Source organism: Salvelinus namaycush, chromosome 37 (assembly GCF_016432855.1).
Source record: "Salvelinus namaycush isolate Seneca chromosome 37, SaNama_1.0, whole genome shotgun sequence".
Lineage (NCBI taxonomy): Eukaryota > Metazoa > Chordata > Actinopteri > Salmoniformes > Salmonidae > Salvelinus > Salvelinus namaycush.
Window position 1 is genome coordinate 12,199,594 of NC_052343.1, and position 72,089 is coordinate 12,271,682.

General features: G+C 43.5%; 1 protein-coding gene and 1 pseudogene across 1 annotated transcript; both read left to right on the forward strand.

Annotated features, from left to right (window-relative positions):
- Positions 1-282: 282 nt before the first annotated feature.
- LOC120031360 (synaptic vesicle glycoprotein 2A-like) lies at positions 283-45,279 on the forward strand. Its single transcript, XM_038977076.1, has 12 exons — positions 283-889; positions 14,593-14,773; positions 15,113-15,264; positions 20,684-20,817; positions 21,056-21,145; positions 21,472-21,579; positions 41,312-41,400; positions 41,791-41,955; positions 42,168-42,301; positions 43,664-43,870; positions 44,237-44,396; positions 45,096-45,279. Exons 1-12 carry the CDS (start codon positions 283-285, stop codon positions 45,277-45,279), a joined length of 2,211 nt encoding a protein of 736 aa, XP_038833004.1.
- A 6,973-nt stretch (positions 45,280-52,252) lies between these two features.
- On the forward strand, positions 52,253-52,706 carry LOC120031220 (annotated as a pseudogene).
- The last annotated feature ends 19,383 nt before the right edge of the window (positions 52,707-72,089 follow it).

The following is a 72,089-nucleotide window of genomic DNA, read 5'->3' on the forward strand; positions in this document are numbered from 1 at the left end:
TCTTGATTGAAAGTTGACAGAGTGAGAATGAGTGAGGACTGTGATGGACAGTTGATGCTGCGTAGTTTCTTTCCACAGTGTTGGAGGTGCCGTTCTAACACAATCCTCTCTTTCATTCCAGGTCTCAATTTGGAGGAAAATATTCTGTCTGTAGCTGATAAAGGAGCTGTCCGTGGCACTGAATTCCAGATCCACAGATATCCCCAGTGCACACCCATGCCCTTGTGCCACTCCTGATATCTCCCGTTCCTAGCAGCAACCAGCCTCACCGCCAGAGCCAAGATGGACGACGGCTACGGACGAGACGGACGGCAGGACTTCGTCCGCGGCGCCAAAGACATCGCCAAAGTGGTGAAGAAGCAGGCGGGCAAGAAGGTGGGCCGCAGTGTGGACAAAATGGCCGACGAGTACACCAAGCGCTCATACAAGCGCTTCGAGGAAGAGGACGATGATGACGACTACCCCGTGCAGCAGAGCCAAGATGGCGACGGCTACTACCGCAACGACAGCCGGGCCAACGACGACGAGGGCGGCCACAGCGACTCCACGGAAGGTCACGACGAAGACGATGAGATCTACGAGGGCGAGTACCAGGGGATCCCCCGGGCGGAGTCCGGCAAAACGGGTCCGGTGGACGGGATGGCCCCCCAAGCTCAGATCAGGGACCTGGCCCAGTTCGAGGCGGAGAGGAGGAAGGATCAGGAGGAGCTGGCCCAGCAGTACGAGACCATCCTGCAGGAGTGTGGCCATGGGAAGTTCCAGTGGACGCTGTACTTTGTGCTGGGGCTGGCCCTCATGGCAGACGGTGTGGAGATCTTCGTGGTGGGCTTTGTGCTGCCCAGCGCAGAGAAGGACATGTGTCTGTCAGAGGAAAGCAAGGGCATGTTGGGTAAGATGGTTCTAATGGCCAGCTTGCTATCGATTATTCTAACTGTATTACTCTCTCTCTATTCCGGTTCCCTTATTCCTCTTTCCCTCCTTGTTTATTCGCTCTTTTTCCCTCTCACTCCCTTTTTCCTTTTCACTCTATTTAGCCCTCTCACTCTCATCAGTTTGTCTGCATCTCTTTATTCCCTACAAAAGCAAGCTTGAGTTCAAAGAGGAAGCCTATTCAAGGGATACTTCAGGATTTTGGCAATGATGCATGCATGCTAGTAGATACCCATAGACTTCCAGTCATTGCGTTAACACTAGTTAGCATTGGCTTGAGAAACTACCTCTAACGTCCTTCATACTGGGCTCCCGAGTGGCGCAGAGGTCTAGGGCATTGCATCTCAGTGCAATAGGTGTCACTACAGTCCCTGGTTCGATTCTAGGCTGTATTACATCCGGACGTGATTGGGATTCCCATAGGGCGGCGCACAATTGTCCCAGCATTGTCCGGGTTTGGCCGGGGCAGGCCGTCATTGTAAATAAGAATTTGTTCTTAACTGACTTGTCTAGTTAAATAAAGTAAATTAAAAAAAAAAACGAGACATAAAAATGCTATCCAGAAATTCATCTGATGCTGGGGAAGTAGATAAAGGGCCGCATTGCCAAAATCCTGAAGTATCCCTTTAATATAAAATGTACCCCATGCCACATTTTCCCCATACTCTTATTATTTTAACACACTTTATATGAAGTTACAGTAATTAAAGGCCTTTAGGATTCACTGCCCATGTAACTACTGAACGCCCCCTTTAATTCTCAAACCATCTCTGAAATCCAAGCCAAATCCTATACATGCTTTGGTTCAGGTGTTTTATAGCAGAATATACTGCACACTGGAGACCATAGCATAGGCCCATTAAGAGAATGGTGTGTGCTGTGTGAAGTTACTCATGTGACCATTTCCCTTCCTGGGGGACAATGTCCATTCCATGCCTAACACGCCATCTGTCTTTGGCCATTCAGCAAGGACACAATGAACGAGGGCTATGGTCCTAACACATTCAACTCATTCTCCATTTTTACTGGCAGGCTGTGTTATGCATGTTGTTTTTTATCGATTCATTTTGTTTGTCTTGTTGCTTTTTGTTTGATGTGGGGAGTGAGGTCAGCGTATTGAATGGCGTGTTCAAAGGGGCATCATGTTTTTATAGCGCAGCAGGATTGAGAATGGATTCAAACAACCTCTCTCCATCACCATTACGTTCTCCTCTCTTGTTGTTCGGCCAAAAGTCATACTGATCCATATGGATTATTTTGTCAATGGTAGTTTTCGCTCTCATATTTAGATTAATTCAGTGAATGATCATATTCACTCCACATAACACTGACATAGAGATGACTCATTTGACATCCAGTCATGCATGTGTGGGTTGTTTTCTAGTCGACATATGGCATGTGTGCATGCTTTCGTATGTAATGGATGTGTAGGTATGGACCCAGCAGTGACACTCCCCCTCATGTGCTCTGGCAGGCGTATATGTTTGTGTTTGTGTCTCTGTGAACTGTATGTGTGGTCTCTGGCTGACGACTGGCTTGCATGTGTATCTCTCTCTCTCTCTCTCTCTCTCTCTCTCTCTCTCTCTCTCTCTCTCTCTCTCTCTCTCTCTCTCTCTCTCTCTCTCTCTCTCTATGTCCCTCACTGGGTCTCTGTACGTGCTGTGTTGGGGGAGCCAGTATGGAAACAAGGCCCTTGGTCTCTCCCCTGTTACACAACATGCCTGACTCATGCTGGAGTGCTTCACTCATGTATGCCGCTGTGCCGCCCATGGGTCCTAGTGTCCTCGCTGTTCCCTCCTCCCTGCCTGCCGTTGTGTTACCCTGCCCGCCATTGTATTAGTAGTCAGAATAGACCGCTGTTAGTGTTGTCAAGAAGCCAGTCTCTTTAACCTGACGCACTCTGGCGGAACCACACAGTGTATGTGTGTGTGTGTGTGTGTGTGTGTGTGTGTGTGTGTGTGTGTGTGTGTGTGTGTGTGTGTGTGTGTGTGTGTGTGTGTGTGTGTGTGTGCGGCAATGACCATAATATATTCACCCCTGCTGCACCCATCCAGCAGCGGTAAGCATCCACAATAGTCAAAGAGGTGAATTTGGAAATCGTGACACTGTGCTTGGAACATCCATTTTTTTTCACAAAAGACAGAAAGGTACATAGCTACAGATGCAAATGGAGAATCTTTGGTTACCCTTTTACGGTAGTACTGTCTGCCGCTCAGCAAGAGATTTATGGAGAACTGCTAGAGATGTAGCTGTAAGATTTCACTGTCAGACAGATTTAACACAGTTGAGCAGATACACTTCATTTCTACTGACATGCAATATCAAGACTCCATTTTCTAAAATGATACCATTGTGTCTTGTTGACAGTGTGGTTATATTCAAACCGTTAGTCACGGTGCCTTTTCTCTTTACCGTGGTTATGTTTTCAAGGTGGATGTTAACATAGCCATAACCTTGGGGAAATTCACATTGTCCCCTTTGGTCTTTTCATTGTGTGCTTGTCTCTTGTTTTCAGATAGCTCGGCTGGTAGCCCTGAGGGTAAAGAGAACCTTTCTCTCCCGGTGTCTCCTTGGCCTTTAGATAAACATGGCATAAACTGCTTAGCATATCAACGGAAGGGTGGGAGAGATGGAAGGAGGGAGAGAGGGATGATTAAAAAAGGGCTGGACCGTGACAGCAGAGCAGAGGTGTGTCTGTTTTACTCAGCAAAGCAAGGAGGAACATGGTTAGCATTTACGGGACTGTGAAGGCAGTGTGTTAGCATATTAGCAATGGAAGATGTAGAGCTTTTTTTTAGCAAGGGTAGAGTCATGTTAGCATTTAGTGATGCATGATGGATATAGTAGTGTATTAGAAAACGATCTTAGCATTGGTATTATTATATTAGCATTTGGGATATTTTAGGGAACAGAATGTCCTATGTTCAGTGTGCAACATCAGCATTTTAACAATATACAGTAAAGTAGGAAGCATTTTAGCTTTTGCAAAGAAACAGTAACACCCTGATAGATTTATACAGCTTTTTTACGAGGGGACAGAATTTGTGAGAGCAGTAGCATTTTGACTGTAATGGTGATGTTCAACTAAATCAACTGGCACAATGCTCTCTACTCTATGAAGGATCCTCTGCCCCTGGCTCACTCAAAAAGCCCTGTACGCTCTCACAGAAAGGGGCTATTAATAGTGCCCCCTTAAACCCCCTTCCCACGCGCACGCACGCACACACACACACATACACATAACACACTCCTCCATACACATAACACACTCCTCCATAGCCCTGCAGCCTCAGTGAGCTCTGTCACCATGCTGCAGCTCACAGATTGTGGACTCCCTCCTCTCATCACTCTCTCTCTCTCTTCTCCTCCTCTCCCCTCCCCACATCCTATTTTCTCTTTTGAATCATGTGGAGCTCAGCTGTCTGGAAGGCTCCTCCTACCTCTCTCTCTCTGGCTCTCTCTGGCTCTCTCTCTCTCCCATCTCTCTCTCTAACTGCCTCCCATGGGAGTCTCCCCTACTGTTTCCGTGATCCTCTTGGGTACAGTAAACAGATTCAACTTAGGTTAACAACAGCACTCAGAGTTGGCAGAATGATAACAGACCACCATTGGATGCAAGCCGGCACTACAGAATTAATATCGTAATAAACTCACTCAATTATGCATGAATGAAAAATAAACATTAGCGATGTTTATGAGTGCTACTTTAGGCTACTGTATGTTTCATCATGGGATCCGTAGCCAATATGCCACAATTTGTAAAATGCCTTATATGAAGTATGGAAGGGGTATTATGGCAGAATTCACAAGCCATCCGTGAATATCTCCTCAACTACAGCATTTTTTTTGTGAGTGGATATTTTATACAGTTGCCATTGGCAACCATTATTTTAAAATTGCAAATCATTTATTTTGTCAAATCTTCTATTTTAGACCTGTTGGCGTTTTTAATATTCTCCCGCTGTATTAGTAATAAAAGGCCTGTAGATGTATTTTTCAGGCCGTGTCAGACTGACTCAATTCACCAGGAACAATCTCTCACAACATTAAAAGATAAGGCATTTATCACACCCTATGTGATTTCCTCTGTGGCTGGGTTATTGCATTCCGGCCAGTCCCTGGGATATGCTGCTGACTGTGGCTGCGATAGCCTTGGTGGCTAACTTGACGACAGAAATACAGATATAGAGATTGAGGCTACTTTTGACCAGAGCCCTATGACCAAAGCCCTATGGGCCCTGGTCAAAATAAGTGCACTATACAGGAAGTAGGGTACCATTTGGGAAGCACTGAGCAATACAGTGAGTGCTAGGGTAGACTGAGGATCAGCACCACAGACAGCTCCCCCAGCAGAGCTCTGCTCCCCCTATAGGCCAGGGAAGAGAGGGAGCGAGGCACAGCCACCCAGGCCACTGGCTGCCACTGCTACTGCATTGCGGCGATGGCTTTCAAGCTCAGTCATCATCACCAGCTCCCTCCTGCCGCTCAGGCCTATTGTTAAGGCGGGGGACACACGACGGTGTTGACAGCTGCCTCTCTACACTGTCGCTGCACACACAGAGATAGAGAGGTCTCGTACACACCTCCTAGCACGAGGAAGAAAGTCACCTTCAGACCCATCTAGGCATTGTTCAAGACACACACACACACACACACACACACACACACACACACACACACACACACACACACACACACACACACACACACACACACACACACACACACACACACACACACACACACACACACACACACACACACACACAGCTGAAGGGGAAGGCGGTGGGACACCCAACATCACACAGGTCTCTGACTCACCAACAACACAGTGCTTCTGTACTGTTAGTCTTGGTACCATGAAAGCGCTATTTCAACGTTAGCCAACACTGCATTCACCTGACCTCCAACACTAATTCGCTTCCTAGCCTTAGTGATGGATTAGCACAGCTGATATTATAGATCCCTTGTACACATTATGGGCTTGTTGACTTATCTGTGTGAATGGGCCCATAGTGTGGTTGGTGTGTATGAGTCATCGTGTTGGTGTATTTACACCACTGAGGTATAAAAAGAACTTGAGACTGTATGTCTGTGGTATACACACATACTACAGACATACAGTACACACAAGCGGGTCTGCATTGATGTCTGTGGTATGTGTGTACACATTGTGCTTGTGAGAAAGCGGTTAAGAGTGTTGGGCCAGTTACGGAAAAGGTTGCTGGTTCGAATCCCGTAGATGACTAGGTGAAAAATCTGTCCAGGTGCCCTTGAGCAAGGCACTTAGCCCTAATTGCTCCTGTAAGTCTCTCTGGATAAGATCATCTGCTAAATGACTAAAATGTAAAAAGAAGGAGAATCCTTTAGCAGATCTCACTCACCATTGACTGACATTGGATTTGCTTATGCTGTATAATATACTGTAGGAGTGTGTGTGGATGTCTTCAAATATCATTTTTTATATACAGTACCAGTCAAAAGTTTGGGCACACCTACTCATTCAAGGGATTTCATTTACTATTTTCTACATTATAGGATAATAGTGAAGACATTAAAACGACGAAATAACACATATGGAATCATGTAGTAACCAAAAAAGTGTTAAACAAATTAAAATATATTTTAGATTTTAGATTCTTCAAAGTAGCCACCCTTTGCCTTGATGACAGCTTTGCACACTAGTTGCATTCTCTCAACCAGCTTCATGAGGAATGCTTTTCCAACAGTCTTGAAGGAGTTCCCACATATGCTGTACACTTGTTGGCTGCTTTTCCTTCACTCTGCGGTCCAACTCATCCCAAACCATCTCAGTTGGGTTGAGGTCGGGTGATTGTGGAGGCCAGGTCATCTGATGCAGCACTCCATCACTCTTCTTCTTGGTCAAATAGCCCTGTTGTCCTGTTGAAAAACAAATGATAGTCCCACTAAGCCAGCAGCATACCACCCTGCATACCACTGCTGGCTTGCTTCTGAAGCTAAGCAGGGTTGGTCCTGGTCAGTCCCTGGATGGGAGACCAGGTGCTGCTGGAAGTGGTGTTGGAGGGCCAGTAGGAGGCACTCTTTCCTCTGGTCTAAACAAAGATCCCAATGCCCCAGGGCAGTGATTGGGGACACTGCTCTGTGTAGGGTGCCGTCTTTCGGATGGGACGTAAAACGGGTGTCCTGACTCTAAGAGGTCATTAAAGATCCGATGGCAGTTATCGTAAGAGTAGGGGTGTTAGCCCCGGTGTCCTGGCTAAATTCCCAATCTGGCCCTCAACCATCACGGTCACCTAATAATCCCCAGTTTACAATTGGCTCATTCATCCCCCTCCTCTCCCCTGTAACTATTCCCCAGGTCGTTGCTGCAAATGAGAACGTGTTCTCAGTCAACTTACCTAGTAAAATAACGGAAAAAAATAAAAAAGCGCAAACCAGATGGGATCGCGTATCACTGCAGATTGCTGTGGTAGCCATGCTGTATAAGTGTGCCTTGAATTCTAAATAAATCACAGACAGTGTCACCAAAAAAGCACCCACACACCATCACACCTCCTCCTCTATGCTTCACGGTGGGAACCACACATGCGGAGATCATCCGTTCACCTACTCTCCATTTCACAAAGACACGGAGGTTGGAATCAAAAATCTCAGATTTGGATTCATCAGACCAAAGGACAGATTTATACCGGTCTAATGTCCATTGCTCGTGTTTCTTGGCCTAAACAAGTCTCTTCATATTATTAGTTTCCTTTAGTAGTGTTTTTTTTGCAGCAATTCAACCATGAAGGACTGATTCACGCAGTCTCCTCTGAACAGATGTGAGATGTGTCTGTTACTTGAACGCTGTGAAGCATTTATTTGGAAGGAAAGAAATTCAACAAATTAACTTTTAACAAGGCACACCTGTTAATTGAAATGCATTCCAGGTGACTACCACATGAAGCTGAAACTAACCCTGATTCAGCTGACCATCCTACCCATGCTAGATTACGGAGACATAATTTATAGATACGCAGGTAAGGGTGCTCTCAAGCGGCTAGATGTTCATTACCATTCGGCCATCAGATTTGCCACCAATGCTCCTTATAGGACACATCACTGCACTCTATACTCCTCTGTAAACTGGTCATCTCTGTATACCTGTCGCAAGACCCACTGGTTGATGCTTATTTATTAAACCCTCTTTGACCTCACTCCCTCCTATCTGAGATATCTACTGCAGCCCTCATCCTCCACATACAACGTCCGTTCTGCCAGTCACATTCTGTTAAAAGTCCCCAAAGCACACAAATCCCTGGGTCGCTCCTCTTTTCAGTTCGCTGCAGCTAGCGACTGGAACGAGCTGCAACAAACACTCAAATTCGACAGTTTTATCTCAATCTCTTCATTCAAAGACTCAATCATGGAAACTCTTACTGACAGTTGTGGCTGCTTTGCGTGATGCATTGTTGTCTCTACCTTCTTGCTCTTTGTGCTGTTGTCTGTGCCCAATAATGTTTGTACCATGTTTTGTGCTGCTACCATATTGTGTTGCTACCATGTTGTTGTTATGTTGTGTTGCTACCATGCTGTGTTGTCATGTGTTGCTGCCTTACTATGTTGTTGTCTTAGGTCTCTCTTTATGTAGTATTGTGTTGTCTCTCTTGTTGTGTTGTCTCTCTTATTTATATTGTATTTATTTTTTATTTTTAATCCCATGCCCCAGTCCCCGCAGGAGGCCTTTTGCCTTTTGGTAGGCTATCATTGTAAATAAGAATTTGTTCTTAACTGACTTGCCTAGTTAAATAAAGGTTAAATACATTTTTTATAAAAAGCTGGTTGAGAGAATGCCAAGAGTGTGCAACGCTTTCATCAAGTTAAAGGGTGGTTACATATATTTTGATTTGTTTAACACTTCTTTGGTTTCTAAATGATTCCATATGTGTTATTTCATAGTTTTGATGTCTTCACTATTACTCTACAATGTAGAAAATAGTAAAAATAAAGAAAAACCCTGGAATGAGTAGTTGTGTCCAAACTTTTGACTGGTACTGTGCAGTCGTGGCCAAAAGTTTTGAGAATGACACAAATATTAATTTTCACAAAGTCTGCTGCCTCAGTTTGAATGATGGCAATTTGCATATACTCCAGAATGTTATGAAGAGTGATCAGATGAATTGCAATTAATTGCAAAGTTCCTCTTTGCCATGCAAATGAACTGAATCCCCAAAAAACATTTCCACTGCATTTCAGCCCTGCCACAAAAGGACCAGCTGACATCATGTCAGTGATTCTCTCGTTAACACAGGTGTGAGTGTTGACGAGGACAAGGCTGGAGATCACTCTGTCATGCTGATTGAGTTCGAATAACAGACTGGAAGCTTCAAAAGGAGGGTGATGCTTGGAATCATTGTTCTTCCTCTATCAACCATGGTTACCTGCAAGGAAACACGTGCCGTCATCATTGCTTTGAACAAAAAGGGCTTCACAGGCAAGGATATTGCTGCCAGTAAGATTGCACCTAAATCAACCATTTATCGGATCATCAAGAACTTCAAGGAGAGTGGTTCAATTGTTGTGAAGACGGCTTCAGGGCGCCCAAGAAAGTCCAGCAAGCGCCAGGACCGTCTCCTAAAGTTGATTCAGCTGCGGGATCGGGGCACCACCAGTACAGCGCTTGCTCAGGAATGGCAGCAGGCAAGTGTGAGTGCATCTGCACGCACAGTGAGGCGAAGACTTTTGGAGGATGGTCTGGTGTCAAGAAGGGCAGCAAAGAAGCCACTTCTCTCCAGGAAAAACATCAGGGACAGACTGATATTCTGCAAAAGGCACAGGGATTGGACTGCTGAGGACTGGGGTAAAGTCATTTTCTCTGATGAATCCCCTTTTTACGATTGTTTGGGGCATCCGGAAAAAAGCTTGTCCGGAGAAGACAAGGTGAGCGCTACCATCAGTCCTGTGTCATGCCAACAGTAAAGCATCCTGAGACCATTCATGTGTGGGGTTGCTTCTCAGCCAAGGGAGTGGGCTCACTCACAATTTTGCCTAAGAACACAGCCATGAATAAAGAATGGTACCAACACATCCTCCGAGAGCCACTTCTCCCAACCATCCAGGAACAGTTTGGTGACGAACAATGCCTATTCCAGCATGATGGAGCACCTTGCCATAAGGCAAAAGTGGCTCGGGGAACAAAATATCGATATTTTGGGACCATGGCCAGGAAACTCCCCAGACCTTAATCCCATTGAGAACTTGTGGTCAATCCTCAAGAGGCAGGTGGACAAACAAAACCCCACAAATTCTGACAAACTCCAAGCATTGATTATGCAAGAATGGGCTGCCATCAGTCAGGATGTGGCCCAGAAGTTAATTGACAGCATGCCAGGGTGGATTGCAGAGGTCTTGAAAAAGAAGGGTCAACACTGCAAATATTGACTCTTTGCATCAACTTCATGTAATTGTCAATAAAAGCCTTTGACACTCATGAAATGCTTGTAATTATTCATTCAGTATTCCATAGTAACATCTGACAAAAATATCTAAAGACACTGAAGCAGCATACTTTGTGGAAATTAATATTTGTGTCATACTCAAAACTTTTGGCCACGACTGTACAGGGGGGCACCGAAACAGAGTCAATGTGCGGGAGCACTGGTTATTTGAGGTAGTATATACATGTAGTTAGAGTTATTAAAGTGACTATGCATAGATGACAACAGAGAGTAGCAGTGGTGTAAAGAGGGGGCGGGGCACTGCAAGTAGTCTGTGGTCTGTGGTCCCGTGTGGCTCAGTTGGTAGAGCATGGCGCTTGCAACGCCAGGGTTGTGGGTTCAATTCCCACGGGGGGACCAGGGTTCAATTCCCACGGGGGGACCAGGATGAATATGTATGAACTTTCCAATTTGTAAGTCGCTCTGGATAAGAGCGTCTGCTAAATGACTTAAATGTAAATGTAAATGTAGTCTGGGTTGCCATTTGACTAGATGCTCAGGAGTCTTATGTCTTGGGGGTAGAAGCTGTTTAGAAGCTTCTTGGACCTAGACTTGGCGCTCCGGTACCGCTGGCCGTGCGGTAGTAGAGAGAACAGTCTATGACTAGCGTGGCTGGAGTCTGACAATTTTTAGGGCCTTCCTCTGACACCGCCTGGTATAGAGGTGCTGGATGGCAGGAAGCTTGGCCCAGTGATGTACTGGGCCGTTAGCACTACCCTCTGTAGTGCCTTGCGGTCGGAGGCCGAGCAGTTACCATACCAGGCAGTGATGCAACCAGTCAGGATGCTCTCGATGGTGGAGCTGTAGAACCTTATTAAGGATATGAGGACCCATGCCAAATCTTTTCAGTCTCCCGACTGTCATGGGGTGCTTGGACCATGTTAGTTTGTTGGTGCTGTGGACACCAAGGAACTTGAAGCTCTCAACCTGCTCCACTGCAGCCCCGTCGATGAGAATGGGAGCGTGCTCGGTCCTCCTTTTTCCTGTAGTCCACAATCATCTCCTTTGTCTTGATCACGTTGAGGGAGAGGTTAGTGTCCTGGCACCACACAGCCAGGTCTCTGACCTCCTCGCTATAGGCTGTCTCGTTGTTGTCGGTGATCAGGCCTACCACTGTTGTGTCAAGCCAATGACTGATGTGGTGTACTCCTCAATGCCATCGGAGGAAGGAGGAACATATTCCAGTCTGTGCTAGCAAAACAGTCCTGTAGCTTAGCTTCTACTTCATCTGACCACTTTTTTTATTGATCTAGTCACTGGTACTTCCTGCTTTAATTTTTGCTTGTAAGCAGGAATCAGGAGGATGGAATTATGGTCAGATTTGCCAAATGGAGGGCGAGGGAGAGCTTTGTATGCATCTCTGTGTGTGGAGTATAGGTGGTTCGGAGTTCTTTTCCCCCTGGTTGCACGTTTAAAATGCTGATAGAAATTTGGTAAAACTGATTTCCCTGCATTAAAGTCCCCGGCTACTAGGAGCGCCGCCTCTGGGTGAGCATTTTCTTGTTTGCTTATGGCGGAATACAGCTCATTCAATGCTATCTTAGTTCCAGCCTCTGACTGTGGTGGTATGTAAACAGCAGCAAAGAATATAGATGAAAACTCTATATAGATGAAACACCCATTCAGGTGTAGGATCTTAATTTGAACCAGTTTTCTGTAGCATCCTGCAGCAACAGGAAATGTGAATTATTATGTGGATTATAATGAATGCACATTTTTGTGGGGGTTGATACATTTTAAGCAAGGGAAAATCAAGTCTGAAAGTCTTTTAAAGTGGAAAATGAAATTCTAATCTACGTGTTTTTTCCCCCCTGCAAAGTTCTCCTGCAACAGGGCGATCAAATTAAGATCCTACACCTGTATTCTGAGACGCTTGACACATATGTCCCCTGATGTATAATAATGTTAAAGGATACAACATTCTTTAATACATGTTTGTGGTAGAAGAAGCAATTGTGTATCTGTCCGATGAGACTCTCTAGTTAGCTAGATTAAGGATTGCTTGGAACTCTATCAAGAGCTAAACAGAATGAAATGTCAATGAATGTATTGATCCATACTATAGAATACAATGAAAGGAACAGTCTTGGAACCTCAAACCCTGGCAATTTGCCTGGCAAACTCATGGGTACACTCGCAATGGCTGCCTGGTATTGTGATGCAATCATTTCCATGGTAATGTAAACTGAGCAAAAAAGAAAGGTCCCTTTTTCAGGACCCTGTCTTTCAAAGATAATTTGTAATAATCCAAGTAACTTCACAGATCTTCATTGCAAAGGGTTTTAACACTGTTTCCCATGATTGTTCAATGAACCATAAACAATTAATGAACATGCACCTGTGGAATGGTCATTAAGACACTAACAGCTTACAGACGGTAGGCAATTAAGGTCACAGTTATGAAAACTTAGGACACTAAAGAGGCCTTTCTACTGACAAACACCAAAATAAAGATGCCCAGGGTCCCTGCTCATCTGCGTGAACGTGCCTTGGGCATACTGCAATGAGGCATGAGGACTGCAGATGTGGCCAGGGCAATAAATTGCAATGTCCGTACTGTGAGACGCCTAAGACAGAGCTATAGGGAGACAGGACGGACAGCTGATCGTCCTCGCAGTGGCAGACCACGTGTACCAACACCTGCAAAGGATCGGTACATCCGAACATCACACCTGCGTGACAGGTACAGGATGGCAATAACAACTGCCCGAGTTACACCAGGAACGCACAATCCTTCCATCAGTGCTCAGACTGTCCGCAATAAGCTGAGAGAGGCTGGACTGAGCGCTTGTAGGCCTGTTGTAAGGCAGGTCCTCACCAGACATCACCGGCAACAACATTGCCTATGGGCACCAACCCACCGTCGCTGGACCAGACAGGACTGGCAAAAAGTGCTCTTCACTGATGAGTCGCGGTTTTCTCTCACCAGGGGTGATGGTCGGATTCGCGTTTACCGTCGAAGGAATGAGCATTACACCGAGGCCTGTACTCTGGAGCGGGATCGATTTGGAGGTGGAGGGTCCATCATGGTCTGGGGTGGTGTGTCACAGCATCATCGGACTGAGCTTATTGTCATTGCAGGCAATTTCAACACTGTGTGTTACAGGGAAGACATCCTCCTCCCTCATGTGGTACCCTTCCTGCAGGCTCATCCTGACATGACCCTCCAGCATGACAATGCCACCAGCCATACTGCTCGTTCTGTGCGTGATTTCCTGCAAGACAGGAATGCCAATGTTCTGCCATGGCCAACGAAGAGCCCGGATCTCAATCCCATTGAGCACGTCTGGGACCTGTTGGATCGAAGGGTGAGGACTTGGGTCATTCCCCCCAAATATGTCCGGGAACTTGCAGGTGCCTTGGTGGAAGAGTGGGGTAACATCTCACAGCAAGAACTGGCAAATCTGGTGCAAGGCAACAAATAATATAACAAACGTGCAGTATTGCAGTGCTCAAGGCAACTATACAAAAACAAGATCCCACAAACAACAGGTGGGAAAGGCTGCCTAAATATGATCCCCAATCAGAGACAACGATAGACAGCTGCCTCTGATTGGGAACCATACCAGGCCAACATAGAAAAGGAAAAACTAGACTACCCACCCTAGTCACACCCTGACCTAACCAAAAGAGAGCAATAAAAGGTTCTCTAAGGTCAGGGCGTGACAGTCAGTTGAGTTGAGTCAAAAAATCACGGCAGAGATTAATGGGTACACTTGCTTTTCACTCACAATGGCTGTCCACCCATTACACCATCATTGACTTGAATGGGGACGCCCATTCTATCCTTTCTATTTCTATGATCCATACACTCTAAGAAAAATAGGTGCTATCTAGAATCTAAAGGAGTTCTTCGGCTGTCCCCATAGGAGAACCCTTTGAAAAACCCTTTTTCGTTCCGGGTAGAACACTTTTATTTCCAGGTAGAACCCTTTTGAGTTCCATGTAGAAGCCTTTACACATGGACCCCAAAAGAGTTCTACCTGGAACCAAAAAGGGTTCTCCTATGGGGACAGCGAAATAACCATTTTGGAACCCTTTTTTATAATAACCCTGATAGGTATTAATAACTTATTTTCCCTTTTCCCTCCTTCTCTCTTCCCCTCCATCCCTATATTCCCTCTCACCTTTTCTCCTCTTTCTCTCTCTCTCCCTTGTTCTCCTTCCCACTTCCCCACCCCTTCTCTCTCTCTCCCTCTTTCAGGTCTTATTGTGTACCTGGGGATGATGGTGGGGGCCTTCCTGTGGGGCGGCCTGGCCGACCGGATTGGACGGCGACAGACCCTCCTCATCTCCCTCTCCATCAACAGTGTGTTTGCCTTCTTCTCCTCCTTCGTTCAAGGATACAGCTCCTTCCTTTTATGCCGTCTGCTTTCCGGCGTGGGGTAAGGAAGCATGCTGTGTCACACACCCCTTCTCCTCTGAGAACGACTCGGCTATAAATACTAGTGCCGACTGTAAATTATGCCAAAATTAATGTGCCCCACAATGACTCCCAAAGCTGGAAGTCTGGAAGCGATCCCAGCTTGGTTAAATCAACTGGATGAAATGTGTATGAAGCCTATCTATTATTGATGATGACAATGTTATTGTGCTGGCACAGATTATTTAAATGGTTTAATAGCCTGAAGAGACTTTATTACCTCTCTCTCTTTCTCTCTGTCTCTCTTTATTTCTCTCTCTCTCTCTCCTCTCGCTTTATCCCTCTCTCTCTCCCTCTGCAGCATCGGTGGCTCCATCCCCATCGTGTTCTCCTACTATTCTGAGTTCCTGGCCCAGGAGAAGAGAGGAGAGCACCTCAGCTGGCTCTGCATGTTCTGGATGATCGGTGGCATCTATGCCTCTGCCATGGCCTGGGCCATCATCCCCCACTATGGTGAGAAATGTCAATGAACCAATCAACCTACCAGTCAATCAGTCAATGAATCAATCAACAAATCAGTGAGTCGGTTGGGGGGTTGTTCGTCGGTCAATGTTCGTTCGGTTCATTTCTACCACCCCAGAGTGAAATTTGGTTTCCAAGCAAAGATTACACATTCTGTACATTTAAATACAATTGAATGCACACAATTTATACACACAGAAACAATCATCATATTCTTTGTTATGCTCCTATCAAACATGGATGCATATGCTTATCGTCCTGTATACTACTCTTTGGTATGACCCTTGCACCATGTCACAGTTGCGTGTATAAGTGGCAGGGAAGTCAGGCGCAGGAGAGTCAAATAGAGTGTAGAATGGAGTTTTTTAATTATAGTCCCAGTAATCTGCTCCATAACACTCATAAGAAAACATAAAATAAATATGGGTACGATGACCCGTCGCACACCTATACACCATAAATACAACACTTGACAAATAACAATCTCTGACAAAGACATGAGGGGAAACAGAGGGTTAAATACACAATAGGTAATGGATGGGATTGAAAACAGGTGTGTGGGAAGACAAGACAAAACCAATGGAAAATGAAAAATGGATCGATGATGGCTAGAAGACCGGTGACGTCGACCGCCGAACACCGCCCGAACAAGGAGAGGCAACGACTTCGGCAGAAGTCGTGACATTACCCCCCCCCCCTGACGCGCGGCTCCAGCAGCGCGTCGACACCGGCCTCGGGGACGACCCGGAGGGCGAGGTGCAGGGCGATCCGGATGGAGGCGGTGGAATTCTTTTAACATGGAAGGATCTAAAACGTCCTCCACCGGAACCCAGCATCTCTCCTCCGGCCCGTACCCCTCCCAGTCCACGAGGTACTGAAGGCCCCTCGCCCGACGTCTCGAATCCAAAATGGATCGAACAGAATACGCCGGGACCCCCTCGATGTCTAGAGGAGGTGGAGGAACTTCACGCACTTCAGCCTCCTGGAGCGGGCCAGCCACCACCGGCCTGAGGAGAGACACATGGAACGAGGGGTTAATACGGTAATTAGTGGGCAGTTGTAACCTATAACATACCTCGTTCACTCTCCTCAGGACTTTAAACGGCCCCACAAACCGCGGACCCAGCTTCCGGCAGAGCAGGCGGAGGGGCAGGTTTCGGGTCGAGAGCCAGACCCTGTCCCCTGGTGCGAACACCGGGGCCTCACTGCGGCGACGGTCTGCGCCAATTTTCTGGCGCCTTATGGCACGCTGAAGGTGGACGTGGGCTGCCTCCCAGGTTTCCTCAGCGTGCCGAAACCAATTGTCCACCGCAGGAGCCTCGGTCTGACTCTGATGCCAAGGAGCCAGAACCGGCTGATACCCTAATACACATTGAAAAGGAGTAAGGTTAGTGGAGGAGTGACGTAGCGAGTTCTGGGCCATCTCTGCCCAGGGCACGAACTTCGCCCACTCCCCCGGCCGGTCCTGGCAATAGGATCGCAGAAACCTGCCCACATCCTGGTTAACTCTCTCCACCTGCCCATTACTCTCGGGGTGAAAACCTGAGGTAAGACTAACCGAGATCCCCAGACGTTCCATGAACGCCTTCCAGACCCTTGATGTGAACTGGGGACCCCGATCAGACACTATATCCTCAGGCACCCCATAGTGCCGGAAAACGTGTGTAAACAGGGCCTCTGCAGTTTGTAAGGCCGTAGGGAGACCGGGCAAAGGGAGGAGACGACAGGACTTCGAAAACCGATCCACAACGACCAAGATCGTGGTGTAACCCTGTGAAGGTGGAAGATCAGTCAAAAAATCCACCGACAGGTGCGACCACGGCCGTTGAGGAACAGGTAAAGGTTGAAGCTTACCTCTAGGCAGGTGTCTAGGAGCCTTGCACTGGGCGCACACCGAGCAGGAGGAAACATAAATCCTCACGTCCTTAGCTAAAGTGGGCCACCAGTACCTCCCATCAAGACAGCGCATCGTCCGACCTATCCCAGGATGACCAGAGGAGGGTGACGTGTGAGCCCAATAGATCAATCGGTCGCGGACAGCAGACGGAATGTACAGACGACCAGCTGGACACTCAGGAGGAGAGGACTCTGCACGTGACGCCCGCTCAATGTCCGCGTCCAGCTCCCACACTACTGGCGCCACCAAACACGAAGCTGGGAGTATGGGAGTGGGATCCATGGACCGCTCCTCTGTGTCATACAGCCGAGACAATGCGTCTGCCTTGACGTTCTGGGAGCCTGGTCTGTAAGTAAGAGTAAACACAAAACGAGTGAAAAACATGGCCCACCTTGCCTGGCGAGGATTCATTCTCTTCGCCTGCCGGATGTACTCCAGATTGCGGTGGTCAGTCCAGATGAGAAAAGGGTGTTTAGCCCCCTCAAGCCAGTGCCTCCACACCTTCAAGGCTTCTACGACAGCTAACAGCTCTCGGTCCCCCACATCATAGTTTCGCTCCGCCGGGCTGAGCTTCTTCGAAAAGAAAGCACAGGGGCGAAGCTTCAGTGGCACACCCGAACGCTGAGAGAGCACTGCTCCTATCCCAGCTTCGGATGCGTCCACCTCTACCATGAATGGCAAAGAGGGATCCGGATGAGCCAACACAGGCGCCGAGGTAAACAGAGTCTTCAGGTGTCCAAAAGCCCTGTTCGCCTCAGCCGACCACTGCAAGCGCACCGGGCCCCCCTTTAGCAGTGAGGTAATGGGAGCCGCAACCTGACCAAAACCCCGGATAAATCTCCGGTAGTAATTGGCAAACCCCAAAAAGCGCTGCACCTCCTTTACCGTGGTTGGAGTCGGCCAATTACGCACGGCTGTAATGCGGTCGCTCTCCATTTCCACTCCTGAAGTGGAAATCCGATGCCCTAGGAAGGAGATGGATTGTTGGAAGAACAAGCATTTCTCAGCCTTGACATATAGATCATGCTCCAACAGGCGACCAAGCACCCTGCGCACCAGGGACACATGCTCGGCGCGTGTAGCGGAGTATATCAGAATATCATCTATATACACCACTACACCCTGCAGGTCCCTGAAGATCTCATCTACAAATGATTGGAAGACTGATGGAGCATTCATCAACCCATATGGCATGACCAGGTACTCATAATGACCTGAGGTGGTGCTAAATGCCGTCTTCCACTCATCACCCTTCCGAATACGCACCAGATTATACGCACTCCTGAGATCCAATTTTGTGAAGAAGCGTGCCCCGCGCATTGACTCCATAACTGTATTTATCAGAGGTAGCGGGTAACTATATTTCACCGTGATTTTATTGAGACCTCGATAATCAATGCACGGGCGTAAACCGCCATCCTTCTTCTTCACAAAAAAGAAACTCGAAGAGGCGGGTGAAATGGATGGCTGAATGAACCCCTGACGCAGGGATTCAGAGATATATGTATCCATAGCCACCGTCTCCGCTTGCGACAGGGGATACACGTGACTCCTGGGATATGCAGCGTCTACCAGGAGATCTATCGCACAATCCCCCTGTCGATGGGGTGGTAATTGAGTCGCCTTCTTTTTACAGAAGGCGAGAGCCAAATCGGCATATTCTGGAGGAATGTGCACGGTGGAGACCTGGTCTGGACTTTCCACCGTAGTAGCACCAACGGAAACCCCTAAACACCTACCTGAGCACTCTCGCGACCACCCCGTGGGGGCCCTCTGTGGCCAAGAAACAGTGGGGTTATGACACGCTAACCAGGGTAGACCTAGCACTACAGAATACGCAGGGGAATCAATAAGAAAAAGACTAATCTTCTCCTTGTGACCCTCCTGCGTTATCATATTCAACGGTGCGGTGACCTCCCTGATAAAACCTGACCCTAATGGTGTACTATCTAAGGCATGAATAGGGAAAGGCATATCCACAGACACAATAGGGATCCCTAAACTATGAGCTAAATTTTTATTAATGAAATTTCCAGCCGCGCCTGAATCTACTAGCGCCTTATACTGGGAATGCAGGGAAAAATCCGGAAAAGTGACAGAGACAAACATAAGTGCAACAGAGGGCTCTGGATGAGAATGGTGCCTACTCACCTGGGGTGATGCCAGAGTGCCCTGCCTGCCTTCTCTATTCCCAGAGGAACCAACCCGGCACCGACCAGCAGTGTGATCTCTGCGACCATAGATGGTGCTCGAGCGGGAACCCCCTCCGGTCTCCCGGCGCACCGTCCCTCCCAATTCCATTGGTTCGGGAGAGAGGGTGCGGGAGGATGGAACAACCAGACCCTGATCTAGACGTCCACGAGTAGCCAGCATGTTGTCCAGCCTGATGGACATGTCCACCAGCTGGTCGAAGTTGAGGGTGGTGTCTCTACAGGCCAGCTCCCGACGGACGTCCTCGCGTAGGCTACAACGGTAATGGTCGATCAGGGCCCTGTCGCTCCATCCAGCGCCGGCAGCCAAGGTCCTAAACTCCAAAGCAAACTCCTGGGCACTCCTCGTCTCCTGCCTCTGATGATAGAGGAGCTCACCCGCCGTTTTTCCTTCGGGAGGATGGTCGAATACTCTCCTGAAATAAAGGGTGAACTCCTCAAAATGGTCCAACGCCGCATTCTCCTCTCTACACACAGCGCTGGCCCACTCCCGTGCTTTCCCGGTGAGGCAGGAGACGAGGGCGGAACTCTTCTCCCGGTCGGATGGTACTGGGGAGACCGTGGCCAGATATAAGTTCAGTTTAAGGAGGAAACCCTGGCAGCCGGCAGTATCTCCGTTGTAACCCGTGGGTAGGGGTAAACGGATTTTGTTAGGTTCAGGTGGGGAAAACGCGTTAAAGGTAAATCCCAGTTGTGGCAGTGGAGGCGCTGGAGAAACTCCCTGTCTCTCCCAGCGATCCATATTCTGGACAATGCGATCCATGACGGCGCTCAAACAGTCAATCTCCTTCGCTTGTTCCATAACGCGCTTTTCCACCTCCATGGGCGTCGTGTCCTCTCCTGCTGACTTCATATATATTTGGTCAGAGATTCTGTCACAGTTGCGTGTATAAGTGGCAGGGAAGTCAGGCGCAGGAGAGTCAAATAGAGTGTAGAATGGAGTTTTTTAATTATAGTCCCAGTAATCTGCTCCATAACACTCATAAGAAAACATAAAACAAATATGGGTACGATGACCCGTCGCACACCTATACACCATAAATACAACACTTGACAAATAACAATCTCTGACAAAGACATGAGGGGAAACAGAGGGTTAAATACACAATAGGTAATGGATGGGATTGAAAACAGGTGTGTGGGAAGACAAGACAAAACCAATGGAAAATGAAAAATGGATCGATGATGGCTAGAAGACCGGTGACGTCGACCGCCGAACACCGCCCGAACAAGGAGAGGCAACGACTTCGGCAGAAGTCGTGACACACCATAGTTCTTCAACCTCTTTATGTTCCTGTTCCAGGCTGGAGTTTCCAGATGGGCTCTGCGTACCAGTTCCACAGCTGGCGTGTCTTTGTGTTGGTGTGTGCCTTTCCCTCTGTGGCAGCCATCTCTGCCCTCACCACAATGCCCGAGAGCCCACGCTTCTTCCTGGAGGTCAGTCCACCAACCACCAATGAAAATATAACAAAAATCATAGTAGCTACCCAAGGCATTGTTTATCATCTTGGGTTTAACTTGGGACTTACTGCTGTGTTTGAATATCATGACACCTACAGTAGCTACCGTCAACATACAGCTGCTGGGATCCTGATTATCCTGACAAATATACTATAATGAGTTCCTATTTATTTAGCTATTCATTAGACAAATGTGTCTGTCTTGTCTGTTGTAGAATGGGAAACACGATGAGGCTTGGATGATTCTGAAGCAGGTCCATGACACCAACATGAGGGCGAAGGGCTACCCAGAGAGGGTCTTCTCTGTGAGTGACACACACACACATGCACACACAGTACATCCATCCTAAACTACTATAAAAACCCTATCAGACACATCTAGTCTGTGAAGTGAAGCAGTCTTTTATTAAGAGAAAAGAAATGAGGGGACATTTTTATATTCATGAGTCATCTAGCAAATACTGTCTCTGAGCAAACACAGCCTGTCTCATACATTTACAGTAAGGAGAGCCCTTGTTCAATTTGCATGAACTTATTAGTTATTTGAGGATGAATTAAGCTTTGATAAACTTGTTTAGGGAGTAATTATGTTAAGGAAGTTAGTGTGACTGAGTTGTGTTGTTGCCCCTAGGTGACCACTATCAAGACAGTTAAGCAGATGGATGAGCTGGTGGACATGGGAGAGGGCACCGCCTGGCACCAGAGATGGAGGATGAAGCTGGCTGACCTGTTCAACCAGGTAACATACTCTACCTTAATAACCTGTTCAACTAGGTAACATACTCTACCTTAATAACCTGTTCAACTAGGTAACATACTCTACCTTAATAACCTGTTCAACTAGGTAACATACTCTACCTTAATAACCTGTTCAACCAGGTAACATACTCTACCTTAACCTGTTCAACCAGGTAACATACTCTACCTTAATAACCTGTTCAACCAGGTAACATACTCTACCTTAACCTGTTCAAGCAGGTAACATACTCTACCTTAACCTGTTCAACCAGGTAACATACTCTACCTTAATAACCTGTTCAACCAGGTAACATACTCTACCGTAACCTGTTCAACCAGGTAACATACTCTACCTTAATAACCTGTTCAACCAGGTAACATACTCTACCTTAACCTGTCCAACCAGGTAACATACTCTACCTTAACCTGTTCAACTAGGTAACATACTCTACCTTAATAACCTGTTCAACCAGGTAACATACTCTACCTTAACCTGTTCAAGCAGGTAACATACTCTACCTTAACCTGTTCAACCAGGTAACATACTCTACCTTAATAACCTGTTCAACCAGGTAACATACTCTACCGTAACCTGTTCAACCAGGTAACATACTCTACCTTAATAACCTGTTCAACCAGGTAACATACTCTACCTTAACCTGTTCAACCAGGTAACATACTCTACCGTAACCTGTTCAACCAGGTAACATACTCTACCTTAACCTGTTCAACCAGGTAACATACTCTACCTTAATAACCTGTTCAACCAGGTAACATACTCTACCGTAACCTGTTCAACCAGGTAACATACTCTACCTTAATAACCTGTTCAACCAGGTAACATACTCTACCTTAATAACCTGTTCAACCAGGTAACATACTCTACCTTAACCTGTTCAACCAGGTAACATACTCTACCTTAACCTGTTCAACCAGGTAACATACTCTACCTTAACCTGTTCAACCAGGTAACATACTCTACCTTAACCTGTTCAACCAGGTAACATACTCTACCTTAATAACCTGTTCAACCAGGTAACATACTCTACCTTAACCTGTTCAACCAGGTAACATACTCTACCTTAACCTGTTCAACCAGGTAACACACTCTACCTTAATAACCTGTTCAACCAGGTAACATACTCTACCTTAACCTGTTCAACCAGGTAACATACTCTACCGTAACCTGTTCAACCAGGTAACATACTCTACCTTAATAACCTGTTCAACCAGGTAACATACTCTACCTTAACCTGTTCAACCAGGTAACATACTCTACCTTAATAACCTGTTCAACCAGGTAACATACTCTACCTTAACCTGTTCAACCAGGTAACATACTCTACCTTAACCTGTTCAACCAGTTAATATACTCTACCTTAACCTGTTCAACCAGGTAACATACTCTACCTTAACCTGTTCAACCAGGTAACATACTCTACCTTAACCTGTTCAACCAGTTAACATACTCTACCTTAACCTGTTCAACCAGGTAACATACTCTACCTTAACCTGTTCAACCAGGTAACATACTCTACCTTAACCTGTTCAACCAGGTAACATACTCTACCTTAACCTGTTCAACCAGGTAACATACTCTACCTTAATAACCAGTTCAACCAGGTAACATACTCTACCTTAATAACCTGTTCAACCAGGTAACATACTCTACCTTAATAACCTGTTCAACCAGGTAACATACTCTACCTTAACCTGTTCAACCAGGTAACATACTCTACCTTAACCTGTTCAACCAGGTAACATACTCTACCTTAACCTGTCCAACCAGGTAACATACTCTACCTTAACCTGTTCAACTAGGTAACACACTCTACCGTAACCTGTTCAACTAGGTAACATACTCTTCCTTAACCTGTTCAACCAGGTAACATACTCTACCTTAATAACCTGTTGAACCAGGTAACATACTCTACCTTAATAACCTGTTGAACCAGGTAACATACTCTACCTTTACCTGTTCAACCAGGTAACATACTCTACCTTAATAACCTGTTCAACCAGGTAACATACTCTACCGTAACCTGTTCAACCAGGTAACATACTCTACCTTAATAACCTGTTCAACCAGGTAACATACTCTACCTTAACCTGTTCAACCAGTTAACATACTCTACCTTAACCTGTTCAACCAGGTAATATACTCTACCTTAACCTGTTCAACCAGGTAACATACTCTACCTTAACCTGTTCAACCAGTTAACATACTCTACCTTAACCTGTTCAACCAGGTAACATACTCTACCTTAACCTGTTCAACCAGGTAACATACTCTACCTTAACCTGTTCAACCAGGTAACATACTCTACCTTAATAACCTGTTCAACCAGGTAACATACTCTACCTTAATAACATGTTCAACCAGGTAACATACTCTACCTTAATAACCTGTTCAACCAGGTAACATACTCTACCTTAACCTGTTCAACCAGGTAACATACTCTACCTTAATAACCTGTTCAACCAGGTAACATACTCTACCTTAACCTGTTCAACCAGGTAACATACTCTACCTTAATAACCTGTTCAACCAGGTAACATACTCTACCTTAACCTGTCCAACCAGGTAACATACTCTACCTTAACCTGTTCAACTAGGTAACACACTCTACCGTATCCTGTTCAACTAGGTAACATACTCTTCCTTAACCTGTTCAACCAGGTAACATACTCTACCTTAATAACCTGTTGAACCAGGTAACATACTCTACCTTAATAACCTGTTGAACCAGGTAACATACTCTACCGTAACCTGTTCAACCAGGTAACATACTCTACCTTAACAACCTGTTCAACCAGGTAACATACTCTACCTTAACCTGTTCAACCAGTTAACATACTCTACCTTAACCTGTTCAACCAGGTAATATACTCTACCTTAACCTGTTCAACCATGTAACATACTCTACCTTAACCTGTTCAACCAGTTAACATGCTCTACCTTAACCTGTTCAACCAGGTAACATACTCTACCTTAACCTGTTCAACCAGGTAACATACTCTACCTTAACCTGTTCAACCAGGTAACATACTCTACCTTAATAACCTGTTCAACCAGGTAACATACTCTACCTTAATAACATGTTCAACCAGGTAACATACTCTACCTTAATAACCTGTTCAACCAGGTAACATACTCTACCTTAACCTGTTCAACCAGGTAACATACTCTACCTTAATAACCTGTTCAACCAGGTAACATACTCTACCTTAACCTGTTCAACCAGGTAACATGCTCTACCTTAATAACCTGTTCAACCAGGTAACATACTCTACCTTAATAACCTGTTCAACCAGGTAACATACTCTACCTTAACCTGTTCAACCAGGTAACATACTCTACCTTAACCTGTTCAACCAGTTAACATACTCTACCTTAACCTGTTCAACCAGGTAACATACTCTACCTTAACCTGTTCAACCAGGTAATATACTCTACCTTAACCTGTTCAACTAGGTAACATACTCTACCTTAACCTGTTCAACCAGGTAACACACTCTACCTTAACCTGTTCAACCAGGTAACACACTCTACCTTAATAACCTGTTCAACCAGGTAACATACTCTACCTTAACCTATTCAACCAGGTAAAATACTCTACCTTAATAACCTGTTCAACCAGGTAACATACTCTACCTTAATAACCTGTTCAACCAGGTAACATACTCTACCTTAACCTGTTCAACCAGGTAACACACTCTACCTTAATAACCTGTTCAATCAGGTAACATACTCTACCTTAACCTATTCAACCAGGTAACATACTCTACCTTAATAACCTGTTCAACCAGGTAACATACTCTACTTTAATAACCTGTTCAACCAGGTAACATACTCTACCTTAACCTGTTCAACCAGGTAACATACTCTACCTTAATAACCTGTTCAACCAGGTAACATACTCTACCTTAATAACCTGTTCAACCAGGTAACATACTCTACCTTAACCTGTTCAACCAGGTAACATACTCTACCTTAATAACCTGTTCAACCAGGTAACATACTCTACCTTAACCTGTTCAACCAGGTAACATACTCTACCTTAACCTGTTCAACCAGGTAACATACTCTACCTTAACCTGTTCAACCAGGTAACATACTCTACCTTAATAACCTGTTCAACCAGGTAACATACTCTACCTTAACCTGTTCAACCAGTTACATACTCTACCGTAACCTGTTCAACCAGGTAACATACTCTACCTTAATAACCTGTTCAACCAGGTAACATACTCTACCTTAACCTGTTCAACCAGTTAACATACTCTACCTTAACCTGTTCAACCAGGTAACATACTCTACCTTAACCTGTTCAACCAGGTAACATACTCTACCTTAACCTGTTCAACCAGTTAACATACTCTACCTTAACCTGTTCAACCAGGTAACATACTCTACCTTAATAACCTGTTCAACCAGGTAACATACTCTACCTTAATAACCTGTTCAACCAGGTAACATACTCTACCTTAATAACCTGTTCAACCAGGTAACATACTCTACCTTAACCTGTTCAACCAGGTAACATACTCTACCTTAACCTGTTCAACCAGGTAACATACTCTACCTTAACCTGTTCAACCAGGTAACATACTCTACCTTAACCTGTTCAACCAGGTAACATACTCTACCTTAACCTGTTCAACCAGGTAACATACTCTACCTTAACCTGTTCAACCAGGTAACATACTCTACCTTAATAACCTGTTCAACCAGGTAACATACTCTACCTTAACCTGTTCAACCAGTTAACATACTCTACCGTAACCTGTTCAACCAGGTAACATACTCTACCTTAATAACCTGTTCAACCAGGTAACATACTCTACCTTAACCTGTTCAACCAGTTAACATACTCTACCTTAACCTGTTCAACCAGGTAACATACTCTACCTTAACCTGTTCAACCAGGTAACATACTCTACCTTAACCTGTTCAACCAGTTAACATACTCTACCTTAATAACCTGTTCAACCAGGTAACATGCTCTACCTTAATAACCTGTTCAACCAGGTAACATACTCTACCTTAATAACCTGTTCAACCAGGTAACATACTCTTCCATAACCTGTTCAACCAGGTAACATACTCTACCGTAACCTGTTCAACCAGGTAACATACTCTACCTTAATAACCTGTTCAACCAGGTAACATACTCTACCTTAACCTGTTCAACCAGCTAACATACTCTACCTTAACCTGTTCAACCAGGTAACATACTCTACCTTAACCTGTTCAACCAGGTAACATACTCTACCTTAACCTGTTCAACCAGTTAACATACTCTACCTTAACCTGTTCAACCAGGTAGCATACTCTACCTTTATAACCTGTTCAACCAGGTAACATACTCTACCTTAATAACCTGTTCAACCAGGTAACATACTCTACCTTAATAACCTGTTCAACCAGGTAACATACTCTACCTTAATAACCTGTTCAACCAGGTAACATACTCTACCTTAACCTGTTCAACCAGGTAACATACTCTACCTTAACCTGTTCAACCAGGTAACATACTCTACCTTAACCTGTTCAACCAGGTAACATACTCTACCTTAACCTGTTCAACCAGGTAACACACTCTACCTTAATAACCTGTTCAACCAGGTAACATACTCTACCTTAATAACCTGTTCAACCAGGTAACATACTCTACCTTAATAACCTGTTCAACCAGGTAACATACTCTACCTTAACCTGTTCAACCAGTTAACATACTCTACCTTAACCTGTTCAACCAGGTAACATACTCTACCTTAACCTGTTCAACCAGGTAACATACTCTACCTTAATAACCTGTTCAACCAGGTAACATACTCTACCTTAATAACCTGTTCAACCAGGTAACATACTCTACCTTAATAACCTGTTCAACCAGGTAACATACTCTACCTTAATAACCTGTTCAACCAGGTAACATACTCTACCTTAATAACCTGTTCAACCAGGTAACATACTCTACCTTAACCTGTTCAACCAGTTAACATACTCTACCTTACCCTGTTCAACCAGGTAACATACTCTACCTTAATAACCTGTTCAACCAGGTAATATACTCTACCTTAACCTGTTCAACTAGGTAACATACTCTACCTTAACCTGTTCAACCAGGTAACAAACTCTACCTTAACCTGTTCAACCAGGTAACATACTCTACCTTAACCTGTTCAACCAGTTAACATACTCTACCTTAACCTGTTCAACCAGGTAACATACTCTACCTTAACCTATTCAACCAGGTAAAATACTCTACCTTAATAACCTGTTCAACCAGGTAACATACTCTACCTTAATAACCTGTTCAACCAGGTAACATACTCTACCTTAACCTGTTCAACCAGGTAACACACTCTACCTTAATAACCTGTTCAATCAGGTAACATACTCTACCTTAACCTATTCAACCAGGTAACATACTCTACCTTAATAACCTGTTCAACCAGGTAACATACTCTACTTTAATAACCTGTTCAACCAGGTAACATACTCTACCTTAACCTGTTCAACCAGGTAACATACTCTACCTTAACCTGTTCAACCAGGTAACATACTCTACCTTAATAACCTGTTCAACCAGGTAACATACTCTACCTTAATAACCTGTTCAACCAGGTAACATACTCTACCTTAACCTGTTCAACCAGGTAACATACTCTACCTTAATAACCTGTTCAACCAGGTAACATACTCTACCTTAATAACCTGTTCAACCAGGTAACATACTCTACCTTAACCTGTTCAACCAGGTAACATACTCTACCTTAACCTGTCCAACCAGGTAACATACTCTACCTTAACCTGTTCAACCAGTTAACATACTCTACCTTAATAACCTGTTCAACTAGGTAACATACTCTACCTTAATAACCTGTTCAACCAGGTAACATACTCTACCTTAACCTGTTCAACCAGGTAACATACTCTACCTTAATAACCTGTTCAACCAGGTAACATACTCTACCTTAACCTGTTCAACCAGTTAACATACTCTACCTTAACCTGTTCAACCAGGTAACATACTCTACCTTAACCTGTTCAACCAGTTAACATACTCTACCTTAACCTGTTCAACCAGGTAACATACTCTACCTTAACCTGTTCAACCAGGTAACACACTCTACCTTAACCTGTTCAACCAGGTAACACACTCTACCTTAATAACCTGTTCAACCAGGTAACATACTCTACCTTAACCTGTTCAACCTGTTAACATACTCTACCTTAACCTGATCAACCAGGTAACACACTCTACCTTAATAACCTGTTCAACCAGGTAACATACTCTACCTTAACCTATTCAACCAGGTAAAATACTCTACCTTAATAACCTGTTCAACCAGGTAACATACTCTACCTTAATAACCTGTTCAACCAGGTAACATACTCTACCTTAACTGTTCAACCAGGGTAACACCTCTACCTTAATAACCTGTTCAATCAGGTAACATACTCTACCTTAACCTATTCAACAGGTAACATACTCTACCTTAATAACCTGTTCAACCAGGTTAACATACTCTACTTTATACCTGTTCAACCAGGTACCATACTCTACCTTAACCTGTTCAACCAGGTAACATACTCTACCTTAACCTGTTCAACCAGGTAACATACTCTACCTTAATAACCTGTTCAACCAGGTAACATACTCTACCTTAATAACCTGTTCAACCAGAGTAACATACTCTACCTTAACCTGTGTCAACCAGGTAACATACTCTACCTTAATAACCTGTTCAACCAGTAACATACTCTACCTTAATAACCTGTTTCACCCGGTACCATACTCCTACTTAACCTGTTCCAACCAGGTAACATACTCCTACCTTAACCTGTCCAACCAGGTAAACATTACTCCTTACCCTTAAACCTGTTTCAACCAGTTAACATACTCTACCTTAATAACCTGTTCAACTAGTAACATACTCTACCTTAATAACCTGTTTCAACCAGGTAACATACTCTACCTTAACCTGTTCAACCAGGTAACATACTCTACCTTAACCTGTCCAACCAGGTAACATACTCTACCTTAACCTTTCAACCAGTTAACATACTCTACCTTAATAACCTGTTCAACTAGGTAACATACTCTACCTTAATAACCTGTTCAACCAGGTAACATACTCTACCTTAACCTGTTCAACCAGGTAACATACTCTACCTTAATAACCTGTTCAACCAGGTAACATACTCTACCTTAACCTGTTCAACCAGTTAACATACTCTACCTTAACCTGTTCAACCAGGTAACATACTCTACCTTAACCTGTTCAACCAGTTAACATACTCTACCTTAACCTGTTCAACCAGGTAACATACTCTACCTTAACCTGTTCAACCAGGTAAACACTCTACCTTACCTGTTCAACCAGGTAACACACTCTACCTTAATAACCTGTTCAACCAGGTAACATACTCTACCTTAACCTGTTCAACCTGTTAACATACTCTACCTTAACCTGATCAACCAGGTAACACACTCTACCTTAATAACCTGTTCAACCAGGTACACAACTCCTACCGTAATAACCTGTTCAACCAGGTAACATACTCACCTTAACCTTTTCAACCAGGTAAAATACTCTACCTTAATAACCTGTTCAACCAGGTAACATACTCTAACCTTAATAACCTGTTCAACCAGGTAACATACTCTACCCTAACCTTTCAACAGGTAACACACTCTACCTTAATAACCTGTTCAAATCAGGTAACATACTCTACCTAACCTGTTCAACCAGGTAACACACTCTACCTTATAACCTGTTCAACCAGGTAACATACTCTACCTTAATAACCTGTTCAACCAGGTAACATACTCTACCTTAATAACCTGTTCAACCAGGAACATACTCTACCTTAACCTGTTCAACCAGGTAACATACTCTACCTTAACCTGTTCAACCAGGTAACATACTCTACCTTAACCTATTCAACCAGGTAACATACTCTACCTTAACCTGTTCAACCAGTACATACTCTACCTAACCTGGTCAACCAGTTAACATACTCTACCTTAACCTGTTCAACCAGGTAACATACTCTACCTTAACCTGTTCAACCAGGTGACATACTCTACCTTAACCTGTTCAACCAGTTAACATACTCTACCTTAACCTGTTCAACCAGGTAGCATACTCTACCTTTATAACCTGTTCAACCAGGTAACATACTCTACCTTAATAACCTGTTCAACCAGTTAACATACTCTACCTTAATAACCTGTTCAACCAGGTAACATACTCTACCTTAATAACTGTTCAACCAGGTAACATACTCTACCTTTACCTGTTCAATAAACCAGGTAACATACTCTACCTTAACCTGTTCAAACCAGGTAACATACTCTACCTTAACCTGTTCACCAGGTAACATACTCTACCTTAACCTGTTCAACCAGGTAACATACTCTACCTTAACCTGTTCAACCAGGTAACATACTCTACCTTAACCTGTTCAACCAGGTAACATACTCTACTTAATAACCTGTTCAACCAGGTAAAATACTCTACCTTAACCTGTTCAACCAGGTAACATACTCTACCTTAACCTGTTCAACCAGGTAACATACTCTACCTTAACCTGTCCAACCAGGTAACACACTCTACCTTAACCTGTTCAACCAGTTAACATACTCTACCTTAATAACCTGTTCAACTAGGTAACATACTCTACCTTAATAACCTGTTCAACCAGGTAACATACTCTACCTTAACCTGTTCAACCAGGTAACATACTCTACCTTAATAACCTGTTCAACCAGGTAACATACTCTACCTTAACCTGTTCAACCAGTTAACATACTCTACCTTAACCTGTTCAACCAGGTAACATACTCTACCTTAACCTGTTCAACCAGTTAACATACTCTACCTTAACCTGTTCAACCAGGTAACATACTCTACCTTAACCTGTTCAACCAGGTAACACACTCTACCTTAACCTGTTCAACCAGGTAACACACTCTACCTTAATAACCTGTTCAACCAGGTAACATACTCTACCTTAACCTGTTCAACCTGTTAACATACTCTACCTTAACCTGATCAACCAGGTAACACACTCTACCTTAACCTGTTCAACCAGGTAACACACTCTTCCTTAATAACCTGTTCAACCAGGTAACATACTCTACCTTAACCTATTCAACCAGGTAAAATACTCTACCTTAATAACCTGTTCAACCAGGTAACATACTCTACCTTAATAACCTGTTCAACCAGGTAACATACTCTACCTTAACCTGTTCAACCAGGTAACACACTCTACCTTAATAACCTGTTCAATCAGGTAACATACTCTACCTTAATAACCTGTTCAACCAGGTAACATACTCTACCTTAATAACCTGTTCAACCAGGTAACATACTCTACCTTAACCTGTTCAACCAGGTAACATACTCTACCTTAACCTGTTCAACCAGGTAACATACTCTACCTTAACCTGTTCAACCAGGTAACATACTCTACCTTAACCTGTTCAACCAGGTAACACACTCTACCTTAATAACCTGTTCAACCAGGTAACATACTCTACCTTAATAACCTGTTCAACCAGGTAACATACTCTACCTTAATAACCTGTTCAACCAGGTAACATACTCTACCTTAACCTGTTCAACCAGGTAACATACTCTACCTTAATAACCTGTTCAACCAGGTAACATACTCTACCTTAACCTGTTCAACCAGGTAACACACTCTACCTTAATAACCTGTTCAATCAGGTAACATACTCTACCTTAACCTATTCAACCAGGTAACATACTCTACCTTAATAACCTGTTCAACCAGGTAACATACTCTACTTTAATAACCTGTTCAACCAGGTAACATACTCTACCTTAACCTGTTCAACCAGGTAACATACTCTACCTTAATAACCTGTTCAACCAGGTAACATACTCTACCTTAATAACCTGTTCAACCAGGTAACATACTCTACCTTAACCTGTTCAACCAGGTAACATACTCTACCTTAATAACCTGTTCAACCAGGTAACATACTCTACCTTAATAACCTGTTCAACCAGGTAACATACTCTACCTTAACCTGTTCAACCAGTTAACATACTCTACCTTAATAACCTGTTCAACTAGGTAACATACTCTACCTTAATAACCTGTTCAACCAGGTAACATACTCTACCTTAACCTGTTCAACCAGGTAACATACTCTACCTTAATAACCTGTTCAACCAGGTAACATACTCTACCTTAACCTGTTCAACCAGTTAACATACTCTACCTTAACCTGTTCAACCAGGTAACATACTCTACCGTAACCTGTTCAACCAGTTAACATACTCTACCTTAACCTGTTCAACCAGGTAACATACTCTACCTTAACCTGTTCAACCAGGTAACACACTCTACCTTAACCTGTTCAACCAGGTAACACACTCTAACTTAATAACCTGTTCAACCAGGTAACATACTCTACCTTAACCTGTTCAACCTGGTAACATACTCTACCTTAACCTGATCAACCAGGTAACACACTCTACCTTAACCTGTTCAACCAGGTAACACACTCTACCTTAATAACCTGTTCAACCAGGTAACATACTCAACCTTAACCTATTCAACCAGGTAAAATACTCTACCTTAATAACCTGTTCAACCAGGTAACATACTCTACCTTAATAACCTGTTCAACCAGGTAACATACTCTACCTTAACCTGTTCAACCAGGTAACACACTCTACCATAATAACCTGTTCAATCAGGTAACATACTCTACCTTAACCTGTTCAACCAGGTAACACACTCTACCTTAATAACCTGTTCAACCAGGTAACATACTCTACCTTAATAACCTGTTCAACCAGGTAACATACTCTACCTTAATAACCTGTTCAACCAGGTAACATACTCTACCTTAACCTGTTCAACCAGGTAACATACTCTACCTTAACCTGTTCAACCAGGTAACATACTCTACCTTAACCTATTCAACCAGGTAACATACTCTACCTTAACCTGTTCAACCAGGTAACATACTCTACCTTAACCTGTTCAACCAGTTAACATACTCTACCTTAACCTGTTCAACCAGGTAACATACTCTACCTTAACCTGTTCAACCAGGTGACATACTCTACCTTAACCTGTTCAACCAGTTAACATACTCTACCTTAACCTGTTCAACCAGGTAGCATACTCTACCTTTATAACCTGTTCAACCAGGTAACATACTCTACCTTAATAACCTGTTCAACCAGGTAACATACTCTACCTTAATAACCTGTTCAACCAGGTAACATACTCTACCTTAATAACCTGTTCAACCAGGTAACATACTCTACCTTTACCTGTTCAACCAGGTAACATACTCTACCTTAACCTGTTCAACCAGGTAACATACTCTACCTTAACCTGTTCAACCAGGTAACATACTCTACCTTAACCTGTTCAACCAGGTAACATACTCTACCTTAACCTGTTCAACCAGGTAACATACTCTACCTTAACCTGTTCAACCAGGTAACATACTCTACCTTAATAACCTGTTCAACCAGGTAACATACTCTACCTTAATAACCTGTTCAACCAGGTAACATACTCTACCTTAACCTGTTCAACCAGGTAACATACTCTACCTTAACCTGTTCAACCAGGTAACATACTCTACCTTAACCTGTCCAACCAGGTAACACACTCTACCTTAACCTGTTCAACCAGTTAACATACTCTACCTTAATAACCTGTTCAACTAGGTAACATACTCTACCTTAATAACCTGTTCAACCAGGTAACATACTCTACCTTAACCTGTTCAACCAGGTAACATACTCTACCTTAATAACCTGTTCAACCAGGTAACATACTCTACCTTAACCTGTTCAACCAGTTAACATACTCTACCTTAACCTGTTCAACCAGGTAACATACTCTACCTTAACCTGTTCAACCAGTTAACATACTCTACCTTAACCTGTTCAACCAGGTAACATACTCTACCTTAACCTGTTCAACCAGGTAACACACTCTACCTTAACCTGTTCAACCAGGTAACACACTCTACCTTAATAACCTGTTCAACCAGGTAACATACTCTACCTTAACCTGTTCAACCTGGTAACATACTCTACCTTAACCTGATCAACCAGGTAACACACTCTACCTTAACCTGTTCAACCAGGTAACACACTCTACCTTAATAACCTGTTCAACCAGGTAACATACTCTACCTTAACCTATTCAACCAGGTAAAATACTCTACCTTAATAACCTGTTCAACCAGGTAACATACTCTACCTTAATAACCTGTTCAACCAGGTAACATACTCTACCTTAATAACCTGTTCAACCAGGTAACATACTCTACCTTAACCTGTTCAACCAGGTAACATACTCTACCTTAACCTGTTCAACCAGGTAACCTACTCTACCTTAACCTGTTCAACCAGGTAACATACTCTACCTTAACCTGTTCAACCAGGTAACACACTCTACCTTAATAACCTGTTCAACCAGGTAACATACTCTACCTTAATAACCTGTTCAACCAGGTAACATACTCTACCTTAATAACCTGTTCAACCAGGTAACATACTCTACATTAACCTGTTCAACCAGGTAACATACTCTACCTTAATAACCTGTTCAACCAGGTAACATACTCTACCTTAACCTGTTCAACCAGGTAACACACTCTACCTTAATAACCTGTTCAATCAGGTAACATACTCTACCTTAACCTATTCAACCAGGTAACATACTCTACCTTAATAACCTGTTCAACCAGGTAACATACTCTACTTTAATAACCTGTTCAACCAGGTAACATACTCTACCTTAACCTGTTCAACCAGGTAACATACTCTACCTTAATAACCTGTTCAACCAGGTAACATACTCTACCTTAATAACCTGTTCAACCAGGTAACATACTCTACCTTAACCTGTTCAACCAGGTAACATACTCTACCTTAATAACCTGTTCAACCAGGTAACATACTCTACCTTAATAACCTGTTCAACCAGGTAACATACTCTACCTTAACCTGTTCAACCAGTTAACATACTCTACCTTAATAACCTGTTCAACTAGGTAACATACTCTACCTTAATAACCTGTTCAACCAGGTAACATACTCTACCTTAACCTGTTCAACCAGGTAACATACTCTACCTTAATAACCTGTTCAACCAGGTAACATACTCTACCTTAACCTGTTCAACCAGTTAACATACTCTACCTTAACCTGTTCAACCAGGTAACATACTCTACCGTAACCTGTTCAACCAGTTAACATACTCTACCTTAACCTGTTCAACCAGGTAACATACTCTACCTTAACCTGTTCAACCAGGTAACACACTCTACCTTAACCTGTTCAACCAGGTAACACACTCTAACTTAATAACCTGTTCAACCAGGTAACATACTCTACCTTAACCTGTTCAACCTGGTAACATACTCTACCTTAACCTGATCAACCAGGTAACACACTCTACCTTAACCTGTTCAACCAGGTAACACACTCTACCTTAATAACCTGTTCAACCAGGTAACATACTCAACCTTAACCTATTCAACCAGGTAAAATACTCTACCTTAATAACCTGTTCAACCAGGTAACATACTCTACCTTAATAACCTGTTCAACCAGGTAACATACTCTACCTTAACCTGTTCAACCAGGTAACACACTCTACCTTAATAACCTGTTCAATCAGGTAACATACTCTACCTTAACCTGTTCAACCAGGTAACACACTCTACCTTAATAACCTGTTCAACCAGGTAACATACTCTACCTTAATAACCTGTTCAACCAGGTAACATACTCTACCTTAATAACCTGTTCAACCAGGTAACATACTCTACCTTAACCTGTTCAACCAGGTAACATACTCTACCTTAACCTGTTCAACCAGGTAACATACTCTACCTTAACCTATTCAACCAGGTAACATACTCTACCTTAACCTGTTCAACCAGGTAACATACTCTACCTTAACCTGTTCAACCAGTTAACATACTCTACCTTAACCTGTTCAACCAGGTAACATACTCTACCTTAACCTGTTCAACCAGGTGACATACTCTACCTTAACCTGTTCAACCAGTTAACATACTCTACCTTAACCTGTTCAACCAGGTAGCATACTCTACCTTTATAACCTGTTCAACCAGGTAACATACTCTACCTTAATAACCTGTTCAACCAGGTAACATACTCTACCTTAATAACCTGTTCAACCAGGTAACATACTCTACCTTAATAACCTGTTCAACCAGGTAACATACTCTACCTTTACCTGTTCAACCAGGTAACATACTCTACCTTAACCTGTTCAACCAGGTAACATACTCTACCTTAACCTGTTCAACCAGGTAACATACTCTACCTTAACCTGTTCAACCAGGTAACATACTCTACCTTAACCTGTTCAACCAGGTAACATACTCTACCTTAACCTGTTCAACCAGGTAACATACTCTACCTTAATAACCTGTTCAACCAGGTAACATACTCTACCTTAATAACCTGTTCAACCAGGTAACATACTCTACCTTAACCTGTTCAACCAGGTAACATACTCTACCTTAACCTGTTCAACCAGGTAACATACTCTACCTTAACCTGTCCAACCAGGTAACACACTCTACCTTAACCTGTTCAACCAGTTAACATACTCTACCTTAATAACCTGTTCAACTAGGTAACATACTCTACCTTAATAACCTGTTCAACCAGGTAACATACTCTACCTTAACCTGTTCAACCAGGTAACATACTCTACCTTAATAACCTGTTCAACCAGGTAACATACTCTACCTTAACCTGTTCAACCAGTTAACATACTCTACCTTAACCTGTTCAACCAGGTAACATACTCTACCTTAACCTGTTCAACCAGTTAACATACTCTACCTTAACCTGTTCAACCAGGTAACATACTCTACCTTAACCTGTTCAACCAGGTAACACACTCTACCTTAACCTGTTCAACCAGGTAACACACTCTACCTTAATAACCTGTTCAACCAGGTAACATACTCTACCTTAACCTGTTCAACCTGGTAACATACTCTACCTTAACCTGATCAACCAGGTAACACACTCTACCTTAACCTGTTCAACCAGGTAACACACTCTACCTTAATAACCTGTTCAACCAGGTAACATACTCTACCTTAACCTATTCAACCAGGTAAAATACTCTACCTTAATAACCTGTTCAACCAGGTAACATACTCTACCTTAATAACCTGTTCAACCAGGTAACATACTCTACCTTAACCTGTTCAACCAGGTAACACACTCTACCTTAATAACCTGTTCAATCAGGTAACATACTCTACCTTAATAACCTGTTCAACCAGGTAACATACTCTACCTTAACCTGTTCAACCAGGTAACATACTCTACCTTAATAACCTGTTCAACCAGGTAACATACTCTACCTTAATAACCTGTTCAACCAGGTAACATACTCTACCTTAACCTGTTCAACCAGGTAACATACTCTACCTTAACCTGTTCAACCAGGTAACATACTCTACCTTAACCTATTCAACCAGGTAACATACTCTACCTTAACCTGTTCAACCAGGTAACATACTCTACCTTAACCTGTTCAACCAGGTAACATACTCTACCTTAACCTGTTCAACCAGGTAACATACTCTACCTTAACCTGTTCAACCAGGTAACATACTCTACCTTAACCTGTTCAACCAGGTAACATACTCTACCTTAACCTGTTCAACCAGGTAACATACTCTACCTTAACCTGTTCAACCAGGTAACATACTCTACCTTAACCTGTTCAACCAGTTAACATACTCTACCTTAGCCTGTTCAACCAGGTAACATACTCTACCTTAACCTGTTCAACCAGTTAACATACTCTACCTTAACCTGTTCAACCAGGTAGCATACTCTACCTTTATAACCTGTTCAACCAGGTAACATAATCTACCTTAATAACCTGTTCAACCAGGTAACATACTCTACCTTAATAACCTGTTCAACCAGGTAACATACTCTACCTTAATAACCTGTTCAACCAGGTAACATACTCTACCTTAACCTGTTCAACCAGGTAACATACTCTACCTTAACCTGTACAACCAGGTAACATACTCTACCTTAACCTGTTCAACCAGGTAACATACTCTACCTTAACCTGTTCAACCAGGTAACATACTCTACCTTAATAACCTGTTCAACCAGGTAACATACTCTACCTTAACCTGTTCAACCCGTTAACATACTCTACCGTAACCTGTTCAACCAGGTAACATACTCTACCTTAACCTGTTCAACCAGGTAACATACTCTACCTTAACCTGTTCAACCAGGTAACATACTCTACCTTAACCTGTTCAACCAGGTAACATACTCTACCTTAACCTGTTCAACCAGTTAACATACTCTACCTTAATAACCTGTTCAACCAGGTAACATGCTCTACCTTAATAACCTGTTCAACCAGGTAACATACTCTACCTTAATAACCTGTTCAACCAGGTAACATACTCTTCCATAACCTGTTCAACCAGGTAACATACTCTACCTTAACCTGTTCAACAAGGTAACACACTCTACCTTAACCTGTTCAACTAGGTAACATACTCTACCTTAATAACCTGTTCAACCAGGTAACATACTCTACCTTAATAACCTGTTCAACCAGGTAACATACTCTACCTTAACCTGTTCAACCAGGTAACATACTCTACCTTAACCTGTTCAACCAGTTAACATACTCTACCTTAATAACCTGTTCAACCAGGTAACATGCTCTACCTTAATAACCTGTTCAACCAGGTAACATACTCTACCTTAATAACCTGTTCAACCAGGTAACATACTCTTCCATAACCTGTTCAACCAGGTAACATACTCTACCTTAACCTGTTCAACAAGGTAACACACTCTACCTTAACCTGTTCAACTAGGTAACATACTCTACCTTAATAACCTGTTCAACCAGGTAACATACTCTACCTTAATAACCTGTTCAACCAGGTAACATACTCTACCTTAACCTGTTCAACCAGGTAACATACTCTACCTTAATAACCTGTTCAACCAGGTAACATACTCTACCTTAACCTGTTCAACCAGGTAACATACTCTACCTTAACCTGTTCAACTAGGTAACATACTCTACCTTAACCTGTTCAACCAGGTAACAAACTCTACCTTAACCTGTTCAACCAGGTAACATAGCATCATACTGCTAATGAACAGCTAAACCAGCGACGATTGTAATGTTTCACTTGCTCTCCTAAGGATCTTTGGTCAACTGGGGCTAAATTGAGTGAATACTTTAACAAGAATGGGAGGATTATCCTTCCTTATTCTTCTACAGTTTGAATGCTCATCATTGGTCTAACAAAAGTGTGTTATGTTCTAGCTCAAACTAAATAGTATCTGTATACCAAAAAACATGTTTTATTGTCACATACACCAGATAGGTGCAGTGAAATGTGTTGGTTTACAGGGTCAGCCATAATAGCACAGCACAGCAAATTAGGGTTAAGCACCTTGATCAATGGCAGATCGACAGATTTTTCACCTTGTTGGCTCAGGTATTCAAACCAGCAACCTTTCTATGACTGGCCCAACGCTCTAACCGCTAGGCTACTTTCCGCCTATAGTCTCTCATACCTCCCTGAATGACAATCACCACTGCTATTACTATCAAAGAGAACAGAGAAGGTTCATGTTTATATGCTCTTAACTACAGAATGAGAGACTGGAACAATTGTTTGTATATGAGCCCCCGTTGTTTATAAAGTGCCTGTGTGCAGAGATTACCTAGCTATGTTTACTAGCTGTGTTTACTAGCTGTGTTTACTAGCTGTGTTTACTAGCTGTGTTTACTAGTTGTGTTTACTAGCTGTGTTTACTAGCTGTGTTTACTAGCTGTGTTTACTAATTGTGTTTACTAGCTATGTTTACTAGCTGTGTTTACTAGCTATGTTTACTAGCTATGTTTACTAGCTGTGTTTACTAGCTGTGTTTACTAGCTGTGTTTACTAGTTGTGTTTACTAGCTGTGTTTACTAGCTGTGTTTACTAGCTGTGTTTACTAGCTGTGTTTACTAGCTATGTTTACTAGCTGTGTTTACTAGCTGTGTTTACTAGCTGTGTTTACTAGCTGTGTTTAATAGCTGTGTTTACTAGTTGTGTTTACTAGCTATGTTTACTAGCTGTGTTTACTAGTTGTGTTTACTAGCTGTGTTTACTAGCTGTGTTTACTAGCTGTGTTTACTAGCTGTGTTTACTAGCTGTGTTTACTAGCTGTGTTTACTAGCTATGTTTACTAGTTGTGTTTACTAGCTGTGTTTACTAGCTGTGCTTACTAGCTATGTTTACTAGCTGTGTTTACTAGCTGTGTTTACTAGCTGTGTTTACTAGTTGTGTTTACTAGCTGTGTTTACTAGCTGTGTTTACTAGCTGTGTTTACTAGCTGTGTTTACTGTTGGCTTGTGTGGAACGTGGAACTTTATGTTTATTTAATGCTGTTGTAGATTGTAGAGAGATTTCCTTTGAGATATATTGTTTGCGTGTGTGTGCGTTTGTGTGTGTTTGTCGGTTTGTGTGTGCGTGTGTGTGTGTGTGTGTGTGTGTGTGTGTGTGTGTGTGTGTGTGTGTGTGTGTGTGTGTGTGTGTGTGTGTGTGTGTGTGTGTGTGTGTGTGTGTGTGTGTGTGTGTGTGTGTCTGTGAACCTCCCTGTAGGTGTGGAGCAACTTCCTGGCCATATTCTCTCCTGAGTACCGCCGCACCACTCTCATGATGATGGCTGTGTGGTTCTCTATGTCGTTCAGGTAAAGTCAAGCTCCCAAAAACAGTTTTCAGGTCATTTACAGCCAAAGTCACATCCGCATAGAATGAACTGCAGGTATAATAAACTAACTTAACTTCTTGTTTAGTTTTTTTGATTATTTGTGTATTAGTATTGTATTTGCGAGGCATTCTGCTGCACTGTTGGAGCTAGAAACATAAGCCTTTCCCTGCACCTGCTATAACACCTGCAAATGTGTGTACGTGACCAATACACTTTGATTTGATTGTGTCTGACTCAAGTGAAAATGTAGTTTTACATTACTGATATTGATGATGTAGTTAGTGTCCTATCCCTTCTAAGTGGGTTATGTTAAGTGTATCATCATGATCCCTACGTCTGTCTTAACATCCATCTCCCTTCTGTCCCTCAGTTACTACGGGCTGACGGTGTGGTTCCCTGACATGATCAAGTACCTCCAGAAGCAGGAGTACTCCTCGCGCACCAAGGTCTTCATCAAGGAGAAGGTGGAGCACGTCACCTTCAACTTCACCCTGGAGAACCAGGTGCACCGCAACGGAGAGTACTTCAACAACAAGTAGGTCCTGCTTCCCTCTTCCCTCATCAGCGTTGTCATGGGAACACAGCAGGGTACCAACCCATTCATACAGTAAATAGGTCAAGGGTCAGTCAGTCATTCTGATGTTAAAACAAACTCGTTCTCTCTCCCCCTCTGTCTCTCTCTCTGTCTGTCTCCCTCTCCCCCTCTGTCTCTCTCTTTCTCTCCCTCTGTCTCTGTCTCTCTGTCAGGTTTATGAATCTGAAGATGAAGTCCATGGTGTTCGAGGATTCTCTGTTTGAGGAGTGCTACTTTGAAGACATCACCTCCAGCAACACCTTCTTCAAGAACTGCACCTTCATCGCCACCCTCTTCTACAACACAGGTCGGTTGTTTACAACTCTCTGCTGATGAGTGTTGTATCAGTGTTTGTTGGAATTATAAGTTGTGAATGTCTTGTTTTGCTTATAAGGGGTTTTCCCTTCATTAACTCGTCCAAGTACTGTAATCTCAATTGTGTTAGTGGCTTCTGTGTTTGATTGACAGATAAAATACAATTGTATACCATATTGTTGTCTAAGGAGATAAACATGTCTTATATTGTTCGTATAGGTCTTATGCATATCTTGCTACGGTGTTAGACCTCTCTTACAGAAACGGAGCCAGAAACAGAGCAGAGAATCAGCTCCAATTATATGCTTCATACAAGACAAAATGGCTCAATTACCATCACTCTACTCCCTGGCCCTGTAACATAATGAGGCAATGCAGACAGAGAGAGGTATCCTAGCAACACAGGCCCAATCCTATTTTACTTCAGCCTGCAAATTACATAACTGTCAGTCATCTCAAACTGAATGATAGATTTTTCCAAAACAAAAGCAGCCTGCACAAGAAGATGATTCATCTGTATGGCTGATGACAAAAGATGGGTAAAATTGATGAGCTTGAAGTCCTCTCGATCCATCGGCAGAATCCAATTTTATCTCTGACATTACAACGATTAGAAACCTATTATCAGTCAAACACAAGCCTATAATGGCTTAGTCTCTCTCTATCTCTGTCTCTCTCAAGACGTTATCAGAGCAGTACAATAGGGACTATCTGAACGCCTCCCTCTCGTTCTGTTAGGTGTTTGTCCGTCATTAGACTAGTCAAGCAATCACTCTGCTGCTATCAATGACATGCAGGAGCTACTCATTTTAATTTGAATTAGAAAGCCATTTCACTACTATTGTTTTATTGTTTAATCCCTCTGTGCTTTCCCGCTAAGTGCTAGAAGCTGCTAGATTGTTGCCATAGTGCAGGATGTTAACCCACTATGGGACCAACCACATGATGGATTTATACTGAGAAGTACAGCAGAGCAAAACCTAGAGGTTGGAGGTCAGAGGTTAGGCTTGGACAGTATGGACAAACCGTTCTCTCATGTACAGTAGAATAAAGAATTCAGTATTATGAATGTATTTTATTTTGTAACTCATTGAATAGGCCCTAGATATGTGAACCTTACGCCCCAGTTCATATTCTGTCATTCATCCATTAGAATGACTGTGGTTTATGGTATTGTCTTCATATATCTCACATGAACACAATATCATAATCTCAGCTGATCTCAGCTGACTTTAAAGATCCGAGCAGTACAGAATGCATTAAAGTCTATCCCTACAATGAATCGAATGAACCACAATTCTCATCAATAACCCCCCCCCTTCTCCTCTCTCTCCCCTCCTTCTCTCCCCTGCAGATCTGTTCAAGTACAGGCTGATCAACAGCAAACTGGTCAACAGCACCTTCCTGCACAACAAGGAGGGCTGCATGCTTAGCGACTTCAGCGACGAGAACAGTGCCTACATGATTTACTTTGTCAGCTTCCTGGGCACCCTGGCCGTGTTGCCTGGCAACATCGTGTCGGCGCTGCTCATGGACAAGATCGGACGCCTGCGGATGCTGGGTAATAGAGCGAGGAGAGGCGACAGTGTCGTCACGGCTACAATGGTGTCATCTGATTTTGCACCGTACTGTTGGTGCATGTCTTTGACACATAGAGATCAGCAACCATAAGAAAACAAAATGTAGTCTGCTTAATCTATGGTAGATTGGGCAGGATTTTCTGTCTCACAATGGCCAAAATGGATTCAGCAAGAATAGCAGGCATATTAGATGACATATTCATAGATTCACTCATTTTCCCTCTCTTCTCTCTCTCTCTCTCTCTCTTTCCCCTTTCCCCCTCCCTCTCTCGACCCCTCCTTACCCTCTATCTCCCTCCCTTTCCCTCCCTCCCCATCTCTTTCCCTCCTCTCCTCTCACTCTTCAGCGGGCTCCAGTGTGATCTCTTGTGTCAGCTGTTTCTTCCTGTCGTTCGGCAACAGCGAGTCGGCCATGATCGCTCTGCTCTGTCTGTTCGGGGGCATCAGCATCGCCTCCTGGAATGCCCTGGACGTGCTGACGGTGGAGCTCTACCCCTCTGACAAGAGGTAGGAAACCCCAACCAGAGAGCCACACCAAAACCTTGGCACTGTGGAAGGTTGTAGCTTCCAGGGTGTACTGGCAAAAGTGGTGCCTTGATGTGATTGGTTACACTAGATGGAGGAAAATGGAGGTTGTAGTACTGTGTAAGAGCATTGGTGGTAGTGGTGTGTGAGACTGGGTGGGAATCCTTACTGCCACCCCATGGCTGAGTGAACACTGCACTGCCTCAACCAACATATACAAAAAAATCATAATCTGTATCCCAGTAAACTGGGTTGACGGAAACATTTCTGGCCATTTCAAAACTCTGAGATCTCATCATAGCAGACTGGCTGTTCATTATTATCAACGGGGTTCGAGCCCTGAATGCTGATTGGCTGTCAGACGTGGTATATCAGACCGTATACCATGGGTATGACAAAACATTTATTTGTACTGCTCTAATTACGTCGGTAACCAGTTTATAATAGCAATAAGGTACCTCGGGGGTTTGCGGTAAATGGCAAATTTACCACACCCCCTCGTGCCTTTTTGCTTAATAATATCGGACCATGATTAAATATTATTTTCCAATTTCAGAAAGAGTAGTAGCGCTGCCCATCTGGCTGAACAGTCCTCCTGCAGGTGTTACATTATGAGTTCAATCTGAGACTGTTTGAATAGAGGTCATTATGGAACTGACTGATCTTCCTCTCTCCTCCCAGATGCACAGCGTTTGGCTTTCTAAACGCCCTCTGTAAGCTGGCAGCCGTGTTGGGCATCAGCATCTTCACCTCTTTCGTGGGCATTACCAAGGCTGTGCCCATCCTGTTCGCCTCCGGGGCGCTTGCAGCGGGCAGCTTCCTGGCGTTCAAGCTGCCGGAGACGCGGGGCCAGGTGCTGCAATAGTGTGGCCACACCCCTAGGGGGCGACGTGGGGGGTCGGAATGAGTAAGCCACACTGTGAACAACAAGTAGCCCAAGAAACCCCTAAACTCTCCCCTGTACGCCCCATTGAAGTCCGAGCCTATTCACAGGAATTAGTTCAATGCAGATGCTGCACAGATCTACTAAGCTGTAAATATTGTGGATTGCCTGATATTGGATGTACTGTTTAGATAGACACATCTCTATACTACTAAGATCTGTGGAACTGTGCTGCCGTTGCTTGACATTGATCCCCATGAATAGGCTGTGAGTTGGTAGAGAAAGGGAAGTGCAACCAAACTCTGCCCCTAGACCAACAGAAGCTGTTCCAACTTGAATCCTTGTTCAGTGCAATCTTAATCCCTGAGTGTATGTGTTTAGGAGGGTTGAGGAGGTAGTTTAGATGCACGTCCCCAAAATGAAGACAGATTACTGGGGTTATGGGGTAGGGACATGGGGTCTAGTTTATGAGCCATGCCAATAGCCCGTAATAGAAATTACCACTAGCCATCCAATCCATATTCACACCAATTTCTCTGATAAGCTCAGCTCACTTCCCATCTACATGAGTCTACATTGCTATGGTAGAACGTCAGTCAAAAAGGATACGTTATGCCTTGATTTGAACCATTTTTTACTTAATGAGTAAACCAAAACATTTAGTTCAACCAAGGCCTCTCCTCATTATCATACCTTCCAAGGTCTTGTGTTTATTTTATGTACAAAATAACTGCCATTTTCTAGATTTTAGAACATTCCAGGTTTACTTTCATTATGGTTTGAATGAGACTGTTGACAAAAGTGAACTGTTGAGCTTTTTCCCTTTAAAACATTCTTTCTAGCCGTTCTATCTCAATCAATCATAAACGGCTACTCAAATCAATCCTTCAAATCTCTATTTCTGACAATGTTGAAATTTGTTCAGCCCATATTGTTCGCCGTGTACATTGTAGAACAGCACTTTTGTCCAAACATTCCACATTTAAAGCACAAATGTTGGCTGATGCAAATATGACTGTTGTCACAATTTGTTACAATGGTTATTATTGTCACGTTATAAACAAACGTTTAAAAGCCCACAGTTCAATCGTCATTCTTGCTTCATATATCCTGTAGTAACAAATGCCTTCTTTGTTCCATCTGTCATAGGTTTTATGTTTTGCTCTTAAAATGTGTTTTTGGGAAAGTGGTATGCATGTAACTAAGTATGTAAGTGAATTTGTGGACAATTTGCTAGAAAGATAGAACACAATACGAAAATGGCATTTAAGTGTGTCATGTTACTGTACATCAATAAGTCAGATGTTAGATGTTATATCCTGTCCTTTTATGAGAGAAATCACACTGCCTATGATATCATTTGCCTGTTCTAACATTGACCTTGGATTTCTGGAACATTCTCGCAACCCTTAAACACATCAAACCATTTTAATGTGCACAACTGAAACATACGTTTTCATTTTTTGTGATATTGTGAAACAGGAACTAGATGCTCAAAGGTGGAGCGAAAATCTTCAAAATAATGAAGTTGAAAATAATACACAAAGATATGGAAAGGATATACTAAACTTCAGTAAAACATTGCAACAATGTGATATATTTTCAGTAGATTCCATTTGATATTTGTTTTGAGTTTTAAAGATATTAAGATATATTTACTTTTGGGTGCAATATATGTGTTTCAAAAGAGACTATAGTGGTAAGGACATATATGCACTGTCATTAAATACATCATTAAGTACATCATAGCCCGTATTTTATTATTTATTTTGATATGGGTGTGAGACTGTGCTTGTTTGCCTGTGCAATATTGAACTTTGACCTGCAATATTGATTTATTTTTTGTGGATTCTTGATAGCGTGTTTATTAGTTGTTTTATTCGATACTTGGAGTATGATTAACTGATGTGGCGATACAAGTAAAAGCTGCTTTATTGATCGGATGATCAAAATGAGAATTAAACCTCAATGAGATGGGGAACATTATTGGATGCTTATGGGAAACATTTCACCGAGCATTGAAATAGAAGTAGTATAACTTTCCTTTGATTTCCACCCTTGAAGCTTAGAACATCATGATATATGGGTACATTTAACATGTTTCACACCTCCGCTGAGGTTTTTATCATACATGATAGACTAGGACTAAACACACTGCTAAGGGCAGTGTCCTCATGGGATATCTGATCCATAGATTTCCTGTACATTGGTTTGGTACCAAACAACGTTTCACATTCCCCTTATAGCAAGCACATTGATCAAGTGTGGTATGTTCACAATTGCATGTTACAAAGAAACAAACTGAGAAAAGCAACAAGCACTGATTCAGCAACAAAGGAAATGACCATAAACTGCCATTTTTTAGGATAGCAGCCATATGTAGACTTAACAGCATTCTAGATAAAGACTAATCCATTGCACTAATTGTACTTAGCTGTACATGCACAGTTGTTAATGCCTTGCATTCTTGAAAAGACCAAAACCTTTGAGACATAAAATATATCAGTAGCTAGCACATGAAGGGAAACAGAAGGTAAAGCTGTTGACGTACGCACAACAACTGCTTACAAGCGACCAATTTAAGACAGTAGCCAAATGATTCACTGGTACCAAATGAGTCACGCATGCAGTTGTGAACAGCACACAAAATAATCAGTATATATTGATTTAGAGTAGTCGCAGTTGACTATTTATTGACATAGCAACCTCTCACTTTACTTTATGTTTACATTACCATAAACTAGCATATTGTACGTTCAATGTATGACCCCTTAATCTATATAGGAACTTCAAGCCGTTACCACATTCCTCAAAATTGACAGGTTTGGTGACCGCCGATCTATAAGTGTGCCATGAGTAACTTCTCTCATTGATTATTGCCAAATCTTTTTGTATGTCTTAAGTTTATACTATATCATAAAAAAAATGGAATATAGATTTAAATATGTAAATTAAAATAAATAAAATATAAAATAGATCATTAATAAATATTATAGCTCTTTATAACCTTTGACCCCTTGAAAATATTACTGTAGTAGGAGGAGCAGTTTTTATGAACTGATCTGGGACGTGGATGGCCAGTCTGCCGGAAAGTACATTAACAATTCCTCTAAGAAGCAGAGTAATCTTAAAAGATTCCATTTGTTATTGAAGAATCAGGCTCAGCATTGCAGCATGTGTCTGATCTGTGTTTCCATATCCTATCTGTATGTTGTCCTAATTATACCGCCCACGAAATGATAAACAAGGATGTCAATATTAATGTTGTATAGTACGACATGGAACGCTGTGAAATGCTTAACTATCTATTTACTCTCTCAGTGAACCAGTTTGGGATATTTTACGTCAAGATTGTTTCTAGTACCTGTAGTTGCATATTTTCAATTCTGTTACAGGGTTTTTTTGTATTCTTAACTTGTTGCTCGGTCAACGGTCAATCATGAGTGCAAAAACATAATTATAGCAATAAGTGTTAGATTATTTGTCTTTTATCTCTCCCCAAAACACTATTGGGAAATGAAACACATTATTTGCTGGGCCTTTTCCACCGAAATGCTGTGTGTTGGCTTCTACTAAATGGGACTGAATGGCTTATATTCACTTCTAAAACTACCCCGAGGTCTTTGAGGCTTTTGTCAATAAGAATACATTGTGATTAATTCATGTAACAGAGAATTTATCACTGTCTTTGTACTGTGCTGTAGAATCTGTAGTTGTTTGTATGTAAGTATAGATCATAGTATCATAAAATTACAATACTGTATACATGTGGAACCATAAAAAAATACAAAGGACAAAAAAACTGAAGTGTAAATGACAGAATACTATTGTATGGTGTCTTCGATTTTGTGTATTTTGTAAATGAAAATGGAATATAAGTAAATACATCAAAATAAATACTACTGGTTATGAAGAATACTTAAATGTTACAACTTCATGATTCTGTTATAAAGTTTGTGTGTGAGATTTTCTTCTTATCTTTTGTCATTGTTTATTTATTTGCACTGTTGTGCAATGGACCTTTTCAGAACTGCAATGGATAGCAAAGAAAAATAAACTACTGTCCTAATGATGAAACCCTTGTAATTATTTAATTTACCGAATTGATCATCAATGATAAAATGGATTTCTTGACTTCTGTGCCTAGGGGTCAGAACATTATCCCACTGGCCACAGATGTCAATCCAACGTCTTATTCCACGTTGATTCAACGTAATTTCACCAACAGGCATGATAGCTCATTGAGAAAAAATTTACTTTGCAACAAACCTCCACCAGTACTAGATTTACTAGCCTACAAAGACTACAATTTACTGCTGCAAATATGAGTCCCAGGCCGTCTACAAAGACTACAAAGTCCCAGACAGTCCAAACCAGGCAGCACTTCCTGTGTACGTTGGATAACTGAGGACGCATTAGAACTCACTTTGGGTTATTACAGCTTTGATGATTTATTAATAACAACACAATCTAGCTAAGGTACTATTTGAGGCTACGAAATGCAGTCTGTGTGGCAGTTATTACTGCAAGTAGCTAACTAACCAGTTAGATAACATTAGCAAGCTAACGTAGCTAGTCATAGTATGTTGTGAAAGAAATTAGCACACGTCATTGGGCAGCATTGCATTTTCATGTATTAAAGAACAGATGTTGTAGCTATAGATAACAGATACTGTAGCTATGTAAAGCAGAGTCTGCTGTAAAATAGCTAGCTTAACAGCAGATAGCAAGCTACTGGATGCAAGCTACACTTAGAAAAAATGGTTCCAAAGGGTTCTTCATTCCAAAAGGGTTATTCGGCTGTCCCCATCAATCAATCAATCAATCAATCAAATGTATTTATAAAGCACTTCTTACATCAGCTGATGTCACAAAGTGCTGTACAGAAACCCAGCCTAAAACCCCAAGGTGCTGACCCCTGTGACCCCACAGGTCAGCACCTCAGGAGCAAATGTCATTTGGCTTTTCATAGCCGATCATTCAGAGTATCTCTACCGCTCCTGCTGTCTCTAGTGAGTCGAAAACAGCAGGACTGGGACAGGTAGCACGTCCGGTGAACAGGTCAGGGTTCCATAGCCACAGGCAGAACAGTTGAAACTGGAGCAGCAGCACGGCCAGGTGGATTGGGGACAGCAAGGAGTCATCAGGCCAGGCTGAGGCATGGTCCTAGGGCTCAGGTCCTCCGAGAGAGAGAGAGAAAGAAAGAAAGAAAGAAAGAAAGAAAGAAAGAAAGAAAGAAAGAAAGAGAGAAAGAGAAAGAAAGAGAAAGAGAGAGAATTAGAGAGAGCATACTTAAATTCACACAGGACACCGGATAAGACAGGAGATCAGTGACTCAATCCACTCAAGTGACACACCTCTCCTAGGGACGGCATGGAAGAGCACCAGTAAGCCAGTGACTCAGCCCGTGTAATAGGGTTAGAGGCAGAGAATCCCAGTGGAGAGAGGGGAACCGGCCAGGCAGAGACAGCAAGGGTGGTTCGTTGCTCCAGTGCCTTTCCGTTCACCTTCACACTCCTGGGCCAGACTACACTCAGTCATAGGACCTACTGAAGAGATGTCTTCAATAAAGACTTAAAGGTTGAGCCTGAGTCTGCATCTCTCACATGAGTAGGCAGACCATTCCATAAAAATGGAGCTCTATAGGAGAAAGCCCTGCCTCCAGCTGTTTGCTTAGAAATTCTAGGGACAGTAAGGAGGCCTGCGTCTTGTGACCGTAGCGTACGTGTAGGTATGTACGGCAGGACCAAATCGGAAAGATAGGTTGGAGCATGCCCATGTAATGCTTTGCAGGTTAGCAGTAAAACCTTGAAATCAGCCCTTGCCTTAACAGGAAGCCAGTGTAGAGAGGCTAGCACTGGAGTAATATGATCACATATTTTGGTTCTAGTCAAGATTCTAGCAGCCGTGTTTAGCACTAACTGAAGTTTATTTAGTGCTTTATACGGGTAGCCGGAAAGTAGAGCATTGCAATAGTCTAACCTAGAAGTGGCAAAAGCATGGATTAATTTTTCTGCATCATGTTTGGACAGACAGTTTCTGATTTTTGCAATGTTACATAGATGGAAAAAAGCTGTCCTTGAAACTGTCTTGATATGTTCGTCAAAAGGGAGATCAGGGTCCAGAGTAACGCCGAGGTCCTTCACAGTTTTATTTGAGACGACTGTACAAACACCAAGATTAATTGTCAGATTCAACAGAAGATCTCTTTGTTTCTTGGGACCTAGAACAAGCATCTCTGTTTTTTCTGAGTTTAAAAGTAGAACATTTGCAGCCATCCACTTCCTTATGTCTGAAACACAGGCTTCCAAGGAGGGCAATTTTGGGGCTTCACCATGTTTCATCAAAATGTACAGCTGTGTGTCATCCGCAAAGCAGTGAAAGTTAACATCATGTTTCCGAATGACATCACCAAGAGGTAAAATATATAGTGAAAACAATAGTGGTCCTAAAACGGAGCCTTGAGGAACCCCGAAATTTACCGTTGATTTGTCAGAGGACAAACCATCCACAGAGACAAACTGATATCTTTCCGACAGATAAGATCTAAACCAGGCCAGAACTTGTCCGTGTAGACCAATTTGGGTTTCCAATCTCTCCAAAAGAATGTGGTGATCGATGGTATCAAAGCAGCACTAAGGTCTAGGAGCATGAGGACAGATGCAAAGCCTCGGTCTGACGCCATTATAAGGTAATTTACTACCTTCACAAGTGCAGTCTATCTCACTACCTGAAACCCTTTTTGGTTCCAGGTAGTGCCCTTTTTGGTTCCAGGTAGAACCATTTTGGGTTCCATGTAGAACCCTTTCCACAGGCGGGACAGCCGAAGAACCCTTTTAGGTTCTAGATAGCACCTTTATTTTCTAAGAGTGTAACTTCTGAACCTGAAGAGAGAACACCAGACCACTTCTTCATTGCAAGCTGACTACAGTCGTCACCTGCCCCAATCCTCTGAATGTTGCCCAGTGTTCTCAGCTATGCCCGTCCAATCTCCACCACCCACACCTTCACCATGGCCCTTAGCCCACTTCAGACCCCACATGGCTCCTGATCACAACCTGCCCATGGAGGGGGCCATACGGACCAAGCTCACCCAGCAGCTGGAGCCAGAACACCTGGAAGTCCACAACGAGAGCCACATGCACGCCGTGCCCCCTGGATACGAGTCCCACTTCCGAGTCCTGGTGGTCAGCCCACGATTCGACTGCCTCTCACTGCTACAGCGCCACCGCCTTCTCAACGAGACCCTAGCCGAGGAGCTGAGGACCTGTATCCACACGCTGGCCATCCAGGCCAAGACACCCCAGCAGTGGGGCAGCAACCCCAGTATAGCCAAGAGCCCACCCTGCATGGGAGGATCCAAGGAGGACCACACGGTGGAGGAGAAACTCAAGGCTGGATGGGACTGACCAGTGAAACTCAGCAGTCATCAACCCTGGTTCTAGAGAGTAACAGCCTGTGCAGGCTTTGGTGCCAGCACTAACTCATCTATTACAATGTGTTGTCTGTTCAAGACCTTGATTAGTTTAATCAGGTCTGGAACAAAAACCTGCACGCCCATATGCCTGCAGTTAAAGATGGTGTCTATTAACATTGTTGTAAACTAGTGTGATATCATTTCATTACTGCTTGAAAGGTTGTTTCTAAATGAGCAGCATCACTTCGGTCTCTTGGCAATTTAATTCAAGAAGAGTTGGGTTTTAGATTAGACTCTTGCATTTAGTGGCCATCACTAGAATGTCTCAAGATCTTGTAGTTCAGTAGCATGTGGTACATTGAACTATATGATATGATATGAAGTGATGGAGTGTGTCTGTTTTGTCTGAAAATTAAATGTCTCGTATGTGAGGGCAGAAGTACAAGAAGTCAAGACAGAATAAAGAATATGTTTTCTCAGGTGCATTGGGGCAGTTTTGTGGTTGGCATTATTTATTACATTATTTATATCATTATACACATTTTATGAAATATTGCATGTAATGTTTTTGTTTTGCATACTACCTTTGCATACACATCTGCAATATAGGTTTAAAAAATTGCTGTGTTTTGATTTTGTAATGGAACTCTAAATGTAGTACTAATGTTACCACATGAGGGCAGTATGTGCAAATGTTCTGTTGATGTGAAGTACAGCGTTGACAGAATGATGACACATGGCTTCATTATTTCCCTATGACACTGCCTTTCATCAATTCTTCAATACGGTAATTATTAAATCCCATAAAACTTTTTATTTAATTTCTCACCATAACAAAATGTCAGTGTTATAGCAACAGGGGATAATCACTCAAATTGTGGAATATAAAGTGTTGGTTAATAGAGGTGGTCAAACTCGATTGTCTTAACTCACATACAGGGTGTATCACAGTTCACTTACTTCCTTATCAATTTGACTTATTAGCCTGTCTTCTCTAATTATTGTGGATGGCTTAGGGCCAGAAGACAGGGTGAAAGATGTTGGTGGTTCTCAGAATGACATATCCTAACCCCATCATGGCCGTGTGTTTCTATTTCTGTCTCGGCTGTATGTGTCAACGTGAAGGTCCTCTTGTCCTACCCTCAACCCCAGGACCTGTCAAAATATCTGTTATTACAAAAACATGTAAGAGTAATGGCACGAAAAACATTGTTGGTGATAGCCCAAACAAACAGTGAACCAACATCTTTTCCCAATGTGCTGTTTTTCCGATAAATTAGTAAACATTTTAATGTTTTAGGAGGTTTTATTGAAATATTTCAGTACATCAACAAACAGGATAACTTTAAAATATGCAACTAAATCAACAATATTCAACAGACCCAAAACAACCATCCAAGCGGCCATTTTTCCCATACATTTTTTAAGTGCTGAAAAGCTCATAAAGATGGTCCTTATTGAATGTGGAGTCAACTCAAGGTTGACTTCTACAAACGTCCCTGTCTGGAATAGACGACCTGTCAGGCCTTACAAAAGGCCCTGTAAGGAAGGTGAACAACTGGTGTCACTGGTTTGAAAAAGGAAAACAGTAACACAACCATTTTATGACCCTTTCTATTAGAGTCAGGCCTCAGGGGGCGGCGTAAACTACTACACGGGCAAAAAGCAAGGGTGAAGGCAATTGCAATAAAGTCTACTGCCTCGGGAAGCAAAGACTTGTCTCTGCAAATTACATTTACCTGTCACAATTCCAGGTGCTGTTATGAGGGAGTGGAGAGGAGGACACGTCAACGATTTTAAACCAGCATAGCATAGTGCTGTTGCAACAAAAATGCCGAAGTTGATTGGTTGATATCCGTCATGAGTTGTTATGAGATGAGAGTTTGTAGAGTTTATTGAACTGCTAGTTCACAACTCAATCAGAAAATTCTGACGGTATATAGGTAGCATGGGTTAGGGTCAATTGCTTTCCAATTGGTAATACTTTGAAATGTATTCATTTAAAACTACATGTAATGTTGACATATAATGTGTTATCTTCAATTCATGAACTGAATGGAAATTAAATTAATGGATGGACAATATTAAAAACTGAAACAAATTACAGCCAACTCTGGTAGATAGGCGGCTTTCCCTCTGGCTGGTCCCTGGTGATGATGGATCATTCAGGGGGTCCCGGGTTGCCCACGTGTCCCGGTCTGGGTCAGTGGGAACCCACCTCAGTGGTAGCCTGCTCTACGTCAGAGCCAGGAGTGATGGTGCCAGGCCGGGCTGGGACCCTGGGCAAGGCAGGGTTCCCGCGATGGCCCCTGATTTACGCTCCCGGCTCTGGACCAGGGCTCCTTTTGCACAGCTGACCCCTCCAGGTTGGCGGTCAGGGGGGCTCGAGGAGAGGAGGGAGGGAGGGAGGCACCAAATGGGTGTCTACTCTGAGAAAAGGCCCTGCCGGGGCCTGCTTGACCGTCCCAGGGGACTATCTCCCTCCACAGCCCCCCTGGTCAGCTGCAGTGTCTGTGCAGCATGTGTGTGGAGGGAAAATAGCCTGTTAAACACATTTAATTAAACCCCTCTAGTAACAACACTTGTTAACTTTACATGTTTTGAATGATAAAGCTGGGGGTGTTACACATTAAAAACTATTAATCATTGTAGGAAATGTTACAAAGACCCATGACTATTGTATGGGATGATTTGTACTAGCTTTATTATCTTATTTTGCATTAAAAACATACTTTGGCATGTCTTCACAGTACACTCGTAGGTCCAAATAGGGAATACATCACATTCAAAACACTAATTACAAGTTAGAAACTTCAGAAAAGGTTTTAAAAGTTCACACTGATCTGATAAATAATCATTATCTGGTTTCACAATGTGAGAAAAAACAAGTGTTGGATTTAAGATGACAGTAATAGCCTATTATAAAAGCCCAGTAAGTCCTTTAATTGGAAGGTTTTTCTCTCTCTCGCAGCACACTGCCTACTAATGAATTCAGTGAATGGGCGGCTTGAAAGAGAAGGACAAAGAAAGAGATAGGGGAAGACAATATCCTTGTGTGGGAGAATTAGTTACACTCAGTAGTCTAAGCATTCAAAGCAGAGAAAAGGGCTACAGGGATTAAGAGAAAAGTCCACACAGGTGGGCTCTGGGAGAAACCAGGGTCACATGACAGGACGTTACCTCGTTTGATAAACACCAGCCGGGCTCACAGGAAGAAGGAAGGGAGTTATTTTATAGGGGAATTAACTGGCGCTACACATCAGGTATTTATTAAGGCAGATCTCCCAGGTGTGCAGTACAACCAAGTCAAACAAAACATCTTGGAGGGTTGCTTAATGAGAAACATCTTGGATCTAAACTTCATAATGGTCAGTAAATAGTCATACTGATAAGGGTTGGGATTTGAGACTAAGAATGAGGCTAATCATATTTCAGTCTTCATGGGAGAGGAGTTAAACAATCTCAAACAATCCATCACACGTAATCACTTTTACACATTTTCCTCCGCACATTTGTCAATCATGTCATTAGATGAGAAGCATTCTTCTACTTCTTCTTTGCCCTTTTACATTTTCACTTATTTTATTCTGGGTGCAAGAACATTTGACCTCTTCACAAACTCCAGTCATAAAATAAGCAGGTCATATCGATTGTTTTTTCCTTTTCAACCAAAGAAGACAAAATGTTCCGTTGTGTAAAAATATCTACTCAATCCCCAAACTCAAAGAAATTATGAAATTGAGTAACATTTTACTTGTGCCACGCAGACTATCATCCTTTGTGTGATGATGACTTTTGGTGTGCATAGTTCGCTGACTCACATGACAGTGGAAAACCGTGACATCAGAGTTGAGTCTGGGGCTGGTTAGGCTGGTTTTGGGCCAGAGTGCACAGGCCTTACCCCTAAGCCCTCTGGAGGATCCACGCTCAGTAACTGACATGCATGCCTCTTATTCTCTCCCCTGCAGGGCTTCAACTAGAGGAGTGTACATGTCAAGACAGATGGGACACAGATAAGACTCCCTCTTTCAACCTCGTCTCTCTCTGTCCTCCCTCCTGCCTCTCTCAAGCTTTCTCTTTCTCAGCCCCCTGTCAGCGTTTCACCAACCTCTGATCTTCTCTGATCTTTTGTTGATCTATGATGCGTCTTTTAACCTGTTCTCGTTCCTTTCTCAACCTTCCCTCTTCTTCTAATCGTCCTTCAGCTGTTTTTAGTTTAAGACGCCCTCTCAATCCGCTGTCGGCCCCCACGCATAGTTTCTCTCGATCTTCTACGCACAAACTATTTTCAAACTTTTCTTAACTTTCCCTCTCAACTGTTTAAAAGCACCCCCTCTGAATCCACTTCCAGCCACCTCGCTCACTCTCTCTGAACTTTTTTTTTTCTCTCGCAGCCTTCTTCTAACTTTTCTCAACCCTTCCCTCAACCTTCTCCATTCCACTCTTAACTTTTCCTCAACTCTCTCTCAACTTTTTAGCTGGCCCTCATGTCAATCCTCTGTAGACCACCTAATGTAGTTTGGCTGCATTTTGTCCTCCAACCTTTTCTCAACTTTTTCTCAACCAGCACTGCCATTCAAGTGAGCTCCGTGCTCCGCTTCTTATAGAGGAATACCAATGCTGAGCCCCCCAGAGAGCTGACAGAGCCTATTTATGTTTAATGCACAGCCTGAAGCTATTATCATATTACCATGTGATGTTATTGCTTTGCCCCCTGAGTATTACTTAATGTTCATGTTTTTAGTCAGAGGTTGTAAGTTATTCAAACATAAATGTTGGGAATCTTTTAGTATTTTGAGTGACAGCCGACAGAGGTACATGAGCCTATGGCTGTAAGGTGCGGCGCCTGCTTTGGCATCAACTCTGTCTTCCTTATGGTCTCTCTGGTTTAGTTTGTTGGACCAAAATGCACTGACATGGATGGTTACTCATAAATGTAACTTCAACTCATAATTCATTCCCTGTCTATAGGAAATGATCAGACCATGCGCAGATACTGAATAGATGAATGCCTCATTCTCAGGATGTTGAGGAAGTATTTAAGAGCAAACAGTAGCTATTCCACATAGTGCTATGGGGTCCCTTTTTCCTGTTGGAAAAACAAGTGGTCACGGTTGGGTCACCTAAACCTAACGTTGCAGTAAACTCTCATGAATGCCCCCCATTCTATCCCAACCTGCTGAATTGCTGAGGAAAGGCACCTGGTGTGTGTTGGTAGTGGTAGTAGTGTCCTATAGAGATTGTTTGGCCGGGCGTAGGGCATAAAGGTCATCCCAACGCAAGGCCAGTGAATAGAGGGTTAATCTTCATCGCTTCAGATGTACGGTCAAGCTGAAAAGAGCCAGAACGCTTGACTCTGGGCTCTGACAAAATGTGATCTATTGTTCATCTGTCGGGCGCCCGTGATATATTCTATCCTAACCTCTCGGACAAAACGTACCCGGCGATTATACAAGCGGGGCCGCTGGCCTGTAACAACGCCAGCTCAGGGAGTTTGGACACCAGGGTGTTTGACCTCTCGAGTCCTCTGCTCTTTTGTTCTCAGTGACCTCTGTCCCTTTTACCCCCCCTCTCTGAACCTAAAACCTCAGTCCCCGCCCTCACTCTCCCACACACCCTTCACACAAACAAATAAAGAAATGGGGCCCTCCAGTTTATTTTATTAGCACTTTGAAACCCAGGCCCTTTAAAGGGGAGGAGAGAAAAATAATAATAGGATTTATTAGGGTTCAAATAAAACACTGGGGCTCAGGTGAAGTTCTGGGTCAGATGGGGGTGTCACCGTGTTTGATTTTAGGAACCCCTCCGTTTTTGTCTTTGACCTTGGAGCTCTGAAATGGTGAAAAACGCAGACTTGGAGACCCCAGATCATATGTTGACGTCAGTGAGTGAGGGGTGTTGGTGACCATATGGGCTCACACTGAGGACCAAGGACCAATGCAGGGGTTATTTCTCTCACTCACTCTCTCTCTCTCTCTCTCTCTCTCTCTCTCTCTCTCTCTCTCTCTCTCTCTCTCTCTCTCTCTCTCTCTCTCTCTCTCTCTCTCTCTCTCTCTCTCTCTCTCTTTCTCTCTTTCTCTCTCTTTCTCTCTCACACAGTTGGAAAAGGTATGCCCCCACACACACACACTTTTTCACATAAATCACACACACACACACACACACACACACACACACACACACACACACACACACACACACACACACACACACACACACACACACACACACACACACACACACACACACACACACACACACACACACACACACACACACACACACAACCAGTCCAGTCCTGGTATGGTGTGTGTTCATTGCCAGGGTGCTGTTGTCCCCTTGTCTAACTCTGTGATTTGACCTAGTGAGTAGTGGTGGCAGGTAGGCAGCCCATGTCCCTTCCTGAATACAATTTACAGTAAACACTTTCCACATAGGTCTCCGCTGACCCTGTGTCATGCCCACTTCTCTTGTTCCCTCTCCTCCTCTTCCCCTGTTCCTCTACTTTACAGTTGGTGCTCCCATCATCTTTTCGACTGTTTACTAAACAGACAACAGACTCTCTTGCAGCCCTACCCCCTCTTTCCTCACATGCATGTCTTTGTTTGGAATCATCTGAGCAGAAAATGGTTTACATTAACTGGTGAGTTGAGTTGCACCCCCGTATGCCCTCAGAACAGCCTCAATTCATCAGGGTATGGACTACAAGGTGTTGAAAGCGTTCCACAGGGATACTGGCCCATGTTGACTCCAATGCTTCCCACAGTTGTGTCATGTTGGCTGGATGTCCTTTGGGTGGTGGACCATTCTTGATTCCTACGGGAAACTGTTGAGGCTGGAAAACCCAGCAGTGTTGCAGTTCTGAACACACTCAAACCGGTGCGCCTGACACCTACTTCCATACCCCGTTCAAAGGTGCTTAAATCTTTTGTTTTGCCCATTCACCCTCTGAATGGCACACATACACAATCCATGTCTCAATTGTCTCAAGGCTTAAAAATCCTTATTTAACCTGCCTCCTCCCCTTCATCTACACTGATTGAAGTGGATTTAACAAGTGACATCAATAAGGGATCATAGCTTTCACCTGGATTCACCTGGTCAGTCTATGTCATGGAACGAGCCGGTGTTCCTAATGTTTTGTACACTCACTGGATACCAGCAGCAGGCCTGGCGTTAAATTGCGGTGCAAGACAGGAGTACTTAGGCGCTCATTCTGGGAGAGGGAAATCTGACAGTGCCAGTCTCCTTCCCTGAGGGGGAAAACCCCAGAGCACAGGGGAAGCACAGCAGCTATACACAACACTGCATAACACAGCCTAGCACAGAACACACCTGTCTAGCACAGAACACAACAGTGTAGCACAGAACACAACAGCCTAGCACAGAACACACCTGTCTAGCACAGAACACAACAGCCTAGCACAGAACACAACAGCACAGGTCGTTCAAAGAAGATGTGACCCATTAATTGCTGAATAATGTGAGATACTTGATAGAGGTTTTGTAAATGCACCAAACTAAGACAGGATCACCAACATGGCAAGGGTTGCTAAAAATGGATTAACTCTTCATCTGAAAATAATCGACACCCAGAATCACAATTATGTGATGAGGCCGACAGCAGAAGACAGACAGATGTGAGATGGTGCTGAGAGGAGAGATGTGGGTAATATAAGTGGCTTGCTCCTGGATGGCCAACTAGGTCAAGAGAATCAACACGGGGGTGAAGGGGCTCACGAAGGCGTGAGGAGAAGGTCAACCGTGAAATTCCCCCCCTCTTTGCCACTGTGACCCCCCAGGGAGGAGCCATGAGGACTGGAGAGGAATGTGTGTGTGTGTGTTTGTGTGTGCGCGTGCAGGTGTGTGCGGGTGTGTGCAAGTGCATGTTAGAATAGTATGTCTATTCATGTTGAGTGTGTGTGTCTAATATTTCTATGAATGTTTTGTGATGTGTGTGCATGTATGTGAGTGTGTGCATACGTGAGTGTGTGTGTGTGTGCTCGTATCTAGGTCGGGGAATCCTGGTTATCTGCCCTGCAGTCAAACAACTCATCCTTGTCATACCCTGTCGCCTCATGTCGCCCCACTTGGCAGATTTCTTTTTGCGCTCTCTCCATGTCAGAACCCAGCTATATAGCTACCGCTATGGTTACTTACCTAGTGTTTACTAGGGGATTGTCTTCTCCTGTAAATCCTTATTTAGTCCCAATGTGTATTATTCAATGCTGAGACTTTTACATTTATGGTTGTAGTAACATAGACAGGTAAAGTGTAATTACAGCGTAGATGCACAGTGTTAGTACTTAAAACTGTTATTTTAATTCTTAAAAAGGACACTTCTTAAGAAGGGTATTTATTTTCCAGTAAGACACCGTAGCCAAACGAGTTGCAATCAACACAGATAGCACGTCCCCCAAAACGCACACTGACCAGTGACCACTGTTCCTTTTGTTAAATGTGTTAAATGAACATCACATTGACTCGTTCAAGTAGTAGCCATCCTAGTCCTAGAGAGTCACAGGGAGTCCTGGACTCAGTGTTCCTTTTCTCGCCCAAATCCCATCCAAAAACTTGAGTTGAACACGCTTAACTCTGACCATGGCGTAAGACAGTCATGCACTGATGTCAAACTAAGATTTACGTGACAACTTGAGTAATGCACACACTTCTTAAGTTAGGATTTGGGACGTTAACTAATTCAAAGCCAAAGACAGTGGTGTTATGTTCATAATAACTTAAGGTAATTTCAGTCCAAAACTCATCTAAACTACTAAACTGGTCAGAGTTGGCTTCTTTCAGAAGAATCCAAACCATAATCGATCATCAGTGAGAGTGGCCTTATTTAAGCTTATGTAAGAGCATGGAGAGTGAGTTCCCTAGTGAGCATAGTTTAGCCGCTGCCATGCTGAAAGTCCACATAATGAACAAGCATTAACCTATGGTAGCCACGGTCACAGCTTGGAATTGATGACTGAGGAATTTACTGTAAAGGCCAGTCAGAGGACCAGGGAGTGTGTTTGTGCGCATGCGAGGACCAGGTGGTGTGTGTGGGCGTGTGTTGGATGGGAAAAATGCATTTGAACAGCTTTGCAAAAGGAAATAAAAGACCATGAACAATCATACATTATTACATAAATATTAGCATATTTGATAAAGCTTCAAGTACGGTAACCATAAAACAACCCCAAAAAAGTCCACTCACAGATAGTATGCATCTCTTTCTGTCTCCATTTTGTTTGTGATTGTGTGTGTATGTGTTCATGCTTCTGTGTGTGTGTGTTAGGAGTGGTAGGTGGTAGGGCTGGAGGGTCAGTCAGCAGGAGGAAGGAGGTGATGGTGGACTAGGCCCCTCCCTGAGGTCAGGGGAGAGAGGATGAAACCTGTCATTAGAAAGGTGAAGGGAAGAAAGGCCTCAACGGGGGAGCTATTGTCCCGGGGGCGGCGAGGAGGTCCACCTCTTTAGTGCCTCAAATAACACGGCCAGGCCACCATTGTGCCAGGGTGAAAGGGCCGGGGGGGGGGGGGGGGGGCGCTCCCAAACAGTGGTCAGAGGAGAAAGCCCCCCATGGGTTAGGGGGTTGTGGGGGCTATTTTGGGGGCTTTTCCCACTCTTGTTTTCTTTTTCTTTCTCGTCAGCTCATCCAGAACCCTTGGTTTGAGAAGATCGGCAGTGGTTTTATCGAGGGGTGTGTGTGCGAGTGAAGTAGGGGGGGGTGCAGCTTCCTTGTCTTAGAGAATGGGGTGTTGCAGATTGAATGCCATAGTTTGACATCTAAGCTGAGGCTCAATGCAGAGTCAGGACCTTTCACTCATCCCTGTGTTTTAAGAGGACGGGTCAGACCAAAGACCAAAGCTTTCCTTTTTTTCAGTGGCACAGTGCAGAGATTCTTTACAACTCTGTCAATTCTCTGAGCACCAACCGCAAATAGAGCACAGGAAATACACTTTCACGACAAGTTAGCGGCACTGTTTGTATTAGGGAATCCCTTTAAAAAGTGGATGAAGCAGTTATGTTGTACAAAATTTGCACCATTCTAGACCACCTCTCCCATTTCCTCTCATTTCAGTGTTGTATGTTTTTCTCTTACAATACAGATACTTCTATCAAAGCAATTTCAGCTTCTGAATTTCATTTACCTTGACTGAATAAACAAGTATTCTGCTAATTATGTATACTTTTCTCTAAAGCTGTTCCCACCACCAGAGCACCTAATAAACTGATTGTACTAATTACCAACTCCATCAGAAGGCTTTCACCCAATCCCAAAGCGCTGATGACTTTAGAGGGCCAATAAAACTTTCTGAGTTGTGACCTGAATGTTTAGGAAACCTGAGAGAGAAGGGGACAAGCTAAGGTCAACAATGTCACATACTTCTGACAACAAGTACAGAGTAAGCAGGTCAAACACAAGGGTGAGAATGAAGAGTGCTGACTGAGTGTTGCTCTGTGCTGGCTTGGTCTGCACGTCTCTTCATTGGGAACCTTTGGTAGATGGCTAGCTCAATGACCAATGTCAATGACAAATCTGAAATAGAATGATGATCAGTGGTAACCTGCTGCTAGAGAAACATAGGAGAAGGGGAGGGAGCGAGGGAGCGAGAGAGCAAGAGAGTGTGTGCTTGAATGTGTATTGAGGGAAAGCAAGGATGTGTATTGGGAGGTGGAGATAGGACGATTCTGCATTTCCAATCCATTGAGAGGTGAAGAAAATAGCAACAAGGCTCTCTAACAGTGCAAACGGTCACAACTTGCATTAGAAGGCAGAAGAGGAGGAGGAGAAGGAGGAGGAGCGGCTGCTTTGCCTAAGCACTTTCCCCGCTGACTTCTCAGAGGGGAAGGAGTGACAGATCACAGCCCCACTAGCACAATGCAGCAGTCCCATACTCCTCCCTCTCCTCCCTCCTGTATTCCTTTCTCCTCCCTCTATCCTCCCCATCCCATTGATAGGACGCCCGGGGTGCCTGGTTCTCTAGTTTTGCCCACTGGGCTATTGAGGAAGTGATGGATGGCTTCATAAAGAGACTGTTGTTGAATCCCAAACCAGCCCCTTGCCCCTACCAACTTGCTTGGAAGGACCTTCGTTGTCATGTGTTGCTGACGAAACTCAAAGGGTGACTTCCAGAGTGGCGAGGGGATCAAATAAACCCATCAACTTTGGGACACACCCGTGACCTAAATGGTTTCATTTGTTACATGTGTCACACCTGGAAATCAATGTCATATAATTAGTCATGCCTCTCCATTCTTCTGTATGAAATTATGCAAACTCCAAACATATCGCAGTGCGTGTTGGGTTACAACTTCACTGTGAAACCGGCAGCATAGCTGGCTCGGTTGAAGTGGCTATTGGAGGGTCTAATTAGCCCCTACACCCTCAATAATTTGCAGCTTTGGGACACTTTGGGACACTGATTTGTGATTCAGCCTCTCTCTCTCTCTCTCGCTCTCTCTCGCGCTCTCTCTCGATCTCTTTCTCCTTTTCTGGGTTGGTAGTAGGGGCTCGTGGTGGTGAAGGAATTTTGGCCTCTCTCCCTCCCTCGCTCTCTCTTCTTCTCTTTTTTACTCTCTTTTTCTCTCCCTCTCTCTCTGTTTCTGTCTCTCTCCCTCTCTCTCCCCCTGGGGCTGAGGACAGATGCAGAGGCCTTCCTTTCCCAGCATTCCCAAGGGAGAGAATATACAGGTCTTAACGCCCTTTTGGGGATGCAGGGATGTGGGGGTTGTTGTTGTCCAGGGGTCATGTATTTGGCATCAAGCGATGCATAATGAATGCGTTGTTTGGTGTAATTTTGGGTCCTTTTACTGATTTGGCTTTTAATTGGGTCGTTCTCCATAAAAGTATCCTGTAAAGACAAGTATTTTACAGGCCTAGTATTTTACATGGTTAGTTTGGGCAACACAAATTGACAGTTGAATGCAGTTGCAATTGGATATAGTTATTTAATTATGCACCTTCATATGATTAATTCAACTATGATTTTTGGACCGACACGTTTTAAAAAGTAGTTCCAGTTACCATTCCCCTAATCACATTTGTTCTTGTTAATATCCATACTACTGTAGTTTTTTGCCCCAGTATGTCTTCATGTTGCAGCTCTTTGAGAGAAACTACAAACAGACCTTTCATACTGCTCTTGATGAAATGTATCTTCATATCGTAAGCAGGCAGTTCTAACCAGTCTGGTGGTTATTTGGCTTATTCTCCTCAGGCTATTGAAGTGACAGCACATGGTGGTTTGACTGTGAGGACCCATTCAGCTTCATGGCCTCCATAGCCCAGGCGTAAAAATCGGCTACATTTAATCAGACACGGTGCAGAGTTTAAAGAAAGGGATCAAGAGACCTTTGTCTTAATGGATTGGCTACAGTTTAGGGATCCACCACACCGAGTTACCTTAGATGAAGGCATGCCACTCGGTGACAAACTAACTCAAACCACATGGTGTTTCCTGGGATTTTTCTTGTCTTTTTAGACTTCGAACATAAAAAGCTGTTGTTTAATCATTGGAGAAGCTAGACTGGGTTAGTTAATAAGGATATTGGTCAGCCATGTTTTCAATTGATGAGTCCATCAATCATTTCAAAATGAGGCAATCTTCAAAAGATTCGCAAACGGGGAAAAAGTAAGCCTTGTTATTTAGCAGGATCACGTGACTTTGTCTTCTCAGTCTGTGGTCCTATTCTCCAGTCTATCAGTCTGTACATTAGAATTTCAAGCTTATGGCCATGGCAATTCTTAGAAATACAGAAACGAGACAGCATTAAAAGGCCACCACAGTCCAACAAAGAAGTAAATCAAGTGGTTTGACAAACGCTCACCAGACAGTTTGCCGTTTGTCATGGACGTGAATGGAACTAAACGAGAAGTGCGGACACATCGTTCAGATCGACATTGCTCAGATACTGCACAAGAGGCCTTTTCAGACATCTGCAACACTGATTACATTGTGAGAGGGCCAATCAAAGAGGAAAATGACGAGAGCAGTCATGCCGGACACACACAATGCACAAATGGCACTGGTCAGATGGTGGAAAGAGAGGAGGTGCACCACAGGGTTTTAGAGTCGTACTGGGGCTGTTGGGGCAGCGGCATGGGAACGGAGGACTCACACCATCTCGCAAACATGCACACAATTACGCACATGTGTGCACGCACACTAACACAACAACGTGCATGCACACACATGCACGTCTGCAAGCCCGCATGAATGCAAGCATGAACGCACGCACGCACGCACACCGACACAGACACACACACACACACACACGCATTCAAACCTTGGTTAGAGACCAAGATATTAAGACTCATTATGCCATGTGCCTGAGGGGAGGGTTTGGCCTAGAGGCGTCCCAGATGGGAGTGTGTGTGTGTGTGTGTGTGTGTGTGTGTGTGTGTGTGTGTGTGTGTGTGTGTGTGTGTGTGTGTGTGTGTGTGTGTGTGTGTGTGTGTGTGTGTGTGTGTGTGTGTGTGTGTGTGTGTGTGTGTGTGTGTGTGGGAGAGAGGGAGGATGGCTAGAACAGGGGATTTTTTGTGTTGGGGGAAAGAGAGGCTTGGACACTTCATCTTCTCTTCTCTGTGCTGCCAAAAAGGGCAGAGGTCAAAAGTCAGGGCGATTGGAGAATTCCGTGCTGCATGCCTACAGATCGGGTTTCAGGGGTGGGGGAAGGACGTGGACTGCCCTAGAGGGATAGGTGTGTGTGTGTGTGTGTGTGTGTGTGTGAGCTTGTCCGGACAGCTCTTTATTTAAGACTTCTCCTTACAGCTTTAGTGCTCACAGCATTTGAAACTTTCTCTTGAAGTGTACTGCTCTGCAAAAGCCTTTTGGGAAAAACTTGCCCAACATGTTGCAAAACTAACACTCCTAACTTGGTGTCTAGATTAGAACACCCCATCACACTGCATTTTGTAGAGTAAGCCTTTACTGATAAAGTGACTATGGTGTGAAGAGATTTAAAGACAGGACTTGAGAACCAAAGCTAAACCTTTTCATCCAAACATAAATGATTTAAGCACTATTCAAAATAACTTGGAATACAGGCTCGATATATGGTGGATTCACCTTGCGCTGCTGACAATAAATGGCCACCCTAAAATGTGCAGGATTGTCACACAACACAATGCCACAGATGTCGCACGTTTTGTGCAATTGGCATGCTGACTGCAGGAATGTCCACCAGAGCTGTTGCCAGAGAATTCAATGTTCATTTCTCTACCATAAGCCACCTCCAATGTCTTGAGATGCACAGAGATACCGTGATGAGATCCTGAGGTCCACTGTTGTGCCATTCATCCGCCACCATCACCTCATGTTTCAGCATGACAATGCACGGCCACATGTCGCAAGGAATTCCTAGAAGTTGAAATTGTCCCAGTTCTTCTATGGCCTGCCTACTCACCAGACATGTCACCCATAGAGCACTTTTGGGATGCTCTGGATCGACGTGGATGACCGCATGTTCCAGTTCCCTTCTAATTCGAGGTGGCAGGTAGCCTAGTGGTTAGAGCGTTGTAACCTTTCGGTTACTGGCCCAAAACAGATACTGGTCACAACAGATACTGACTGGTTTTCTGATCCACGCCCCTACTTTTTTTTTTAAAGGTATCTGTCTGTGACCAACAGATGCATACTGTATCTGTATTCCCAGTCATGTGAAATCCATAGATTAGGGCCTAATGCATTTATTTCAATTAACTGTTTTCCTTATATGAACTGTATCTCAGTAAACTATTCGAAATTGTTGCATGTTGCATTTATATTTTTGTTCAGTATATATTGTCTTACCAAAATAGTTGTGTTTGAAAATGTAACTGAACTATTTTGATCAGGAAAACTTGAAATGCATTTAAACAATCTGAGGTGTTTTCAGATGTAGAAGTTTCTCAAAACATTATTAATGACAGACTATAATTAGAGGAAAGTTGAGGGGAAGCAAGTAACTCGCTGACTTGTTTCTTCAGTAAATCAATGTTTAATAGCTAATGACTGTTTTTACACCCAGCCCTAATGGGCTTAAACCGTCGACTCATCCATGATCAATTTAAGACGACATCCTCGGTTATACATTTAGCAGAAGGTTTGGTCATTCAAATGGTTTGAGATGCAAAGCACTACAGCCCTCAGCGACTAGTTCCCCCATTGTAGCCTTTGTAATTGATCATTAACGAACATGTGCTCCCAAGCCTCCAGTGGCTCCAAGACCCCAAATAGAGAGCACAGCTGTCTTTCCATTGTACTTATCCATGGAGCCACAAAATAACACAACACTCTGAAGCCGACTGCCTGGCTATGTGCTGGAATTTCTAACGTTTACTTTCCAAGACTTGTAGGAGATGAGTGAAAAAGGTGTTGGACGGTTGACATGTGTAGGAAGCGTGAGGGGCTCACTTTTATGATTTCAAAAAGAATGACTGATTTATGGACATACAGGTGGTTTGTGGCCGATAAAGTTACACAGAGAACTAAAGAGAGTTTAAAGGGACATGTCAGGTCAAACCCATGGAGAATTAGCTGGAGAGTGTTATTATTGCACGGTGCAAACATGGGGAAAGTCATTCAACTACGACTGCTCTTCCTCAAGCCATGTTTGTTATAATACCAATCAGTGGATGTAATAGCTATTTAATCGTATGGGTAATATTAACATACTATATAAAGGAAGTGTTGATTTTATGTTCATTGAGCCACCAGGCAGTATTTTCTTTCTTGAGGAATAATACAATTTGTGAATGCTGCATACTGTACAGCAGCCCATAGCAACTTATTCAGAAATGTCTCCAGAAGCTTGGGTGACACTCCAACAACATCATGTTGAAGTAAATCTAACTTTTAAAAGTTCATATTCTGTTAACTCATAAGCAAATAATGTTGTTGACTCATTCTATACTCGTATTTGTAGCCAAACTATAAATTGGAGAAAATAAAAGACTTCAAAAACACCACATCAAACTTATCTCAGACTGTTAAAAAATATTTGCTATTTCCTCATAGAGGATGATGTCATATATTTCATATTTTTAATGACCGGTATATGCCCACACCATTCCAACACTGAAAATATGCTTTTTAACGTACTTAAAGGGATACTTTGAGATTTTGGCAATGTCTCTGCGTGCAGTTTGAAGAAAGTTGCTAACTAGTGTTAGCGCAATTGCTAACTAGCGTTAGCGTAATGACTGGACGTCTATGTAACCATATAGCATGCTAGCTGTTACCATAGACATCCAGTCATTGTGCTAACGCTAGTTAGCATTGGCTCGCAAAACTACCTCTATCTTCCTTCATACTGAATGCAGAGACATAAACATGGTGTCCCATAGATAAAGGGCTTCTTTGCCAAAATCCCAAATCATCCCTTTGGGAAGAAAAACTATTTAACTCATATTGTAATTAATTATAGGTCATATTTCATAGAAATCTGAAATACTGGACAGTTATTAATTATCCCTTTTGATTAATGCACAAAATGTGTGTTGCAGATCATGCAGTTTCGGGGTTTTGTGTGGTTGCCAGTAGAAGTGCCGGCTTTATTATATATTAACAGTGAACAAGTGCTCCACTCATTATCCCATTCATAGCTTCCACTGCTCAACCCTGGCCCAGAGAACAGTGCATTCACACAGAGAAACACACAAAGGTCAGAACCTACTCCCACCACCCCCTGTTCCCCCTTCCAAAACCAGAGACTCTCCCTCCCTTGCCCCTCAGCCACACACACTTCCCTCCACTCTCAGGCCCCCATCCCATCCCAACAGAGCCTATACACTGAGGCCTGTTTACAGTTTCAGATCCCTTACTAACCTCTTTCACGCTCAACATTTTTTACACGACCAGGGATCATGAAAGAGAGCAAACGAGTCATTGATGGATCGGGCGGGGGTATAAACTCAGGGGGGCCGGGGGGCACAACCCCCGCTTCACCCCCAACCACCCCTTCCAGTCCTAGGGCTGTGTGAGTGGTGTGTTCTGATCAGGCCCGGCTCTCTCTCTCAGGTCCTAATGGGGCAACTCGTTGAGGGGGCCGTAGCTTTGATGCCGGCTGGGCTTCTTAACAATGTGTCCTTTCTGTGATTGGGGTGAGATATCGCCAGCAGGGTTCCAAGAGAGGGGAAAATGTAAACTACGGATTAGATCGACTAATGGCCCTTGCCTGTCATTGACGTTAATTAGCGTTAATTAGGAGGCCCTCATTAAACGCGATGGGGGTACGGCTATGGAACCTGTGTGTGTACGCTGGAGGCTTTCTTTCAGAACCCATAGGGTCAATTTAGACCTGGGAGACTCGGAAGAGTTAAGTACCATCGCTTTTATGTGAATGAAATTCGGAGCATGTTGGGAAAATGTCAGTAGTGCATTGTTAGAAATTCTCCCGGAGAATCTGATCGTCTTGTCCGCTCTCGTCGGTTCGACATCCTATGACATTAGCAAATCACGAGCCAATCACCACAGAGCGCGGGGGTGTTCCCAAAGCATGGCATTGGTCCCGCTTGGGAAAAACAGTGCATCTCAATATGGATGGAGCACAGAGCAAACAATACATGTATCATCTGGTAACTTTTTTCCTGCTGTGACAGGTACATTTGCTGCAGTCTATAAACACAACAACACTGATGGAACAGACCCCGGGCCCTGACCCTTTTTTTCACGTGCCATCAGAACCACATCGGACTGATATGCATTGCTGGTTGGGCCATGGGGTGGGGGCTTTACAATGAGTTGTTTCACGGGGTGTTGTAACCAAATCTGGTGGTTGTTTGCTGTATATACTGTAATTTGAGCTTTACACACATATACACACACAAGCCAGGGACTCTCTGTTAGCATCGCGGCTGCAGCCACTAGCACTTGTCCGCTGATGGCTTCCCTCTGTTGCTCTTCACTCGCTGGGTTTGATCTTCACAGCTATTCAGGGGGTCCTCTTTTCTACTGTTCCTGGGCTCAAGCCACCCCCCACAACTCTAACCCCAGTATACCACCTTATAAACCTCTGATCTGTGCTTGTGTATCCACTGAGCCGGGAAAGTGGCTGGTGGGATTTGGGATTGGGATCTTTTTGGCTAAAATCCTCCTCCGTGGTACATAATCGGACACTTTGTTGGCTCAGTTAACCCATATTGTCATAGAGGCCCATTGGAACTCTGATGCTATTCAGCTTGCCGCCACATGACATGTGTCCTCCCCTCTGCTTAGGATGTCCACACACACACACACACACACACACACACACACACACACACACACACACACACACACACACACACACACACACACACACACACACACACACACACACACACACACACACACAGGTCCACCATGTCTCTGTGACTCACTGCTACCTGAGGGGTGTTTTCATGTTGACATACGTGGCCACCCCTCCTGGCTAACTTGCTCTCATGCTTGATCCCCAGCAGGATTCAACAGTGTGAAATAGGGGGGCCCCCAGTTTGGTGGCAGAGTAAAACGAAAAACAGAAGAAGAAAAATGCCTCCCTGGCCAACACCTGGTATCACTTTATTAACCCTCGGCTGTCTCGACCCTGAGAGCCCAGGAACAGCGGGGGCAAAGGGGGCGGGGGGGCTATGGACGTCACCACACTGCCTTTGAAGGGGGAAGTGATGCCCCGCATCGGAGTCCCAGCGATGACTTTACCAGTGCCATGACCCTCGTGACCTCGACCCCCCACACCTCCCCTCTCTCTTCCCCACCATTCCTCCCTCCCCACCTCCCCACAGCTGCTGGTTCCTATTGGCCGGCAGTGGAGCTTCAGTGGTGGAGGTTAGAGGGAGAGAAGAAGGGAATGGAAGGAGAGGAGGAGGAGGAAACGGAGGGGGCCACGGCGAAAGGTCAACTGTTGGTCAGAGATTTTTATTGGGAGAGGAGGAGGGAGGGAGAGAGGGAGAGGGAGAATGTGTTAAAGACCACCGTCTGAGATTTTAACAGTGGGGAGGGAATTTGGCCTTTTTCCACCCCTGCACACGTTAACTACGCAGAGATGGCTGGACTGACCTAGACTGCTGGCCTAATGTTACGTTACTAAGAACAGAGGAGTATTCTCCAAATGTTTGTTACTGAGAACAGAGGATTTCTCCAAACGTTTGCTGGTGGTTCTTGTCTTCTGTGCCTAGAGATTGGACCATGGGTTATAGCCTGGCTAGTTGAGATTCCATCATAAGGACGTCACATAGAGGACATCTGATGCAATCAGACACTAAAGCAGGTCTGGGATCAGTCAGAAGTCTGGGTGGCCCTTGACATGGCCATTGGTGAATCATGATCACAAAATAATCTATACGGCCTGATGAGGTGAATCTAACAGCATGCTGTCCAAAAGCATGACATCTAGACAGACTACGTTGAATAGACTAAATCATCG

Bases quoted from the DNA above. Each gene is read 5' to 3' on its own strand.
- LOC120031360 (XM_038977076.1), top strand. From the start codon at position 283: ATGGACGACGGCTACGGACGAGACGGACGGCAGGACTTCGTCCGCGGC. The intron at 21,146-21,471 runs GTGAGTGACACA...TGTTGCCCCTAG, and splicing joins ACCCAGAGAGGGTCTTCTCT to GTGACCACTATCAAGACAGT. The intron at 21,580-41,311 runs GTAACATACTCT...ACCTCCCTGTAG, and splicing joins TGGCTGACCTGTTCAACCAG to GTGTGGAGCAACTTCCTGGC.